The sequence below is a fragment of the Brienomyrus brachyistius genome, chromosome 8, assembly GCF_023856365.1.
Source record: "Brienomyrus brachyistius isolate T26 chromosome 8, BBRACH_0.4, whole genome shotgun sequence".
In the NCBI taxonomy this organism is placed as follows: domain Eukaryota; kingdom Metazoa; phylum Chordata; class Actinopteri; order Osteoglossiformes; family Mormyridae; genus Brienomyrus; species Brienomyrus brachyistius.
In genome coordinates, this window is record NC_064540.1 from 15,775,324 (window position 1) to 15,834,740 (window position 59,417).

Here is a 59,417-nt window from a genome sequence, read left to right on the forward strand (position 1 = left end):
AAACTTAAAAAAAAAAAAATTAGATACTCATGTTAAGGCGGGTGAGGAATTAAGAGAGCCAAGAGGGACAATCCAGCACCCCAGCCACCATAGTGTGTTCGTTATTAAACTGGCTTTACCACGAGCTATTTTAACTGTAAAATCAAGCCTTTTGTTGGATTTCCTCGTTGTTAATCCCCAAACAAACAAACACGCGGAGACACGCAAACATAATGCCTCCCATTGCAGCACAATGAAAACCACTCTTTCATATTAATCCAAAGCCTACTTCTAAACGGCTTTAAGGACCCCAGCATGTTAATCCCATAAGCTGCCACACGGATTTATGCATTACACATGCAATCAAAATCACATCGAAAAGTTGTGTCAATGATTAGGCTGATTTCAGCACATTAATGTTAATTACACAACAGTCGGAAAGATCCTGGACCGATCTTGCATCTGGAAGAACCAGATGCGAGCTCAAGAAGAACCTGCTTTTTATGTATGCGGTGTTCGCAGAGAATGCATTTGAAATAAATAGGTTTTCTCTTTTTTCCAACGACTGCTGTTTTCCATTTTGCTAAATGAACAAATGATTGCTTGAATCAAAATATAGAATAAAAAGGCTTTCAGCATGAAACGGTGATGGAAGCAGACGGGATACCTGCCTCCCCACATGGGGGATAATGCGAAACCTTTAAACACTTTAACTCGTACAAATTATAGGCCAATGATTTATGATGTTCAATGCAAACACTGGAACATTTCCGACCACCACTGAACCAAAGACCCTTTGAAATACAATAGTTGTCCAAATGCTGGCATGGAAAAAGACAATGGATTCAGCTTTGTAGTTCTCACATATAAATGCTATTATTACAATAAACTTTTCATTTAAAGGACTGCATTTTCCCCTCCGAAACTACAGAGGAAAATCGAAGAAACCACAAGACCAGGGGTTAAGAACCATTCACCTGGGAGTAATGATCTCCACTCCAGTTGCTTTCGGAGGACCTGAAGTCTACACACGGGCTGCGGCATCCTTACCCCTACCGGCGCGGGCACGGCTACACCCCTACCGGCGCGGGCACGGCTACACCCCTACCGGCGCGGGCACGGCTACACTTATATCAGCATGTAAACAGCTATGCATCTACCGGTGTGTGAGCAGCTACACCTCTTCCGGTGTGTAAATGGCTATACTTCTACCAGTGACTAACTGGCTGTACCTCTATCAGTTGAACAGCCCTAAGCCCTCGAAAACAGGAGAGTGCAGAGAAAAATATATTACCTCCATCTAAAACAAGCAAGAAGGAATAAATTAGTGGTGAGCTTAATCTGGATCAATTCACTTAAGTGACTTAAGCCATTCAAGGAAAAAAAAACAGCTGGTTAACAGCTGTAAAGCATTTGGTTTATCATGATGAATAAACCGCTAAATGACTCAATCAGAAGCTTGAGGAATCTGGTTATTAGTTACAATCGTCTACTATATCTGGTATAAGATACCCTGGTTTACCACACATCGTCATCCATAAATTAACCAGGTTAGCTGTCCCACCACAGCTTCACCCAAAGAGGTTCAAGCATTTGCAGAATGTACCAACAATGTGAAGAGGTCTCAAATCGCTCCCCTTTGTTCCCTTTCTGCACGTACCGTTACTCATGTTCCAGGCTTCATTCGCTACACCAAAAAAACGCTTTTGTTTTGTACTTTTGTTTACTGCCCTATACACATTTGTTCCGGTTGTTTGGATGCTCTAAGCACTGCACTAAACCCTCTAAGAATAAGTTGCCTATTACGTGCTTTCAAGTCTGAACTTTTCATTTCACATTAATAACATATAAATGCTCCCCCCCGCCTTGATATTCTTGCTTAGACTGTGGCTTTACCCAAAGCTGCCCGTAATGTCGGATACGTTGCTGCTCAGGGGGCCGTTTCAAAGCATATTTATGCAAGTGAGACGTAAACCTGAGCTACAGGTGTGCGACCTGAACAGCCAAGCTAAGTGCCCTGGACATTTTAACACCGTTTCTGTGTAATACTAGATGACCAATGTTCGATGAGCAGGAGAACACCACATGACACATGCTAATAAGATAAAAGATGCATACCCCAGTCTACTGTGCTGTGCTACACTAGAATGTTCCTTGGGGCCAGATGTGATGTTGGCTCACCATAGAGCCACCCTAAAGCCAGCCTTACAATTTTAAGAGAGAGTGATCTTTAAAGCCACATGTCATTTCTGTTTATTTTCATATAACCAGTAAAAATCCGTTGATGATACACACACGCCTGGACAGGAAACCTGACTATGTTCAAACAACAGGAACCAAATATTAACCAGAGTTTTAACAAGAGAGATGCACTACAGACAAGCAGTCAATGTATAGACAATCTTATATTTGTTTGGTAGTTACTCTTTACAGCGAGATAGAAAAAAAATGTCAATTAGAACAACATGTACTAAGATGGCTACCAGAGTTATTTATTAATCTGGGGTTACGCCCACCTCACACAGAGAAAGGAATCTAATACGTGGTGTTGTGTTTACCTTCTACAAGGGCTTGCTTGCTTAAAGCAATCTTCACTTCCGATTCTAAGAGATCAGCCTTGTTACCCTGTGGACAGAAAAAAAAACAACAGGTTGTAATCAAACAACTGCTCTATCTAACCAAGAAACGCATGTGCAGAAACCAGGGGCTAAAACGACAGTCAGGAAATCGTTACTCGTAGGCCTACTTCAGTCGCGATGTGCGTCATGCCCCAAATGGCCACAGGGGGACTGCTGGGAGAGATCCGGAGTGGGGGGCACTGCCTGGCCATGTGTACGACCTCCACTTCCTCTGCATTCCCCCCTACACCTACCCCTCGTCATTCCAATAAGCGCTGACCCGCTGACAGATGTGTGTGTGGGGATTCCCGAACTATCTGTCTGACTGCATGCAGATATCAAAAGGACAGCATTTCATATATATCAAACTGCATGCGAAACTCAGGCCTTTTAACATATCCCGAAACCTGCTCTCCATTTGAATACTGGCCTGATAATGTTTGTCACCAGTGTCTGTGGGAGGTGGGGTGGGGGTGTCAGGGTTAAGTCACGCGGCTCGTTTGCCGGCTCGCAGCTGACTTTCTCTCTGCTTTCTGAGGCATCTCGCTTACTTTTTTTTCAGGATGCTTATCTGGGTATGAAAACACTAGTAAATCAGCACCACTCCGGTAACGAAATCTTCCCACATGTGATACGTGCTGCGCCATGTTGCGCATGTTTAGATGAGTGTGGGGGGGGCTCCGTGTCACGCAGGACGGGCACTGGAAGGGGACGCTTACGTTCAGATGCTGGAAAAAGTGCAACAGAACCATGAAGTGTGACTGGTGAGTGTGAGTGAAAGGCCAGGTTACACCTTTTACAGTGAGCAGCGGAGGCGGTTGGCTGGACGATTCGCGAATCACGTCCAGAGTGCTTTTACTCCATGCTATTTTCATTACTACTGCGTGTAAATATGTCATGACAGACGGAAAGGGAATGACATAGTGGTGCTCCTACATAATTAAATATTAATTTTTCCCAAAAATTAGCTTTTTTTTAACCCGGTAAAGCATGACACTTATATGACATTTATATTAAATGTTAAATAAATTAGAGACATGTCAACTTTCATTGACGTTACAGGAAACAGACAGGTGTTATACCAAATCTGACACATACAGACATTCTTCAGTCAAACAACATGTGTTCATCCACAGGTCTTTACGTTTGTGAATTTAAAATAAATAATTTAAACTTCACAGCTGAGGTCGTGGCTAAACTAAAACTAAAGTGATTTATCCAAATACAATGGAAAATAAAATGTAATTTGTTTTTCCTTGCCTAAAACATACAAAGACCCCCATCTTACTGGTGTCCCCACTGAGGAGGGACCCTCCCAAACATCTGCAGAATCCAGGAGGGCCAATTCGGGCTCCAGGCCTTACCTCCGAGGGCAGACCGGCCAGCAAACTTAGGAAACTATCTCAGTGGCATTTGAATAAAAGCATTTAAGCGAACCCAAATATGAAGAATGTCAATTCGTTTATCCTAAGCTTCTGTATGTGTCTTATTTGGCAGTCAAAACAGGAGCCCGGTATCTGTGGGGCCTGGCTCTGTGGGGCCTGGCTCTGTGGGGCCTGGCGTTTATCTGGCCACAACTGCATACAGATTTAAATACGCAAATGCTCACTTTCTGTGTTAATGAAGCAATTGTCCTCGCTAATTCTGGTCAACCCTGACTCTGAATCCAGGCGGCAGAGGTGACCTGCTGTAGCTGTGGATGCTCAGAGCTGAATAACTCTTGATTCTCATAATTCATCACCCTCAGTAGATATCAGGTTCAAAAGCACAGGACTGAACCTGTATCAGTTATACTCACAATAAAAAGGAGGGTATGGGACACGACCGAGGCAGGGCAGGGTGTACTTTCTATCCACCACGCAGGACCAAAGCAGAACAGAGTACAGCTTCTACTTGTCACATAGGACCAAAGCAGGTCAGGATACAGCTTCTATCCACCATGTAGGACCGAAGCAGAGCAGGATATAGCTTCTACCCTCTGTGTAGGACCGAAGCAGAGCAGGGTATAGCTTCTACCCTCTGTGTAGGACCGAAGCAGAGCAGGGTATAGCTTCTACTTGCCGCATCGGACCGAAGCAGAGAAGGGTACAACTTCTACCCACCGTGAAACAGGACTGAAACAGAGCACAGCTGCTACCCACCACATATGACTAAAGCAGCACAGGCTTTAGCACAGGATTGAAGCAGAGCAGAGTCCAGCTTCTACCCGCTGTGTAGGACCAAACCAGAGCAGGGTACAGTTTTTACCCTCTACATTGGACCATAGCAGCAAAAGGTACACGCCAGGTAGGACTGAAGCAGACCAGAGTACAGTTTCTACCTGCCACTAAGGACTGGAGCAGAGCAGGGTACAGCTTCTACCTGTTCATAAAGCAGTCAGGGTGCTAAATTGACTAAGACAATAGTTACATTTCTACAACTTGCAGTAAGTTCTTATAAGCTGCTCTGCAATGTTTACAGAACTGTACCTTGAACAAACCAGTTCATACTAAATTATTTCTGTTAGATAAGTGAGACCTGTATGCATAATTCACATCTACACATGGCACCAGGACACATACAAACATTTCCAAAGCCGGCTGTAAATCAGTGCCCACTAGGAGGCGGTGTGAACATGGGGCATGTGTACTCCATCTGCTCCACGCCACTTCCCTTCAGCCAGCATTGCCATGGTCGTCACGCTGGAATCAACAGCGATGGGCCTGGACTCGGCAATGGAACAGAGCCGCTCGGAGAACCTCCCCAGCACTCCTAATGGAAGGGCTTTTAGGCACTTCAAGCCACTCGCTGAGAAGAGGAGTGCATGAATATTTAAGACAGGCAGACGTTATTCCATCAATTAGCCCGAGTATGCTTCATACGATATGTGTGGCTGTTCCGCAGACGCCCCCAGCCAACTGCAACGTGCCATTACCATATTAATTTATGCTCAATTTCTCCATCATCAATTGGACGGGCCACCGATTTACCCCCGTCCCCGAAAAATGAGCCCTCGCTGTACCTCGGTGGTCTACTGGCTCACAAATGGATATCTCAAAAAGAAAGGAAAAAAAAAATAGGAGACTCACCATGCTGTATGTGAGGAAGTGAGGGCGAGGGAAAAATGCAGAGAGAGAGCAGTGACTGATATCTACACCGCGCGTATTTGTGTTTGTTTTTAGGGTGTGTGTGCTTAAGATTTTCCATGTCACTGTCTGCTCCGAAATACAGGAAAATCTAAAAAGTGAGTCATTTCGAAACAAATGTAGCTGTTTACAAGTGATTCACAAAAGGGCTGATTGTACAGCTTCTCTCTTTGTACTCTTATTAACACAGAGCGATTCAATGAAAACATACATGTCGTAAAACAGCCTCAAAGGAAGAGAGAGAGAAAAAAAAAAAAAAACAGGCCAAGCGTTTCTCAAGGCGAGCTTTTGGCATGATGGGGTTCACCCGCATTTACTGTAAACAAAGGCACTTTCCAGGCCCCCGCCAGACGCAAACAGTGCCCTGACACCCAGCTCCTCTGGACATTTAAAAGCTGAAATTGCAAGACCGCAGCCCGTCCCACGTCAGGACTCGGATCCGGGACACTTTTTTTCCCCCTTTTTCTTTTTTTCCGGACCTGCCTTCACGTTCTGCTGAGCTAGAGACAAAGTACACAGACTACACAGGGAGAGCTTTTTAATACCAAGGAAGGGGAATTCCTGGCCGAGCCCAAAACAAACAGGGCACACATTTCTCCGCACTGTTTAAATGTTCTCCGGCAGACAGCACACCCGCGGCAGAATGGGTCCCGTCACCATTCCCAGACACGGCGGCATGGGTACGAAAAAAGAACAAACAGGGAAAAGGGCAGTGCGCTCTAACCCTCCTCCAGTCCGACCGAGCAGAGAAAAGTTACAGCTAAGTCTTGATCAGCACTGTGACCCCATAACTTTCCAGCAGGGGGGCACACGGAGAGCTCACCACAGCAGCATGTCACTTACGGATAAATCCCCCCTCCCTGAATGTAACCTCTGTGCCCTCCCCCCCCCCAACCTCTCTCCTGTCATCCAACACAAACCCACCGTGATATTAACATCGAGCGCACGGCAGTCACGGGAGCACAGCGAGAGCACTGGGGGCGACCGCGGTCCGCGAGGTCCCTCTCACCAGCCACCGGGGCAACGCCTGGACAGCTGGACTGCCGAAGGCAGGAGTGCCACCTTCCCTCCACCCCCTCCGGCCTGCTCCTGAGAACCGCTCAAGTGGACTCCTCAGCCAGCTGCCCCTCTAGCAGGGACAGGGGGATGCAAAGCGAGGCGCACTCATACACGCACATCCGAAGGAGGAGGCAAAATATAAAGAGAGTGAAGAGCAAAAAGGCAGGTGAAAAAAAGGCCGTCTGACTTACCCATGAACAGCGAAAGTCAGGTCTGAGAAAACAAAGAAAGAAGTAAATCCCCCGCGTTCGACAAAAAACAGCACGACGAGCTTGATGTGTGGGTCCGCAGAGGGGGGGCGTACGGCTGCTGCTGGGGCCCCGACGGAGCCTCTGAGGAACTGCAGCTATGTGGTCTAAACACAACAAAAGCCGAAGCCTCGCAGTGTCGAGATTAAATATGCAGGAAGAGGCCCTTTGCATAAACACAAACACTCTGCAAATGAACAACTGGCACGGAGCAGCTCCTGCTGCTGGTCCTACCTGTCCACGGCTGCTTTTTAATTAAATAGAGCACCTGGTGCCCTCATAATGGGGCAGAAAGGAGCAAACAGGAGCTCTGTGTGGGTGTGTGTGTTTTACACAGCAGTCTTTAATAAACGTCCGCACATTCGCAAACATATTCCTAAGGGGTGCAAAATTGGTTCGCTAAGTCGTTCCAAGTCCTTGAGAAACACTTGTTAAAGCGATACGGCTAAATCCTCCGCAGAGTTGGATGCAGAGGTGGGAGTTTATGGCCCGCAGTCCCCTCCTACCTCATGGCTAATCGCGCAGGTTCCTCAGTTACCCGGGTAAAAGAAGGAAGAAAGGAAAAATGTGTCTGGATGTTAACGCCTGCGTGGTGACGCATTCAGCCAGCGCACGGGGACAGAACTCCATTACGACACAGATATGCATTAATACAGAAAGTCTGTTTCGGAAGCAGCGTCTAAACTCATCCACCTTCTTTAAAAGAGATCATACAAGTACTTACTTTTGCTCATTTCAGAGAGGGAGGCGGAAAGAATAAGTAAAAGCAAACTTAATCTAGGGAGCTGTGAAACGCATCCTGAACAGTTTACAGGTCTCAGGTGGTAAATAAGTTGTGAAAAGCCCTTTCAGATTCTCCCAGCACCGGTACAGTATTTGCTGAAATGGAATGATCACGTTACCAAAGGATGCAAATACCCCTAGTGACGGATTCTGAGGGAGCCGCATTTCTGTCCCCGGTCATATCCAGCAAGAGCGTTTGAATCCCACAGCACTGGGGACCTATTGGATGGACGCGAGACGGAACGTAAACCACAAGAGCAGGATGACGGCAGAAAACAAAACGAATTATAAAGGCGACACTGTCCACCCTGCAGCCCCCTCTCACTCGAAGGGAATTAAAGTCCCCGGCACTGACGGAATCCAGCGGGCTTGGCAGCCGAGCGCCTGGGAAAAGCTGCGGACCGGCTCCGGACGCCAAGGTGACGACTGGAACGTGTCATTGTCACGTGAGATCCACTTGCTGGGAACAGACGGGGGAGACACAGGTAGAGAGAGAGAGTGTCTTTGTGGGGGTACTCTGAGGGGTGAGGGGCAGGAGGGGGGCAAGAGAAGGAGACCTCTGGAAAATAAATACGCTATAGCATTTCAAAGGCCGGGGACACAAACATTCCATTGCTGAGGCTAATTATCGGTGGGAAATAACAACAAGAGAGGGACCCGGCGAAGCCAGTGGCTGAGCGGCCTGTGCGCTGCGGAGCAGATGATGAAACGCGAGAACCACCGCGGACTGGGGGCTGGGATCCCGTATGGCAGCCAGCCGACTCACACACCAGATGTGAACCTCTACCAAAACGCCCCCGCACAAGCTCTCGGACCACAGGTCGCATTGCGGGGCTTGGAAAATACCAAACGGTACCGGACTGGGAGCCAAACTGGCAGTTTATGGCCCTCAGTGTCTTATGTCACATGTACAACGAGCGCGTGTCATGCAGGCATTTCAATTTCAAGGGGGGGGGGGGGGGGTGAACATATGGAACGTTTTTATGTCTAACTACCCAGTGAGTCATAAAAGTGGCGGTCAGAAAAGGCTTTTCATTGGGTTCAAGTGTGACCACTTCAATAAATTCCCAGTAGGAGGCGCAAGAGGGAACCATAAAAGCACAAGCAAGACGCCACCATGACTCCAGCTAAGTGTATTAATTGGCCTGCCTGTGCTGGAACGGGCGTCACGTGTGTATCGCTGTCACCAGTTAACAGGAGAGTCTCCCAGTCACTGGGAGAACGGCGACCTTCCAAACAGGAACTGGAGTGTGTGTGGCTTTTGCTAATATAAAGTACAGAGATACGACGGCTTTGTTGTTGTGGCAGCCATACAGAAGTACACAGTATTACGAGACCCTGCCTTGTGCCCATTGCTTCCGGGAGAAACTCCGGACCACCCGCGACCCAGGAGGATAAGCGGTTTGGAAAATGGATGGATGGATGGATGGATGGATGGATGGATGCTTCCCCTGGATCATGGGGCAACATAAGGCACCACCAGCTTCTGAGCTACAAGGCACCGCGGTCCATTTTCCTCTTTATGTGTCGAGGCTGACTAGCAGCTCCCATCCACGCCTTAGGAAATGTACAAATCATTTGGAAGGATGTTTTATTTGTATTTATCCTTGACTGATGCTTTTATGAACACAAAGACAAACGACCTAGGTGTCGTCGTTCATTCTCTGTGACACACTGATCAGTCACTGATTTATGCTGGAATCCCACAGACACCAGAAGCATACTGGGGTTTTTGTGGCAATTTTAGCAGAATGTCAGGGAAATGCCACACGCAGGATTGACTAACAGTGCGGGGCCAGTTCAGCAGCTTAGCTAACTGCATTATGGGTAACTGTCGTCTTCTGAGCCTTACATTAGAAGCAGCTGGCTGCCCAATGGCACCTAGGAGACGCATATTTGTCTGTTTATCCGCATGCTGAGCGGCACAGGTGGGGGGGGGCTTTTAGGTTGCCCCAGATGACATCACATGATCATGGTAACCATGTTAAATCCCAAAATGTGTCGATTGCTTCAGAAATGGAACCAATTAAAGACTTACAGCTCAATGCGGGGATATACCCCCCACCGCCCAGCAGATCACTGGGCGGGAAAGCAGTCCGTTGAGGTCACGCCCATCGCCCCGCATCACTCCGCTCCCCCACCTGCCTGGTCTCCCCAATCCTGGATGTCACACACACACATTCCAGAAGCACTTGCCGTGCCTCTCTGCACTTGTGCCGCCAGCCGGGGCAAACTCTCTGTTCTCGTTAGCAGCTCTGCGACTAAAACCACAGAAATTGTGCTTGTGGTGAGAGACATGTCATACCGGCCTTGGTCTGAGGAGCAGAGACACTACTGTGACCTAAAACATTAAAAAAAAAAACCCTCTCACTGACTCCTGCGTCAAGAGGGAAAGACGTCTGCAGATAGCTGCACAAAAGAACTGCCCTTCATTTCAGAAGAAGAAAAAAAAGTTTTCATTTCATTAAGTCAAGACTAAAGCACCATTATCTCCCCACAGACCATAATCACCAACCGAAGGATAACAGGACAGAAAGCAGTTTCCAGTTTAGTCATTAAAAGGTCTTTGTTTTTCCCTTTCCTCTCAGAAGAGAATATGCAGTCAAGTAATAGCAGCAGATCCCAGGGCAAGAGTCACAAACATGCGGGAGCTTTCAGCTTTGTCTGCCGGGCAGCACTAGCGCCATCAGAACCGCGCTAAACCGCTAGCCGACTTTAAAAGGGGGCCTCTTAGCTTCAGTCAGCTCTCTGTTCCTGACCCTAACCCCTCCTTCACACAGAGGCCGAGGACTCGGCAGACTAACAGAAAGCCCTGCCATCCCCCCCTTCTTCCTTCTCTCCTCCTGCCTCCTCGATAAGAAACAAGTGTAATTAACCACATTTCAAAAATCAAAATCGGAACGAGCATGCAGACTGTTTCATAAATCGCATGTAATGTTTTAAAAGACTAGTGGCGCTTGAAGGTGCTCGCAATGCAACTACTACCCTTTAAACGGAGTCCCGGAAGGATTCGGTGCAAAAAATAGTAACTTTGGATTTAATTAGCTTATAAAAATAATTGCCATTAGCCATCTCAAGGGCTGCGGCGTTGGCGGCTCCTCCCCCATCCCCGACGTGCCGAAGATAGAGGAGGAGCCGCGGTTCTGACGCCCACGTCCCGCGCTGACACCGCCGTCCAGTTCATTAGAATACTGTCACTGTAATTAGGTCAGCCAGAGGCTAGGCCTTTAGCTCAGTGGCTGGATTGTAACATAGGAGGCTTGGGGCCTGGTACGGGTACAGATGCGGGTACGGATGCAGGTACGGGTACGGATGCGGGTTACGGATGCATGTACGGGTACGGATGCGGGTACGGATGCATGTACGGGTACGGATGCGGGTACGGATGCATGTACGGGTACGGATGCGGGTACGGATGCAGGTACGGGTACGGATGCGGGTACGGATGCAGGTACGGGTACGGATGCGGGTACGGATGCAGGTGCGGGTACGGATGCAGGTACGGATGCAGGTACGGGTACGGATGCAGGTACGGGTACGGATGCAGGTACGGGTACGGATGCAGGTACGGGTACGGAGGCGGGCATGGGTACGGATGCAGGTACGGGTACAGATGCGGGTACGGAGGCGGGTATGGGTACGGGTGCAGGTACGGGTACAGATGCGGGTATGGGTACAGATACAGGTACGGGTGCAGGTACGGATACAGGTACAGGTGCAGGTACGGATACAGGTACAGGTGCAGGTACGGATACAGGTACAGGTGCAGGTACGGGTACAGCTCTGACCCAGACCCAAGTGTTCAGGACATGGACTGCTGGTGCAAGCATGGAAGGACCCGATCAGAGCTTCTGTACAGTCCTCCATGAAAATTTAAATAAATGTTTCGATATTCCAAACAGATGTCCTGAATATATATGCATTAATATTTCATACTGCACTTATTAGAATTACGATCGTAAGGACTCCCAGGGTTTTATAAATATATAAGTACCATAAGCCATATTTCTGACAGTCAATCGTAACAGTAACTTTTCACACAAAGTCATACATAAAAAGCTAAGACACAGCATTCCAGAGGTCATTCTTTTAACAATGGAAACTTAACCAGCTATGAAATTACACATTATTCAAAATATGAGTCTATTCTGTCGTTTGAACAGGGGAGAAAAAAAGCAAATACATGCATTTATCACCTTGCGAATAAGTAGCTGCTGTGCTGGACGCTTAATGTATGCAGGAAAACAGTGCTGACAAATGTGCTGGCTGGGCGTGGGGGCACTGGGAAACGGGGCCACGCACACCCGCCATGAACCTACAAGCCATGCAAATGTTTCCACTCACGAGTTCAAACCCCACGCAAATTGAGAGACATCCTTCATGCTGACGCGTCTCCCGATCCTCCGGGGACACACTGCGTCTTTCTCTGGGGTGAATGGGGGCCTGAGCCATGGCATTCTCCGGTCACGATGCAGCTAGCCTCACCGTATTCCCAAGCCGGCGCGGAGATGCCGACCTTCCCAAATGCCCGGAGAGCCTCTTTCTCACAAGAGGCCCCAGCTGGCCCTTAATCACAAGCTCACGAGCCCGAATCCCAGGTGGAAGGGAAGCCATTATTAACTCATTAACACAAAATTATAAATAAGCAAATCGCAGTAATTATATAGGAAAGTTACTCCGTGTTTGCAGCAAACCGCAACGTCTTCCTATTTGACCGAGGACTATGGGGACGTCACACGGTGACCAGGCTGGCAGGCAGGCACTCGAATGCCGAGAAACAGCCACAAGGGCCGGCGCTCCAATCGAGACGGCAGCGTGAAGGAGCACCTGCCTGTGTGGCTGACGTGACGACGGTTTCCCAGTCAGTTTAACCCAATTTCAGCTCACGGTCACCCGCACGCAGTTACATAAGGGGGGGGGCATTTACAGTACAAGCACAGGAAATCGCTTGAGGCAGGCTGTGGGTAGGCGGGGGCAACACCGAGGAACATGGCAGTGACGGGTGTAGGGTGCTGTGTGTGACGGCGCTGGGGGGGATATATATATATTATATATAGTTAGTCTGACCCGCTTTTACCCCCCCAGTCTCGTGGAGAGTGCAAGCCCTCCAATTCATCTGGGAGCTCCAAGATGAACACACAAACTCCAGATTGCTGAGAAAGTGGCTTTAGTAAAAGATACATTTATATTGATGTCATTGATAAGAATACAGGATTGTCAATGAGCTAGATATTTAACTGTGGGGAAGTATTTACTCGATCGGTTACTATTTACTTGATTAATTATGTATCCATAATTCAGCGCAGAAATTAATAATTCAATTATATAAATGAGTGGTGAAATTAGGGGAGGGCGAGCCTTCAGACGGACGTATCCCCAGCCCCGAGATCATGACTTATGCTAATGGGTAGGTGTGAGATGTCAGCGCTCTCATCGCCCGCTTAGTTTCCCTTCTACTACAAGAGTTCCAGAAATGCTAGTGATGAGAAATCAAGAGATAGGTAGATAAATAAGCCGAAGAGTTGCCATGGAAATCGCCGACATCATCCCAATTTAAGGGGCGCTTTCAGAGCGTCTCAGGCTGGCCCGGCGATTCGGTCCGCTTGGCGTTTCCACGTGGGAACGGAGGATGCTGACAGCCAGCTCCTACACTGAGCTTGGAGATCGCCCGCATCCCCCGTGTCACACTCAGGAGGCTTAAGGAACAGATACGAAAGCTAACCCTGAACCACAGACGGTACAATCAGAAACACCTCAGAGCCTTTAAAAAGAACATCCACCTCTCCAGACTTTCAAAATCAAACCCTAAAAGCGAAATCTTATACGTTATGCAACAGGCTTAGAAACCAACAGCCGATATAGTGGACATCACCACCGCAGATTCCGGAACTATTCATTTTATTAAAAACTGGTTCAACAGAAAAATAAACCAATGTCACTTTTCCTAAGAAGGCAAGAAAGCATTAAGATGCATTATTAAAAATTTGAAAGAAAAACGTCATCTCTGCCACACTGGCTGAGATAGATGGAAATGGATCCCGTGCAGCGAGACGTATCGTCAGGACATGTCCGCCATACATCACATGGGTGTGAAATGACGTGGTCTAAATTTAAACCCAACCGAAGAGCACAGCGACAGGCCGCTTACCTAAATTATTCAGCACAATACCGTTATTAGGGGCCATATAGAATGAAAATTAAATATAGCCGCTTCCTCTTAATTATGACTCTGGTTAACACCCGCTGCAAAAAAAAAGGCAGCCCCCTCCCAGCGCTTGGCCGGGTCAAAGCCCAGTTCCGGTTGGGGGGGGCTGTTATCCTTGGGTGTAACACTCATTTCTGAAAGCGTCGGGAATTAAAATAAACATCTGCCATTCAGCACCACAATAGGGTGCATTGTGCAGTATTCCAGAGAGGAATGACCACGTTTTGGAAGCTGCCCCACTAGCCTTTGGGGGGGGGGGGGGGGGGGGGGGGCATGCTTAGGCAGCAGCACCAGTCTCTGATGTGTAGAGTGACCACAGCCTGTTCTGCTTCCAACACGTGAATTAGTCTTAAAAAGCACCCAGAGTCAGAGACACTTGAGACGGAAATCAACCAATATTCACACGCTCACACTTTTCTCTGTCTATAAAGCCGTCTAAAAGGTTCATACATTAATCACTGTATTCAGCTGAACATTACTGGCTTAACTTGAAATTCATATGCTGTATGTTTCTCATCATAACAGGATCCGATTTCTTAATTTGTTCATTTTAATTATTATTTAATATGTACACGGGATCTCAGTGTCTGAAGTGTGCAGGGAATCCAGGTGAGCGAAGTCCACGTTTCACCACGGAGGCCCTCTTTGCTCAGGTACACCTTGGACGTTATTTACTGACAAATATCAGCACTTCATTTTTCTGATTTAATGCGGCACTAAACCTGGGCTGATCAATAGTGGCTGGTCTCTTTCCCGGAGAGTTCCTGGTTCCTGGTTTAGCTACTTTTCATTTCCCCCTCAGCTTGTCTATCCTGCTAAACTCCCCGACCTTGAGTGAGGACGTCATCCGCTTCCGTGCTCATCCCTGAGCCAGAGCCGATGGTGGGGCAGGACTGAATGTCTGCATGCGTGTGGTAAGGCCCCTTTTAGCTTCACTTCACATGTGAGATTCTTCGGTAACTCCTGTCCCGCGACATATGTGCACCTCGCACAATCCAGTGGGGAAACTGAGCACTCCCCTTAAGAACTTTAAGACAGCGCTAAAGACCGTTTCCTGTCAAAATCAGGGTTCCTCTTTTCTCTTTAGTGACCTGTCACCTGCAGGATAAAATAAATACCACCACACAAATAGCCAGCATTGTGTTTGTGGTAAATAACTTAAGCAACGCTACAGCATCTGAATTATAGCATTTTTTTTTTTTTTTAAAAACAAAAGAAATAATAATTTCCTTGCACTCAACGTCGCCTGATACAAGCCGTATCACAGCACAGTAAGCCTACACATATGGACTGAATGGATTTCACTTTAAACCGCAAGTTTCTGCGGTACGGAATGGGAAACGTGCGAATATGACAGACGTACGGCTAGTCAACCTCACGGACGCTCTGTCAAACCAAGATGTCCCTTAAATTAGAAACAGCTGCATGGTTGACTATAATTAGAGAACTGCACCGCAGCACTGGTGGTGAAGGCAGTGCTTTCGAATGATTGCAGATGATTTCATTTGAATGCCAGCTTGAATAAATGAATAAAACAGGAGTTTCCCTTTAAGGTAAAAACCTACAGTAATATCAAAGCATAATAATGAATGAAGGACTGAAATGCTAAACGTCTTAATGATTAAACACTAAAATACAGAAAACAAAAAAAATAATAATAATAATCAGGTTTGTTAAAAGCAAGAATAACATTCAGGGCCAAGAGTCGCCACTTTTGGAAAGACCTGAATATGCTCGCCTCACTTCCAGCAGCTCAAAATGCACCAAACTGAAAAAAACTAAAAAGCAAATAAAACCTAAAGCTAATAGTAAAACTAAAGATGTAAAAAGACGAAAGCCTGTTAAACTGAAATTAAAATAAAACAGAATGAATGAAATTAAAGGACACACTGCTAGTTGTGTGGTATGATGGGGCCTGATCCCGTCCGGCAATGCCGCCGTGCAGCCCTGCTCATCTGTGCCTGACACTTACGCATAATACGCATTTATAAGCTGTAGAGACATTCCCCAAACTTCACACAGAGGGGCCTATATGGACTGTAAACAGTACACATTCTTCTTCATTGACCACAAACGGCGACAAAAACGCCCGCAGCTCGATGCTAACTTCGCTAAACCCGAAGAGGACGTGCAGGGTCTCCGGAAGGTCGGCCTACAGTCAGCTCCGCCAACCACCCCACCCACCTGCACAGCAAAACTGCTTCTCCTCTATGCATCCATCCGCCCAACAAACGGGCCTCATGCAAATGGAGAAACTCTAAAGCTGCTAAACTGTTCTCCTTTAATATTTGAATATTTAAATAATGGTATATCGCACCGATTTCCGTGTGTGTGTGTGTGTGTGTGTGTACAGGAGCCGTACGTCATGGGACAGAGCAGAGATAACGTGTTCGTCGTAATTTCCATTCGTAAGAATATACCTAAAACTGGGTAAGTCATCTTAGAAGCCGGTTTTGTTATGGAGGTGATACCACAACACGGGCTCACTGGCACTCGCTCGGCTAGCCTAACCACCCAGCATTTGCATCCAGAGTTGCAGATCGGCAGATTAAAGCACCTCAGACTGCCAGCGCCCCCTTACACACCTCCGCTCTCCTCCTATCGAAGCAAGCGGCCGTTTAGCATGGGGAGGCGGAGTGGGAGGGGCCGCCACACTTCCCCCTGATGAGGCGCAGCCCAGGTCCTTCATGCCTAAACATCCCCACCCCTCCCAGCCCCCCATGAGCCTCACTCTGGTACACCTCTTACTTGAACGTATGTCAGGGATAGAACCAGACTTCTGACACATCGTGTACACAGGCCTCAGAAATGAAGGATTCATCGTAAGCTTGTCTGGGCCACCGGATAGCCGTGGCAGCCAACATCAGCCGGGAATCGGTCGGGCCGCGATCCCGGCCTCTGAGCACCCAACAGCCACGATGAGAGAGACGGCAGAACAGAACAGAACAGGGTTCGATCCAAAAACACAAGAACAGCTCCGCTGCAGAATATCAAAACATGCAACTCAAATTTAAGCAACAAGTTACATTTCAATCTTTCGACAATACAGAGAAATCTATTGGGTTCTCTCAGTTCACTGAAGAATAGCAGTCATGCTCTCAATCAAGGCTGTACACAGGATGGGACCTGAAATACAATGAATTTTTGTCCTGGGCAAATGTGAATAATTGAATGCTGATGAAGGTGTTTTTTTTTTACGGAGAATTTACACAGAAGGTGAGCAGTTCAGCTGTCGGACTGTCCTCGGGTCAATCAGGAGCGACCGCCACCCATAGAAGCAACCGGAGATGATTAAAAGTGGTCAGTGTGCTTAAATGCAGATCAGTGTCCATGTGAGTGCAGCTTAAAAACAGGAAGCACTGCCAAGGACTCTGACTTCTCCATTTAAGCCGAATCAAAGCACAGGCTGCCCATCAGGGTCACGTGAAGCTCAGCCACTCCATCGCCCCAGCTCAACACTTTAGCTACCTCTGAAACCAGAATGATTAAGCTTCACAGCAGTATGTTTGCTCTGAATGTAGAACGTAGATTATGAACTAGACAAGAAACACAAGGAATAACATGGTAGTATGTTGCTGGAACTCTATTTCAGTTCTACAGCCCGGTGACGAAAGGAGATTTTAAGGTTGAATCTGAGTAGCCAAAACATTCAGCATCATAGATCCTTCCAATGAAGCTCTCAGCTGACCATCCCAATGCAAACTCAGATGGTGTTCAATGTAAACTAGTGCAGGACACTCCAACGCTGCCCACAGCTTGATAACCTTAAAAGGTCAGGGAGCTTTGAGAACAGCTTTCTTTAATCTGGAGCGTACCATCTGACTAGCAATCCAAGGGAAGAGACCTAAGGTGGATATCAAGTCTCCCCCATATAACTGGAAGATACCGCAGCCCAGCCTTGCATCTCATTGGCTCTCAGTCTGCATGTCATAACCAATGACATATAGGGATCTGACCATCCAATCCAAGCCCGTGGGTCCATTTAACCAAGTGACTCCCGAGCAGATCTCTGGGACCCACGGTAACTCGCACGGAGACAGAGCATCGCATGCCGCAGGAGCAAATGCATCAGATCCCGGGGCACCAGGCCGCGTGTATTTACCCCGTAAACAAGTCCCCGCCACAGGAGGATCGCGGCGTCCACCGCGCGGCGGTGAAGGTCAGCCGCTACCCGTGTTTACAGGACGCCAGAAGCTTTGAAGCAGCCGTTTGGCGATACGCCGTCTGCAGCGGGACCATGTTTGTTTACAGTGTGTTTGCACACGACACATGGGGCACGCGTTTCGCATGGGGACCCGGGCCCAACATGCTGACAGGACTGATCTCCGTGGCGACACATCGATCCCGACGCGGCCATTCAGAAGCCTCCATGACCTTGAGTGTCGCGGGGTAGCAGTTGCAGCCATTCAAACGCACAGATTTGTTTTAGGGGGCGACGCCCGCAGTTTATAGGATGGGATTGAACTGGGGGGGGGGGGGGGGGGGGGGGTCCACGATCAGGACACAAGCATCACCAAGGAGGCTACTGTTACTTTGATGTCTCGCGTCACAGGAATCACTTTCCAGAGTCTCCTAAAATATGGGGGGGGGGGGGGGGGGGGGGGGTTAAGGGGTTACAAACCTCACAGCAGAGAGCAGACTCAACAGCGCCCCCATTCTGCTCTATGGACGCACATCGCCCGATTGCCCGCGGCCACCTTCGTCATGGCAACCGCGGAACAAATACGAGACTGGCGATAATTAATTTCAGGCGTTTCGGCGGAGGTCGGCCTCATAAAGGCGCCTGAACGTTACTGTAACGTTAAGTAGGTGCGGTTCAGCCCCCCCACCATTTTAAATATCTTTTGATACATATATTTAGCGTCTCAAAAGAAAATTCCCCAGATTAAACAAATACAGCACATTCAGAAAACTGTAATTGAGTTCAAATTGATTCTACAACTGCTCTAATTGCATTTAAACACTGTTCTTCCCTAACCCTGGATTCAAAGCTTCTTAATTACTGCCCTCTGAAGATAAATCCCACAGGTCCAAATGGAAAAATAAAAATAGTGTAGGTTTGCCAACCAGCTGCTGGAGTGACCTATAAACATCATTTGATTCAATATGAATTAAACACCATGATAAACGCGATGATCCCGCAGACGGCCGGCTTGCTGCTGTCGATTGTGTCTGGTGGTGCCTTGCACCGCAGAATTGAGCAGTCAGGGATCACGGTTAATGTCTTCCTAACACCCTGTCACCCCACCTCCCTTTCAAAACACGGGGGGATCCCCTAAATGTGTTTCCTGAAAGGCAGGGGAGGTGGAAGGAGGCCATCCTGCTGGGGGGGAGGAAGGGGGCAGCAGGACTGCCAGCCGCGGCCCGTTCTCGCGGAGACAGCAAAGGGGTCAGTGGGGGGGAGGCGCCTGCCAACTCACACAAGGGCCCCTCTCTCACACCCGGTGGCAGTGGAGGCACCGGTACTGCGTGGGGGCTTCCTGAGGGCTCTGTGCAGCTGGGGGCCACAGCAAATAAAAAAAGGAACGATGGACATCGGGGCTACTGTAAACCGGGCCTCCCAGCCGGCCGACAGGACATCCCAAATCAAAGCAGGGCGGGGAGAAACAGGGGCGGCACAATCTGCAGAGCTAGCAGATAAACACGGCACCGCGTTCGCGTTCGAGGGGCCTGCAAAATGCCAAGGTGACGCGGGGGGGGGGCTCTTTTTTCCGTACCCTGAATGGCGAAATGTCAGCGGGTGTCACATGTGGGGGGAAAAGACCGGGTTGCTCCAAAATAATTAGTCTTATTTTCTGTTACGTTCCCGGCACCGCGGAGGAAATCAGAACAATCAACGCTTTTCCTTTTTTTTTGCTCCTCATTCCCTCTGAATTTAGTAACACTAATTAGTTTTGCTCTCATAAACTCAACCTAGAAAGTGCGAAGAGGACACACGCCAGAGAGACAATGAGTCAAAGGCAGGAAGTGAGGCGAGCCTCTCACCATGACCGCGCTACGCCGCTCCGGATAGCGGGGCGCCATTGTGTGCCAGCGAGAGGCAGGGGCCACGGAGCCACATGCCAGGAGCCCAAAAGCTGCTCGTGTCTGAGGGCCTCCACCTCACGGGGGCCCGGAATTAAAAACCCGAATCTTTAAGCAGCCGGTAATTAGCTTCTGCTGCCGATCACTGCAGCCATTTCAAGTATGAAGAAAAGCCACATCAAGCGGTGCTGAAGGGCGCGGTTTGAAAGTTCAGAGTTCAGCACAAATGACTAAACCACCACATAAACCATGACAAAAATCAGGGTCCGACTGTGGACCGACCACAACGGCAGAGGCCCTACCGCAGATAGCGGAGCTCAGCAAAGGTGTCTGACGGGCTGATTCGGCGGCCTGTAGCTCGCAGTTTATCGTTGGTTATGCGTGCGGTTTGAAGGGAGAGTTCCCGAGTTTAATACGCCGGTTACGGATTAATGATAAAAACTCGCGAGGATCATCTTCAGGAATTTTAGTCGCTATTCCCAAAGTCTTCCATCACTGTCAGCACCAAGACTGATAGCCTGTCAGCGCTGGGCCATCCCGGCCTTTGACGCTCCTCCCTGGGTCAGGAAGTGGCTAAGGGGGCCGGCGGTCCGCTCCCCACCCCCCCGTCCTGCTTCTGCCGGGAGCAATTCTCCCAAGTCAGGTCGCTGCCAGTGTCCTTGCAGCCGACGGTAGGGAGGCCAGTGAGTTCGCAGGAGCTACGCAGCGCGGCTGCGCTGAACATCTGCTCATGAATGAGCGCGCTGCCCGCTAACCCGCCACGCCGGCCGCTGATGAAAAATTCAACGCCCTCCTCGCTGGCATGCGGGTTTCAGACTATTCTCCTGAGCTCCCCCTCCTCGCCCCCCTCCCCAGAATTATATTAAGAGAATTTCAGCGTGCCACGGCCTATCTGAGAGAACAGCTGGCACTGAAAAGGGAGCCGCCTCTGGTGGCGAGCCCGGAGACCCCGCACGGGATCGGACTTCTCATGCACCATTTGTCCTTGACGGGGAAAGGGAGAAAAAAAAATGGTGTTAAACACTCAGGTAATGAGAAAGAGGAGGTTACATTTAACTGATTATGCCACCGGTACACGTGTGAGGCCACTGAAACGGGGAAAGCTGCACAGGACGGGAAGACAGAAACACCAACATTTAAATTTGTTTGTTTATTCCGTTTCCTGGCGCTGATAGGCGGGGATTCCCCGGATCGTTGCACGTCCAAAAAAACATGCAGCAAGTCGCCCAATTGTTTGGATCACAAACATCCATCCATACGCCCATTTTCTGTAACTGCTCATCCTACACAGGGTCATGGGGGGTTTGGAGCCAATCCCGCAGGCTATGTGCACAAGGCAGGGAACCCAGGATGGGGGGCCAGCCCATCGCAGGGCACACACACTCACGCACAATTCACTCACATATGCACACCTACGGGCAATTTGGTAACTCCAATTAACCTCAGCCTGTTTTTGGACTGTGGGGGGGGGGACTGGAGTACCCAGAGGAAACCCCACGACGACGCAGAGAGAACATACACACTGCGCACAGATGGAGCCATGGCTGAGACGCGAACGCCGATCCCAGAGGTGTGAGGCAGCAGTGCTAACCGCTGTGCCATCGTGCCACCCGCCTCGGAAACAGCGACACGTACATTAAGGTTACACAAGGGTTACTCAGATGTCAGCTTTGCACCTTGTAGCCAAAGATAATCAGTATCTGAAATATTTTCCGTAGAATTTCAGTTGAAAACGTTTGCGACGTTTGGGTAATTAATTGCCGCCTGGTGAAATACACAAGCTAACAGGTTTCATGTTACTTGAACAAGAAGCCCCCCCCCCCGGACATGTGATGTAGCGCGTTTGATGCCGGAGGCATCGCATGGCGTCGCATGTTTACGTGGCATGCGATGTGCGCTTACCTACGGCGTGGTTTATTGCCGCTGATCGGCAGAGAGCTTCTTTGCAAAATAAAACTGGGTTTTCCCCACAGCCAAACTCTTATTTAGAACAAATCAAAAACAATAATTCAGCGCTATGTTTCCAGTGGAGATGAAGGTTCTGGATTCCAGGAATCATTACGTAATAAGCAAGATATGCTGCGAAATTCTACATTAAGCAGAATGGACAGTTATTTCCCCTATTAACAGAGCAATCAGGACTTTTACATCCAGGACATTAAACTGTTTAGTTTGATGCACAAAGCTTCCACCCAAAGACCTTCTGATAATTTTCTCAGATACCAAAAATGAGCTTTGAAAGTGAAAGAGTGAATCATTTCGTCTTGCTTGCATGTCCTCAAAAGTCCAAGCATGGCTCCTTTGGTCCAATGAACCACATTTTCAGTTTTCTTTTCTGCAGTAGGAGTAACTAGATGAGCAGACGTTCGTGGATGAAAGCTAAAATAACACCGCACAAAAGGTCACTGTAATTAAGGCTCACTTCTGTCATTACCAAGAGAGTAAACTATTACTGCAAATATAAAACATTTTAAAGAAACAGACTTATAAATACAAGCTGTAAGTGCATGAAGGATCCAGGTAGCAAGTGAAAAAGATGAACGCGAGTCAGACATGAGCAGACAGTGACACACAGACAAGGGCCTTCCATCGAGCGGCAACCTCATCAATGGCCGTCCCATTTATAACCGAACACTTTACTTGAGGGGGCAAAATACTTAGTAGGAACTCAATTACTACTAAAGTACAAATCCTGAACAAATATAGTCACCGCCTGAGATAAAAGATGCATCAGAATTCATATATGAATATACGATGAACAAACGTATACGTATTTCACTTGTGTTACTCATGACTTCCGTAGTAGTTTTCAAAAGTTTGTAGAATTAAAACATAGCAACTGCTTGGGATAAAACATACGTCACGATTCATTAATGATGAACGAACATGAGATCAGTATGTAACTAAGGCTTGGTTTGTGGTTAATAAATACATAAGTAATATTATAATAACATTTTATTTGACAGGGCACAAATAATATAATAACAAAAACATATTGTTGGTGAAAAATAGAGCGGCCTTTAGACTGCTGGGGAGGAGTGGGGGGCTGGATGCATGTCCATATGACAGGACAAACACGGTCATGGTTTATGAATAAAGAGAGATAACCAAAATGTCAAATGGAGAAATCAAAAGGTAAAAACGCCTTCCGTGAGCTTTCATAGCTACCCACACTTCATAGATCCGCGGGCGACTTCCCTCCACGCTAGTGAAAACGTGAATATTATCAAATAATCAAATAAGCAAATCAGGAACTCAATGTGACTGGCAAACATATGGAGTCTCTTTCTACCGCATTTGGTTTTAGCAGAGAGGCGGAGGAAACGCCTGATATCATCCTGCCACTTTGGGTGATAAATCATGTCACATGGTTTAACTGACTTGTCTCCACCTTTGATATGAAATCACACATTAACACCTTGGAAAACTATCATGAACAATAATGCTACAGCGAGTGGCACGGCACTCGAACAGAGCATCGCAGAGGCTCTGGCCCCCAGCTTAGACAGGGGTGGCACCAGATGATGGGGTCTTGATGATGCAGTCTCTCTGCCACCGGGACCTTAATGCGTCCTTCTTATTAAAAGCTGCCATTTTTCAGCTCTGATCATTTTCATAAGGATGATTAAATCATATATATAAAATATTGATCTCATAATAGAGAATTTTTTCCTTTAAATAAAATCCACGTGACACCTTGTTAAAAAAAAAATTAAAAAACAGAACAGGCCCAGTAATCATGACCGTCTCCGTCACAGAGAAGCATTGTTGACACCTAATAGAATTCCAAAGAAAGTTCCAAAAGAACTAAGAGCAGTATGGGGTAATATCAGCGCCCTTAATGAGAATCCCTGGCAGATTCAGACCTCAGCGAGATAGCCATAATGCACAGCTCCTCTTTTAATAAAATAATTGTTACAGTTATTAAAGATGAATCTCATCAGAGGCAAGATGACAAAATAATTCATTACTAAAACTGGGCTTTAAATAGCTGCAAATTAAATTTCCCCTGAAAATATGCTTCCAGATAAATTGGATCATTATTTCATATAAATATTGGATTTAGTGTGCCCTTGAAAAGAGAAATATTCAACAAACGTCTAGTAAAAGTTCATAATGTGTAGCAATAACAATAAATATTAATAGACTACCGTTATTACGACTTCAAATTGTTACAAATAACCGAATTATGAATAAAACAATAATTAAACAACAATCATCGATATAACCACAAAAATCAGCTGCGGACAGAAATGTTTCATCATACATGGCAATGGGTTTAAGAAACCAGCACTGTCACGCCGATGTCTCTGCCGTGAGTTACCATGCCGACCAGAAGTGGTTTTGGTAACACAAACCCGGGGAGTAGTTCCGGCAAACCGTACCTCCCCAATCATCAGCACAGTGCCCCCCTCCAGAATGAAAACAGAACCTAAATGTATGTATTCAAAAGACATCAGTTGAATTGATGGCATGGAAACTACACAGTATTGCCGTGTAACTTGTTGTTATTTACTCTCCCACGGCAGGATACATGGTGGAAATGCTTTAAGGTCCCAGTGACAGAGTGCAGCCTGACTTACTGCTGCATTACTGTCTAAGAGGAGAACTTATTCGGACCAATAAAAACACTAATATATCGTTTGAGTGGAATTATACCAAAGTTATCTGAGCCTTGATAAGATAACCCTAACCGTGATGTTGTTTAGATCAATAAATCCCATTAAAATGCGGATCTCAACAAAGACAACAAGGCTAATGAAAAATTAAATCAGACTGTGCGGCGTTTTAAAGTGGAGGAGAATCCACTGTGAGATGATCGGGCTTCTTTGTGGGATTAGCGATGTTTAATTCAATCACAGGCAGGAAGCAGCACCTAACACATCCATAATGACCTTAAACATGAAGACACACCATCACGGACATTTACCGCGAATGGCGACGCGACATGGCCTGCATAAGGCCCTCGCCCTCTCCGCAACCACAGATGGTGTCAGGTTCTCCCCCCCTGCATCCCATCAGGAAAGGGATCCTTTCTGCGATCGGGCCTCTCACCCCTGTGGACGGTTACACTGCCCCCCCACAGCCCAAGCAGAACAAAAAACAAACAAGCAAAAAAGACAGTAATGCAAGCCAACTGAAAAGGGAAGCATTTTAGAAAGGAGAGCAGCCCAGTCCCGGTGGAAGAGCTACACTCAGGCAAAGCGAACCCACGGAGAGCCAAGCAACACTCTGAATGCCGAGTGCCCGCTACACTCGAGGATCCAGGCCCCGCACCATCATCGCATGCTGCCAAAAACACATTAAAATGTACTTTTTAAATGGCAAGTAAAATGCTATCGCCGAAAGGGAGAAACAAGGGCACTCCGCTATTAGCGAGATGGGCATTTGTCATTAATGTGAGCTAATGCGATATAAACATCATGGCATTTACATCTGACAGGCCTGCTTGTTGGTCAGGGCCACTGAGGTCCCGAGAAAGCTTCAAGACACACACGGCACACGGGGGGGGCGATTCTGAAGGGCTTCATTCGGTCAGGGATATTCTGGCGTGACACACTGGATTGGACTGGAAACATGACAGAGAAGAGCGAGTCAAAGCCTTGGGGGAAAAAAGACTCCACACAGTGTAGGTTAGCATGATGCTAGATCGCTAACTGGTAATGACTTTGGCCCGGGATTCCCCGTCGCTTTGGAAACAGACTGTTCCTGGCAGTGTCCACCAGGTGATGCACTAAATCGCTCAGCGAGGAGTCTGTGCACTGACCCCACGGGGGGGGAGGCACAGCTCATGCCTGCGTCGGACACCGCGGAGCCAAGAGGGGACACAGGGCAGGAAGACGGCTGCAGGCTGACCTGTCTGCTTGTTTGTTTATTCGCTCTGAACCTGGCGCTATGCAAGAACCCTGGGATCGGAGACGCAGCCGCCCGACCGCCATACCGAATTTCAAAGCGCGACAAAGAAAAAAAAAACCCCCAGAGACGCAGATGCGGCTCGGTATTACACGATGTTCCAGAAAAGCCCGCATTCGACGTCTGCAGCCTGGTCAACGGAGCGGATGTGGGGAGGAAGGCACGTCAGCAGGTGGCGACGGCGAGGGCGTCGCGGGTCAGGCGGCTCCGAATGCGGGGGCAGGGCCGCGCTGAGAAACGCCACTCCACAAACCACAGGAAGGAGGAGGGGGGGGGGGCACTCGAACAGAAAGTGTTAAAAAGCCCCATTGGGGGACGGCTGGTAGCGGCTGTCGCCATGATCACGTGAGAAAGCAAGAAGGGACAAGGTGCCCAAACCCGAACTACACCGGGCCCCTCCTTCCAGGGAGCAGCGACCCCCAGTGATACCTTTGCCCCTCAGGACTGAAGCTGTACGCTTCCTGTTTTCACCTCACCTTTGAGCCCCCCGCCAACAATAAACACATAAAGGCTGTTATCGGTCTTCTAGCCTGAGCAAGCAGCTGACGAGGCTTCCTCACACCCTTTCAGCAGAGTTCCCCATTTTTGTTCTCCAAACCAAACCTGCACTTCAGTCAGACTGAGTATCTTAACACTGGGAGAAACAAGTCATTTACTTTTATTTAAACAGTCCCCCTACGCCAGACTTCTCTGTGATTTACAGAACCACCTGGATTATTAAACAGTGGGACAGGTATTGACTTTGAATTCTTCATGAAAAGGTTAGCAAAAAAACGAAGGTAAACTGGGAGTGTTAACCAATGGTGACGGCTGGCTATTTTCCAGGTCATAAATGCACGTCCGCTCTCTCTTGATTGGGCCAGCAGGTGGTTGGGGGAGGGGCCGACTGGCAGTCAGGGGAGGGACTAAAGGGGAAGGGCAGCAGGGTGAAATACAGACGGAGCACGTGCAAAAGGCGAACAGGCTGGATGCCACTGCCTTCGACACAAAATGATCGTCTCTGACAGGATCACATTATCCCACATAAATAACATGGATGGAGGACTGGGGCAGAATGAGCGCGCAAGCATAAATAAAGAGGGACCCATCTTTTACCTTCTTCAATTAGCCAGTGTTTGACATGCAAGCCAGGCGAGGGGTAATTAACATCTCAGGAGGTAATGGGGTCGCTACCCACTGATCAATCTCTCATGCTATCTGTTAAGCGGATGGGGAGCACAGGCTGGGGGGCCGCTCCCTTAAGGGATTAGCGAGCCATCACACATGGAAGGGGACGGATCAGTCACCCTCAGAACCCAAACTCGGGTCTCCCCCTGCCACCGGCTGTGGCACACGGGCAGGGAGGCAAGGGAAAGCCAGCAGGGGGAATCTGCACCATTACAGACAAGCAGCCCTTAATCCCTGCCCCCCAGCACCACCCCCTGGGCCACGGCAGCACCTGGCCGCCCCCCTGCAGAGAGCGAGGCAGGCAGGCGGTCCTTGGGCCTGTTCAGACCGGTGTCGCTGACGAATGCTGACTCAGCTCCGACAGGTCAGCGCCGCCAATTTCACCGCAGTACCGTGACGGAGAGGACCCTGCTCATGTAGCATGCCGGCCCAGTCAGCGCTCACAGGGGGCGAACTGACAGTGAGAGAGGGGGGGAGAGGCAGAGAGAGAGAGACAGAGAGCGAGAGCGAGAGAGAGTACCTTTCAGTATTTTATGGGATCAGCCCTCAAAGTCTGATATAATGGGTCAGACGCCGCGATTGTGAGGACAAAGGGAGACACAGACTTCCGGTGGATACTGAAGACATGCACCCCCTCCCCCCAGGAATGAGGCCAACTCCCTGTCAGAAGGGCTCCGGTCTCAGCACCAGGAACACCTCGGCAGCCATCTGCGGGGTTGCCCCGTTTGAGCAACGAGGAACCCTGCAGGGGAGAAGCCGCGACAGATTTACAAATGAGAGCCAAGCCTCCAGCCAAAGGCCTCCTGTCGCAGAGCCATACTGGGCAGCTCATATGGGTGGCAAAGGACCCGAAGGAAGCCGTCCATGGCGTGCCCGCTCACCGTCACACACCAGCATCTTCTTTCACTTCTTCTGGGCATAAGCAGAAATGAATTGGTAATGGAAGCACTCATCACTCTAACAACGACAAAGGGTGCCTACACGTGCAGAAAGTCCACCCCCAACTGGCCAGGGTTTGGGTTTTCCCAAAATCGGTTCCCAGTGTCCGTTTCTGGGAGAGACACGCCCACGAGAGGCCCTGGAATCTCGACTGGAAGCTGCGACAGCGTGGGAGCGGCAGGTGAATGCAGAATGCGGCCTTGCATTTGAGCTTAATGTACCAAAATAACCAGTTCTTGTGGATCAGCTGCCGCAAATTCAAACAGAAACTCTAAATATATCCATGTCTGTCAATACATTTCCGTATGGGAAGGTGATCTATATACAAAAAAAAATTCTCTGAGGCTCTAAGATGTTTTATTTATTTTTTAACAGGCTGTAGGAGCCGTTTTCCAGGGCAAAATCTCTAAGAGTAATAAAATGCATCTATCTCACGAACCTCTCAAAGCCACATTGAGGGGAATCACATGCACAGAAACAACAACAATAAAAAAAGCACTGATGATTTAAAAAAAAAAAAAAAAAAATCTACTGACAGTCGTCAGTGACCTACATGACACTCGCGTACATGGCAAGGCTACCGTCAGCAAGGCACGCAGCACCTCAGCGAGAGGGAACCGGTAGGTCTGACCTGCAGAACTCCCCAAATGTCAGAGGGCCAAACCCATAGAGGCCTGGAGGTGAGCAAGACTGGAGTCTGTGTATAAATCGAGAGGATCCTCCCAAAACAGAAAAAAACCACGAGCTAACAGACGAGCTGCTCGCACGGCCCTCCCTGCTCTCTCCCTTCCCGTTTTGCGGGTGCCAGTGTCCTCGCCGCTAAGGACCAGCGGGCAGCCAATAAGACACCCTGAAAGGCGGCGGGGGCCTGCAGGCAGAGCGCCACGTGGGACTGTCCCCGAGTCAGAGCTGCTTTCTGAAACGCGCAGGACGAGGGGCGCATGAGAGACGCAGCCTCGCGTGCAAATTCAGATCCCAGCCTGAACTTCTGAAGTCCTCTTTGTCGCTGAAACATCAGAAAGGCACTGCAGGTGTGAAGCCCCGAACATCTTTTGCATATTCGCCGTTTGTTGGATTTCCTTCCACGTTTGATTTTTCACGCATTGTTTGCCTCTATAATGTACGACCTACTTGTGGACGGTACTCGCTTCAACGATCCTTTTTTATTGTGCAAAAAACAAAATACCACAAAGTTAAAAGAATACAAGCTGGGAAATGCAGAAGTCCGACGCCTCCCCCTGCCCCCCCCCACCCTGTCCTCATTGTTCATGAATGCATATCTGCAGCAATGAAAACAAATATTGACACTGCCCCCTGCTTTCATTCTCTCCCCCCACCCGATGACCTGCAGCTTTACAGGCAGAGTAAATTCCTGGCAGGAGATGAGGAGTCCCGCCTCCCCCCCCCCCCCACGCCTGGCCTGGAGCCCCACCCTCGAGAGCCAGGAAGCAGCGGCAGCCAGCAAGTGAGCATCAGCGGGCGGCTTCCCGGCGGGGGCCTCTTACACAATGGGCCCTCAGCATGCTGCAGTGGCCTCTATCTGTGCCCCCCCCCCCTTTCCTTAACTGAAGTGATCAGACCGGGGGCGGGGTGGGGGTGGCGCGGGGGGGCCCAGAACATCCTGCGTGAAACCGCATCCTGAGCAAAGCATCACCAAGTCTCACTGTAAATAAATACTGCATCCTCACAGTGCTTCCAGCGGCTGTCATTACCAAGGGCCATCCGTGCTGCGTCCAAACAGAGAAGCATGGTGAGGAGCAGCGGAGGAGCAGCGAAGGAGCAGGGCTAGGAGAAGCGGAGGAGCAGGAGAAGGCTCAGCCTCCTCTTTCTCTCGGCACATATTGTTTTTTGTTACTTTTTTTAAAACTAAACCAATTCTGTAGAAGTGCTTCCACTAGCGCTCATTTTGTAATAACACCACCAAAATCAACTCCAAAATAACTCAAACTAAAAAGGATGTTTCTCTGAAGTGAAACTGAAGTATTACACATGTAAGGAAATTGGAAAAATCAAGTGTGTGAGTGATACACCAGTGCATAGAATTTTTTAAACAAACACTTGCAATAATAATAATTTCAGAAGTACTTCCAAAAATACAGCACAAACCAATCAGTGAATCAGGCGGCTGTGACTGACTACAAACAGTAGAGATGAACAGAAAGCATGAAGCCAGTGGTGTTTCTGTGGCTGAAGAGCCCTTGTTAATGAGAGAGATCAGAGGAGAACGGCCAGACTCATTACAGCTCACAGGAAGGACAACTGCAGCTGTAACATCTCAGTACAAAAATGGTGTGTGGAAAGGCTCCTCTGAACTCATCTACCTTGAAGACCAAAGTGGGCCCGACTCGGTACCGGCCAGGTGTCCCTAACAAAGGAGGTCCGACTCGGTACCGGCCAGGAGTCCCTAATAAAATGGCACCACCTTCACCATCAGTGAAAATGAATCCTGCCCTGTGCTTTCAGGCTGCCAATCTCTGTGGGCTCCCTCCTCCTGCCTTGGCCTCTGTGGGCTCCCTCCTCCTCCTCCAGCCGATGCAGACTCCCCTCATCTACATCCTCAAACGAGTATTGGCCTGTGTGGGCTCTCTTCTCCTCCTCTGGCCAGCACAGGCTCCCACCTCCACCTTCTTCCCTGACCCGCAAGGGCTCCCTACTCCTCCTCCTGCTCCCCCTCCTCCACCAGCCTGCACGAGCTCCCTCCTCCTCCTCCTCTCCAAGCCACGTGGGCTCCCTCCTCTTCCTCCTCCAACCACTTCCCTAACAGCGTATGCAGTGAGGACGACCAGCCAGATGGACGCTGCTTTAAAAAACCTTACTCTTTGGGCCTGGAAACTTCACGGAATGTGACCCTCTGCCATCTCACCTGTACATGAGCGGGGCTGCCTGAGCCCCTCCAGACAGGTGTGTGTGATACAGAGGAAAAGGAATCATTCAAATGCGGCACAGCATTTGTCCCTGCCAGGGCGTCTTCACTGGCTAGGGAATTTGTCGAGGGCATTCACTGAAGGTAATTAGCGACTTTCCAATCTTAAGTTTATTAAGTATTACGAAACATCTGAGGATGTAAACAGGCTGCAGAGTCAGATAATGGTGTTCAAAGTATGTATTTTAACTCCATGGTGGATCTACAAGTGACACTATGGTTACAGTGTCGGATGCTGGACTGAAGGATGGGCTACTTATTCTATTACAAACAAATCTGAAGGAAGCTAATTACTTAAACAAACAAGGACACACTTCCTACGAATGAGCTGTGAACTTTAATAAATCTAACAAATCCCAGTGGAACCACCCCGATGTCACAAAACATTACACATAAATCAAGCACACTGTGCCGTGTATAATTATCCTGTAGTAATCGGCAATTTCAATTTCCTGAGGGAGAGGACAGAATATGGATGGTGCATCCTTTTCCTGGGGATGGCTCCTGATTGGACGCCACAGCCATGTGACAGGTTACATCACCAATACATATCCTGGTGCCTCACCTACATGAGAACTGCAGTGGACATTCACTCACAGCTGAGTGAGAGCAGAGTGGCAAACTTATTTAACAAATTCTCATTCATTTGCTCACCGTTACCCACAGCTAAACCTCATATGCAAACAAATTTGCACAATTTGTTTTGCAGCCACTAAACAAACACTATTCATCTAAAAGAGTTCACTGAGTAAAACCAAAAATATGTGCTTCACAGTCTCACAGAGGGCACATTCAAAACTGTATACTTACACAGTAGGTACTGAATTTCGCCAGAAGCATACTACTTGATTCCTAATTTAGTATTTGTTGTATGTAAGTACAACAACAGTATGCATGCAGTCGGACACATCATACCATCTTGCATATTACCTGACCTGGATGTTTTCCAATGACATAGTTTTTAAGTTTTGCGAGGGTCAGCTATCAATAACTATATATATATATATATATATATATATATATATATATATATATTCAAATTTGTGACTTTTTTTTCTCTCTGGCTGCAGCTCCAGCGGCCTTGTGGGATAGCACAGTGTCCATCCATAACACACTTTGGGATTTCATAGAAGGTAGTATATCATCCGGGTACGGTTCGCCTACCGTCTCATCCAAAACAAGGATTCAGATATGATGTTCATATTGCATACTATACTTAGCGTACTACATAACAAACAAGTATGCAATTACAGATGCAGCGTATTTCCCCATTCGCCTGCACAAGTTAAACGGTGTTTTGAACATGCATGCTTGCAACAATACGCCCAGTAGCTATTCAGTAATCTTGCCGATCCCGACGAAAGGACCACACGGCGATGGAATTTACCGGAGCTCACGTGTGGCTGCTTTTAATGCATATTAGCTTCTGGTTTCCTGGTCATAAAAGGAGGGGGAGGGGGTCACTTCTTGCCCAAGTAGAAACAATGCAGCGCTACTTAAAAGCAGACGTCTCTCTTGAAAGATGCACCTCCCCCTGCCCCGAGGAGCCTAATCTGCGATCTTGAGAGTCTGCAAACAAGCTCAAGCATCCCCAGGGTCGTCCTGTTAAATCATCTCTTCCGTCCGAGCCTATTTGCGCCTCTCGCCTTGCAGAAGCGTCCTCCGTCCGTGGCCACATTACGGCACTTTTCTGCGCGAGTTGACTGATAGCAGATAATTGCACAATTAAAGCGATTTGCTTCCCCTATCTGTCGGGTGGGATCTAATCAGCCTCACAGATGCTGCTGGGGCACCAACCCCCACCCCAGCCAAACCACCCACCCTCGGCAGCCAAAACCCAGCCGGGGCCAGGGGCTGAGCCGTTTATTAAATTATCAAGCAGGACACAGCTTCAGTTTCATCAGCAGACGTGGGACACCAAAGACCACAAGGCCAAGCTAACCTATCAGAACATGCCACAGGAGGGAGGGTTAAGAGAGTAGGGGTCGTTTTATTGTCCATACTAATTAAGAAAAAAACATTACACACCGACTGGGCTGGACTAGAAGAGAGAAATGTGCTCATCAATGTATAATGCCATGGAAATAATTAACAGAAAAGCCAACCGCAACGACAAAGCTAGCAAACAGTCAGACACTGCAAATATCAGTTTAAATGCATGGTTACCTAATAAGTTTGACTTTAATGCATCTGCTGGTGTACATATTTCAAATACTAAACCTACTTGGGACCTTCGGGGACAAATAACTTTCATTCCTAGCAGAAAGGGTGGGTCCCTCTCCGGAAGACGGTGGAGCCGGTGAGAGCAGTACATCTTCCTCTGATGTGATTTAACCGCGCGCATTCTCACAGGTCTCCGCGGCACCATTAGTTTAAGAGCCTCCCGCGATCGATCGCCGCGTACTCAGACCCCGCGCCTGCCACTCGCACCAGGAACGGCCAGACAGAAAAGCTGATCGCTGCTTTGCTGTCCGACCAAGAAGATCCAGTCCGAAAGGGGAGCATTAGAAGGGCCATTTCATTTACTGGCAGAACGCACACGACAAGCAGCCCTGAGATACAGCGCCACGGGCCTGACGGTGAACTGACAGCTGAACCAGGCCAGCATCCACAGAGGCGTTTTAAATCCTGCCAGGGCAAACTGCAGATTAAGTGTCACGGCATCCACGAGGACTGTGAACAGTCAGCGACGTGCTTCCTTTGGTCTCGTTTACGCATCCCCCCTCCCCCGGAAACTCCAGAATCAGAGGCAGTGCTCTGCTGGCTAAATAACCATCACCTACAGCGGAATTCATTAAATCGCTGTTAATGTCCTCCACTTCTAACGCAATTCTTATAATTGAAATTTAATTCTGCGACAATATTTGGTAGTGTTTTAATTGACGTTTGTTGTAATTAATTGCAGGAACATGCAAGCCTTCAAGGGGGGGCGTGGGGGGTGCAAAAAAAACAGAATGTGACACAGAGATTGGACGGGCACGGGCGGCGAAGGGCCAGCTGGAAGCGTTTCATCATCATCGCCCTGCTACCCTCCCCACCCGCTGACGATGGCGGCGGTGAGCTCCTCCTCGCAGTCAGACATTTAATTGCACACCGATTCCATTACTCTGGCACAAATGGCATGTTTGCTTCTGATCAGGACCAAGGGGCAGATCACGCTCCTAGCAGGCGGACTGCAGGGCGGGAAAGCTGTTCAGACTGCAGGATGTGGATACGTCCTGGTTCTTTCGAGTCAGCTCACCTAGACGGACCTCCACAGGCTCCTTCGGACCAGCCGTCTTCTTGCTGGAAATGTCCCGCTTACATCTGCACGTTGCATTTCCCTACTGCAACTCCAGGATTAATTTGCCCCATAGAATAACTAACAGACATATTCCGCCACATGTAGGTCCGTTGAGTACATCCAGCCCGCTTTTGTGTTTTACAGCTGTCCCCCGGCACCAGACCCAGCGCTGACGGACTGACACGCCCAGAGTAAAGTACTCAGCAAGTCCCACACAGACCAACTGGAAAGTTCTGAGATTTGTTATTTAAATATGGAAACAGGCACCCGAGTTACATTAAAAACAAAAAAAAAAACAACTAATAAATCGTCTCAATAACCGATTTTCGTTGCTTTAAAAAAATCAGGTGCTGCAAATGCAACCACATATTCACAGTCTTAAGGGAGAAGCTGTTCGCACCTTCATTGATATTGAATTTGCTTTTTACATATTAAACTAAAAAAAAAAAAAAAAAAAAAAAAAAAAAAAAAAAAAAAAAGGGAAAAATACATTTAAGATAAATTTTTCAGACATTATTGATATTTTTAGGTTTTATTTGGATAACTGATAAACTACAAAAAAAATACACAACAGTGAGGTGCAGACTGAAGCAAGCAACCGTTATCGCTGCCTTTGGTTGATTGCCCAGTTTGAGCCTCAAAAGTCTTTTTTCCTAGAAGCCAACCGGAGTGTATGTTGAGGATGAGGGCGAGAGCTTACCGTGTTCAGCTGTGTGAGCAAGATGGACATCTCATCCATTCAGGGGACATTCAGCGGCAAGCCGTCAAGGGGTCACCGATGCCGTTTCACCTTAAATGAAAAAAAACAACAACAAAAAAGAAAGACAAGGACACAACGTAACCATCTTAAACAGGAAGTGACACCATTTCACAAAAGGTGGGGAAAGTACCTCAAGTTTATTTAGCCCACATAAACAGGAATAAGAAAAACGCAGAAAAGAAAACGTGACCGACACAAACATCAGGGATTTAGCTCGAATTATGACACATACCTTCCCATTCTCTCACTGGGGGCCCTGTACGTTTTCAGCAGCCAGTCATCTCTTTTTATAGTATGAACTTTCAGTCTGAGTAATATTTCTGAAGAATCTTATTAGCACAAATCATATTCGTCTGCAAATTCGCAAATTTGGAAGGGGTGGGTGTAATTGAGGAGGGCCCCGCACCGAAAACGGCCTCAGTATCACCAAAAACATCACTGTGACTTAATCAAGGATCATTCCCCTTATTATCAGTCACAGTGCTTTATATCATGATTATTACCATATAAAGCAATAGTATATATTAATTAATTATGCAATATACATCATTCCTTTATGACCATCCTCTTAATCATAAAAATGAACAGTGTTAGTTCACTCCTCCAACGCACCATCGGCAGCGGAGACCACTACAGCTGTGAACCAAACAAATCCTTTTCTGTAACGTCGACCGAATTCTAGGGATGTCATTACGTGACGTCACTAATGAGTAGAGTGCGTGAGAAAGGACAGTGTTTCCGCTTTGATTTAATAATGAAAAGCAAAAAAAAAAAAAAAAAAAAAGTTACTAGGCAACACACAACTCCCAACCGCACGACACCACTGCGAGGTCACCATTAGTTCATTATACAACTATTTTAATGAATGTTTTGTTACCTTGACGACTGAGGCCGCTCACTACTGGATGGATGCCTCAAGACCCCACGCGGATGTTAATAGGTTTACGAGGACAGCTCAGAGATTTATGCCGTGTATAAAGCATGCAGGGGAATGGCTATTCCTGGTTCAATAAATAAACAGCTTATTATCGTCATCATTAACATGAACAACACAAAGGCTGTCAGCATGTTAATAATTATTAAAGCTGTGCCATAATGAATAAGAGAGAGAGGCTCAGCCTGGGAGGGCAGGGAAGTTGCCCTGTTGGCTGGCATCTCCTGGGCCCAGACCTGTAACCCTTACCTGCATTAGCAGCCCGGTGAGCAGAGACAACTGAGAGATGAGGATGTGCAGGCTGCTTCACTTGGTGTTACTATGCAAAGACTGTAGTTATACAGGGCTCACATGTACCACATCCCCGCCTGGGGGGGGGGAGGGGGGTGCAGCACAGCCACTCTTTACTTCCTTGCCAGATGCGCCAGCCTCAGAATGCTGCCCTCCCCGGCTGATCCAGCCAATCGGGTGAGGCGGAGAGCACCCCGCCGTCAGAGGACCAAACGTGCGACTTCAGCTTTCAGCGTTGGAGCCCGACCAGACACAACAAGCCACGAAGCGCCGTCTCACGCACATGGAATTCCCGCGAACGCTATTAGCAGTTCGCCTTCCGCAGTCAGCCTCCGATACAACCCCCCCTTGCTTGCCCGCACAATCAAGTTAAAAAAATTTAAAAAAAGTTTTATTTAGCGATGGCCTGATGCCGCCACCAGCCAGGCAAATGAAGCACTGTGTTAGCGATTAGCGCAGACAGGGGTACGCCGCTTGGATGCAGCTCCAATAAACACTCCTTGGGACACCCCCAGCGCCTTCCACGCCTGGGAAAGGTGTCCCGGCTCCTTTAATGCGTCACCATGGGGTTTCAATCCTTTCGCCAAATTAGAGTCCCAGTTAGTCTGGCAAGATGCCGCCAGCCAGCCTTCCGTACTACTAGCTTAATTGCCTCTTGTTTGTGAATTAAGGCTCGATGTGATTTTGACAGAAGAGCAGGTTGTCCTGGAACAATTTTATTTTACTGCCGCAATTAAGGCTCGGCATTCGCATCAAAGTGCGTGGGAGCATGCCCCAGCTGGGACGACACGCCCCACGTCAACGCTTATCCTCATTTCCTACATCGCCATCCTCGGCATGGTGGGAAAACGTCGACCAAGAGCTTCAAGGCTGAACTACATCGTCCGGGTTTTTACCCGGATAATACAGCTCATTGTCCAGTTTAAGCCAGTTCGCAGAAAACCAACGTGCATATAGCCTCACCTACGCTCTCAAAGCTCAGCATCAGGACCGGCCTGGAAGGACCCGGAATGCATGTACGGAGGATGGAAGCATTCACAGGAATGGCCAGCAGCGCGACTCAGAGAATCACCCCAACATCCAGCACCTCAACACCCCCCCCCCCCCCCCCGAATGCAGCTTCCCGGCCCCACCCATACACCCTCACCTACGCTCTAGAGCTAAGGTGGTACCAGAACCGGGCCAGAAGGATGGACTCTGGAGAATTACAGAAGCATGCTTTTCTGGAGTGAACACCCACTTGACCCCCCGGATGCTAAAGGCATGTCGGTGGGGGAGGTGGCAATGATTTAAACTCCTTGCTAGACGGGCCGACAAGGTCGGGGGGTCGGCGAAGACATTAACAGGTCAGTGCGCGGCCCACTTGGGAACAATTGTGCTCGGTCGCGGCTAAGTGGACACTTGATTGAACACGATAGAGGCACGACACACTTCCCACAGATAACAATCCCAGAAGCCATTTAGAATAAAAGCCCCTGTGATTCCGCCTTTATGGGCAAAATTCATCTTCTCTCTCCTTTTAAAGAACGCGCCAGTCTGAGTGCCGTTCCTCTGCTGAAGAGGACCCATTCAAATACTTTTCCCATGTTAAATAGGACATTACTCTGGCTGAGAGCCGAACAAGAATAATTGCAAGGTGAGAAAAGAATACTATCTTTTCACTTATAATTTTATTAGGATTACGATAGCTTTTTTTGGGCGAGGGGGGTGCAATTATATTAACCAATTCCAGATTAAATTGATTTTCATTTAAACTGTTTTTTGTGCTTAGCTGTGTTCAGCACAAAGGAATAAAGGCTGTTTGGTACCCAGCTCTGCACGTCTTGAGACGCCGTTTCCCCAGATACTGTCCTCAGGAGACAAGACGCCCTCATCGGTGCAGCAAAGTGACTTAATTTACCCCGCGAATGAGGACCAAAAGTTCAGGAAACTCCTTTCCTGGACAAACGCGTGACGTTTTCGTCGCGAGGTGGGAGACAGGACGGCCATCCAATCAGCAGCCATATCAGTGCTCAGAAAGCATCGGCACAAGACCATTGCTGCTCTGCTGAATCCAATCAGCTCCCGTGAAAATGACAAACCGTGATTCTGAACTTAAACAGCTGCCCAGTCAAAGCTACCTGCAGTTACAAGCTCGACTCCTGCCCCACCTTCACATCAAACGGGCACGCGATGCATGTCTCCAGCATCGAAATCTGAAGCCAAGACTCACGGAAACCATCGCATGCGTCAATAGCCTCACGTCTCCGCGATCACTCTTGGATGGAGCACACCTAATGAGAAACGGAAACCACAAAATAAAAAGAAAACATACATATATAATAATAAATCACCACATCGAATAATTACATCAGCCACCCAAAGCCCCCTGTCCTCTTTCATTAAGTTTGCTCTCCAGGATTGTAGGATTGAAATTGTTTGTGTCTGCATGTGCGTGCGTGTATGTAATTTGCATGTTCTCCACATGTCGACGTGGGATTCCCCGCCTTGCATATGCAGGTGCATTAGAGAACAAGCACCTCACTTGAAACACTGACACCTAACATGCCGCCTGAACTAGTTTAACAGTGTATGACTTGTTTCCTTCTCTGTGGCCTTGCAGGTACCAGACGACATTCACAGGGCACCCACGGTACTGGCACCATACACGGGAGGCCATTAGCTCAGAGTTTCCGTTTGCTTCTTATCGATTTACGAACACCTCCGCCCCCGTGGCGGACCCCAAGGGGACTGGGACTCGTCTCCCATTGCCTAGAAAAACCACAGCGCACCTCCGCCACCGGTCTGCCAGCTGCACTAAGAGGGGAGAGGGGAGTGCCACAATGGAGAGAGTGAGCTGGTGTGGCAGACAGAAGGGTGAGGAAAAGCAAGACAGAGAGAGAGATAGAGAGACATGCATACGGGGGGGGGGGGGGGGGGGGGGGCTGTCTTTCTACAAAGCATCGTCTTTGATGCACGCGCACACAGACACACGCACTCTGCAAACACTAAAAATAGAGCACACTTCTTAAGAGGGCAGAAATGGCACTTCATTCCCAAGCCCGGTGGACTGCGTCGGCACTGCCGTTACCGTGGACGTGCGGCCCAGGGTCTGGGAAGCGGTGTGTCGGCGTGCCGCACGGTTCCCGTCCTCATTAACTGGGCCGCTTTCCAATTCATTTAAGGCCCCCGGGACACAGCCTTCACCGAATTTACAGAAATGACAAAACATTAGCAGATTTGCATATGCAAATCAGGCCGAGCAACAGGCGATCCTGCTCAATTGACCTATTGCTTGTCGCGGTACCGGGGCTATTCCCCGGGATGATGCCGTAGCAAGCGAGCGTCATGTGAACGCCATCTGGGTACCCCTTATTTAAAACTGGCAGACTTCCCGTGGCACCCAGCCTGGCGGCGGGCAGGAAGGGAATAAATTGCATCATTTACTTAACATCCACTCGCTGTTGTGCGCGTTAAAAACCCATGACTAAATAATTTGGTTACTCCGGCTGCCAGTTACCGCTGTCAGCCAAATGACACTGTACCCGCCACAAACAGCATGACAGTCAGGCAGCTGATGGGGGGCTTTAAACATCAAGATGGGAGCCACTTTAAACGGAAGGGAAAAAAAAAAACACTGCAATACACCAAACTGATCCAGGAGCACCAGCCAAAAACCAGGACAGGGCAACCGCCAGTCCGAAAGCTCTTAATTACGGTGTGGCGTAATCAAGTTTATATTAATATCACGCACAGCTACACAAGGACCTGACAGAGCAAATGATGAAATCTTTGTCAGGGGGAGAAAGATAGACTTTCAAAGCGGCAAGTTAACAGGATCTGATGAGCGTAATATTCAGCTGCGGTTGAGTAACTGGAAGACCGAGAGGAATCCGCGTAAACCCCAAACTGGCCGACTCCGCAACTGGAGCATCACTGAACCCTCGAACTTTGGGAGGTTCGTGTATAAATAATGCCTGTTGTCAGCATGATTGTAATTTATGACAGAAAAAAAATAATAAATAAATTAACAAATCAGTGCTCCAATCAGTTCTCATTAAAAGTATATACAGACCTTCTGACAGACAGAGATCCTTCCGGAAACAGACTGCCAGTGGCATCCATTCCCTTTACTCATTCGCAGAAGCACCACAATATAAAACCTCTCTAATCCTAAAGGTTAAGAAAGGAAAATATCTCCAATTTGGAATAATGGTGTTCTATCAGAAACACTAAAAAAAGCAATCTCATGCGTTTTAAGATTTCATAAAGTTTTAATAAAATGACGGGTTGACGGCGACAGAGGGGATGACAGTAACCACGGCAGAGAGAGACTCGACTGACCAGCCGCATAAATATCGGGCAGACTCTGCGTAGATGAGGGACCCTGCTGTGTGTCACTTTGCAGGTTATTCATTACAGATTCACATTTAAATACAGGTCACATACATGGCGGATAGAAGAGGCATCACTGCTGGTGCAGAAGGCCTGGAAGCTACAATCCATAGAAGCATTTGCATACAAAATAAACAAAACACAGATATCATGCTGTCACTGGTACCTTAAAGGGAAACTGTATCAGAAGCACCAAGACAAAAGAACAGCCAACAAATTAATGGCTTCACACACAAAAGAGCTAGTTTCGCTATGACCGTTCCAGCCGCTTCCCTGTCCCTAAGGTTCCCCTCATTCCCAAATCCATCCAGATCCGGATCCCACACACATGGACATCACACACGGGGTGCGAGACTGAAGGCGGCCCCTCAATTCATGACCTCTTCAGGCAGCTGTGCGCTGGCTAAAGCCACCCACTGTATTTTATTGCTGCCATCATTACCAATAAATAAAGATGGAAAGATGAAGTTGGATTTAAATCTTCCTAAACTAATAATAATTCATGCCCATTTTGCAACAGACAGAGATCTCAAAAAATGCTAAATTATAAAAATGAATGGAAATTAAATAAATTCTAAAAGCTAATGAAACACAGTCAAAGTTTGGTAGATTAATTTACTCACTGACACAATTCAGAATTAATCAACTGATGCATCACATTGCCCAAACTGCGGAAGGTTTTTTCAAAACAACAGTGACTAGTAAATTAGTAGTTATCCTAAAATTCAAGACGTTTCTTGAACTAAAGTCTGCTAACATTGCCATTCCTCTGAAGCTCCATCGCATACATAATCATAATTAGGAGTTGTCACCATTACTCTGTTTTTTAAAAAGTATCAGTTAAAAAACACCCTTACAATTACTCTGAAGTATGGAGGGAGGTGGACAGAGTATAGCTGATTAGGATTAAAAGACAGAGAGAATCACATTAAAAGTGAATGAGAATGCAGTCTGCACATACTGCAAAGCAGAACTTAAATAGAATGACAACACAGTTACAATGCAGCTACATTACATTTATTTTATTTAGTCCAAAGCAACAAACAAGAGAGGCAAATAAAAGGCAAACGTCACTCACCCTGTAATGTGCGGCCAGTCATATATGACTGTAAGCCATCTGCACTTCAGCCTATCGGAGTCTGTCATCACTTTGACTTAAATTATTAGGCTTAATTTGCTTTCTGTGATTCCTGTACCTTAAGATAATTGCCGCTAAAATAAAATTTCAAATATTCCACGTATTTGAAATTTGTGGAATTAATCTCGCAATAATTATAAAATTTAAAAAGTTGAAAATTCACCCAAAATAAACTATGGCCAAATTCAACTTAAGAATAGCGTCTGCAAATAAGTTGGTGTTGTTGGAAGCAATGCCGACAGACACAAATGCCGACCAAACACACGCTTTTGCTCAATACCGTCTCTATAGAAAACAAAATATTTCCTTGAAACTGAAGGAGTTCTTGTTTGCTTTTCTCTTCCTCGCTCGTTTTTGCAAGATTTCTCACAAACAGGCCACACTGTCTAAGTCCAACAGCAAAGATGAGCGATTATGATTGGCTCGGAGAGCGAATGCAGGGCGCATGGAAAAGCTGCGGCATTAAACTTATGTGCATAAACTTATGGCATAAAACTGATGTGCTTGAAAAGGAACCATCAAGTTGTGTTTTTGAGTAACTTATGCTCTTAATCCAGCTCACCATCGCAGTTCTTGCGATGCAGCACGTGCATAACATGCGATGTTGATATGAACGTCACAGGGCCTGCAGGCTTCAAAGCGAGGTGCACTGCCGCTTTTTTTGCGTGTGCAGTTCTTCCGACGTGCTTTAGCATATTCAATCCTCCAGTCTCCTGAGTGAGTGACCGAGTGAGCGGGCGAGTGAGTGAGCGAGCGAGGTGACCGACCGAGTGAGCGAGCGCGTAGCCTGCGACGGCCTGGTGCCTCCTACAAGGGTTGGTTTCAAATGTAAATGTTAACAATTACTTGATTAATCATCAAATTAATGAGTTGATTACTCAATCACTCATATAATTGACGGTGACAGCCCTAAACAGAACATCAACACAGCAGAATGAGCAGCTAAATATTAACCCCAGCCATTAACTTTCTGGTGGGAAACTACTGACTGAGAGTAACAGAGGAGGTGGTGAGCTGGGCATGCGAGCTGTGAGGATGGAAGACACCATCTCAGCCACGTCCACAGACAGAATCCAGGAGGGCCTCCAACCAGCCCTATCTGGTCTAAAACCACGATGGTTAGGCTCCCCGAGAACCTGCCGCTCATTCCAGTTTCAACCTGCTCCCCATTGGCCCACATGACAGGATGTGACATGCCCGCCCATTCCAGCTCATCCTGACATTATGTTGTGTACGCGGCACTCTCTAGTGCGAGGAGTGGGACCAATTATCAACCTCAGCTAGCTCACCAACGATCCTCAAGGAAGTCTGTGGCAGTAAAGCTCAGGCTTTCATCTCTGCTGCTCGATCTCCGGGACGAGCTCTCCGCTGGAGACGAGCGAGTCCCATAATTACAGCTTACCTGTTAACGCACGTCCGCAAAATACATCTCAAAACAAACATGCAGCAGCCAGTAAATTAAGTACTACCCATTTAATCTGCTCCCTGATCACTGAGTCAGCCGTTATGTGCAAACATCCAGCACAGTGTCTATATTTAAATTTGTCAGTTCAACCATTTAACATCTGTTACAATTATAAAAGAAGAACCAATTTGGCAGGTTGTTAAAATATGTATGCATATTAATTTGTCTGCACCGAGCGTCTACTTATTAAATTATTTCTCATTCTAAATGTTTTAGAAGTACTACGATGATTCACAGAAAGACGCTTTCGTGTAGGTGGCCATGTTTACTCATTATTATTATTACGTCTGATTATCTCGTAATGTGCACTTTGTTAACGCCGATAAGACGCTCCCCTTTTCCCCAAGTTGCCAGCCCGACACTGATTTCAGAGGCCGGGTAGCTAATCACAAATCCAGCAAGAGTCAGAGCAAGGAATTCATCTACAAAAGTAAAAAAAAAAAAAAATAATACGTACAAACAAAAATAAAACGGCGATCAAAGAGGGCGACAACGCAGATGACAGCGGACGACTAGTCTGCATGAAACAAATAAAAAAAGGAAAAGAAAAATCCCAGAGCCAAGAGAGCTACGAGCTGAAGCACATGTGCACGCAGCAGCGCACCGCAAACCAAAAACATTACATAAGGATTAGGAGGCTCGCGGGCCGCCGTGCCATATGGCCGTGAGCACCAGCCTGCCACGCTCGGCCCGTCAGCAGCATCCTCGGCGCGTCTCGCCCGCCGTCCCGGCCAGATACGCAACGCCGCTGCCAGCGTTAAACAAATACAAGCGAACGGGAGCCGACAGCGAAACAAGACACAGTGTAGCTGTTGCTGGATGTATTCATGGAAACTGCGAGGTGCAGTTCGGCGCACGACGACGAGCATATCAAAGGCATGCACTCGCGGGCCAGATTCAAGGCTGTTACATATCAAATATCAAACAGAAAAATTCAGACAGTACGAAGGATATTTTTCCCTTCACTGTCATACCAAAAGAAAGTCTACGTGGAAGAGAGAGACCTAACATATATATTTAATATGACTAAATATACAGTTAAATTTCCGCATAATTAACCATGGGGCGGGAAAAAAAACTAAATAAATAATATCAGATCTGTTCAGAACAAAATGATGCACTTGATGACAGCTTGATGTGAATAACGTACACTGTGGAAAAAAAAGATTAAATTGTAGCCAGATAAGAGTGTTTCGTCAAGAAAATCAAATGTTAGTTTCATATGTGGCAAAAAAGAAACTTTCATATGACAAAAATGCCGAGGCTGAAATGAAGAATGTTTTGATGCTCTGTAGGAGCTCACAGTAATAGTGATTCTGAAATCAAGTCCCTCAGCAATAAGTGTGTTTCGTTATTAAAAAGGTAGCAGACAATGAGAAAGAATGCAAACTTTGCTCTTCAACAGGCCCCAAATGTACAGCGGTATTTAAACCAGAGATATTTTAGGCCCACGTTTGCCGCCTCCATTTACCCGTCCAAAATTGATAAAAGGCTCAATCTCACACATTTATCTGTTTATTTAATTAACTGACACCATCACAGTGACAGACGAGCTTCGATGAGCCACCACTCAACCAAAATGAAGCGCACAAACTGAAATGGTATAGGGTTCATGCTCTGTTTCTTAAGTACAGGAAAACTATTTACAATCGTAACAGGCACCATATTAACTAGTCAATGATCATATAAATGAAAAAAAAAAGAATCCAGAAAAACAGTTCATGCAAAAATTGCATGAATTTCAAATCAAAGCAAATGCAGTTCGTCGGTAATCGGTGAGCACCGGCTCTTCTCAGGTCTGCGGCCGTTCTGGTGCTTTCACACACCGAGCTGGGACCGTGACTCTTTGTAGGTTTGTCAGCCAGAATGAGAAATGCATCCACATACCAAAATGACCTGGTGAAATGATGTGGCGATGAGTGAAATTTTGAAAGATTTCAGTTTTACTACAGGGCTCTTTAGTCCGGGATACCTGCAACGAATACATTTCATTGTTTATTTCTGGGTGCAATTTCTTCGGTGTCCATGCGAACGACATTTTTACATATTATATACCCAGAAACCGTACGCAACCTTTTTCCCCCACCATCGTCTGTTTGTTTTATATAATATACAAACACACACAAAACAGAAGAGTTATGGAGATACAGGCAAGTGTCCTGTGAAAGCCAAGCCGAGCAAAGCAAGGAGTGGCACAGACCCAGGGGACAGCTGGGGACTTAGGGGATACATACGTGGGAGGCCGCCGTGCCAGCCACACGAGGACCTGAAGTGGGGGGTGTCCTGCCACCCCCCACCACGTGTACAGTTGTCGTCAGTGACCGGTGAAGCTTAGCGGAGGGCCCGTGACAACAGGTCAGGGAATAAGCCAGCAAGCAGGCCTAACAGGACACCTGTGTTTGATATCCACAGAAAAAAGGGAACAGGAGCCCCTTCGAGACGGAGAGCAAGGGGTGGGCGGGTGAGAGGGTGAGCGAGAGGGTGAGCGGGCGGGCGAGAGGGTGAGCGAGCGAGCACACGGCAGAGAAGACGAGAGGCAAAACAGAAACCAGAGAAGCGTACAGAGCAACTTTACACTTTCAGTCTGAAAGTGAAAGCATCTCGCCGTAGGAACCAAGTTATCATCCTGCAGATGGAAGTTCATCTGATTTTAGAAAAATTGGTTTCATGCATAAGTAACCAAATCAACCAGGTGTGGCCAAACTGAAAAAAAAATATATATAAATACCAGACAATTCAACACTTCAATTATACCCTTATGACCGACTGGTAAAAAATTATTAGGGTTAGCTATTTAGTACATATTAAATATAAGCAGTGATATTTCTGACTGACAAAGGAATTACAAAAAAAAAAAAAACACGCCAAATATATCTTCCCCCATTAAAAGCTGGGATGAAAATTCAAGCAAAGTTCTGAGAATACATTTGAATTTCATCATCGTGTTCATCACTTATTCCACACCTGTGAGTCATAAAAGCACAGTAGATGATTTGAAAATGAATAGGTGAGTTAGTCACATGTGAATAACAAAGCAAATTAAAACAAATTTAACAGCCAGTCAAGACATTTGAAAACGTAACTTTTCAGACAAGAAAAAGTTCAATATTCTATGCAACTTTCCACAGCTTAGATGCTACCTTTCCTGTACGGCATCAGTATTCGTAAGACTTTTCTTGTGACAATACAACAGATCCAAAATAAAGTTTCAGTTTACCGTCAATAACAACCACCAGATCTTTTCCGTCTTTATTTTAAATTTGGAAAAACTGTACAAAGATTAAATTGAACGTACAAAGAGAAACAAAACTCTTACCATAGCCATCCATATATGTGTAAGTGGGATGGAATTTTGCCTTAACTGGTGAAGCCATATTGGTGCTTTAATTGTAAATGGATTTTACCAAGAAAATATAGAACTAACATTGAGAGGTCTTAAATGAATAAATTACAAAAAACATTAATAATTCATTTATATTTATTAATTTGAATAACCAACTTGTGATTCCAAATCACCGCCTGTACGTGTCACGGTATTAAAATCCTTACAGTTTTTGTTTTAATTTTAAATGCTGTGTTGATGTTCAATTATTTCCTATGTTAGTTATACGTAGGGGCTTGGCCAATGGTGAATGTTTATTGTGACATTTAAAATGTTACAACTACATCATCTTAATGTGTTAAATATTTTTCTACCATGGCTTCTGATATTATGCACAAGACGTTCACCTGCTCCTTCTGAGGAACCTTCTAACTTTTACAAAAATTTGAATTCCAACCAAAAACCTGGTCATGTTTTGAGCTAATCTTTATTTGTAATTCTGCATGCATATATACAAGTCCATTTTAATAAAACTAATGCCGTATAAATGGTACTTTGAGCTACAATGGATAATTGCAGTTGCAAATACATTTATTAAAAAAAAAATCAAAGTCAGATAACAGAATGACAAGTTTTGATGACAGTCTTATATAGCTAAGGACTGACTCTCTGTCTCAGTGTAGGACTAGTCATAGGATAACTACGCTACCTAGCTAGCATCAACTATTGAATTTAAATGGCAAGATAAAGACTTTCAGTACAACCAACGGTGAAGTGCGAAACGTCCAGAATACCCAAAATAAAATTAGTCAATATAAAAAAATTGAGTGTCGCTGGAGAATTTTGTATTTTTTTTTTTTTATAGAGCCCAGGCAATTATTTAGGGGGGTGTATGAGCTTAGAACGAAATTTGTCAAGCTAACTATGAAGACTACAAACCGCCTCAACAAAGACCTTGTCACATTCTTTCCAAAGTGATATTAAAAGTGATATTTACATATTCAGTACAGTAAAACACCGTTAATGGTATGATGCAAATGTTTCCCTCATTTACGACACACACATCAGCATCCAGGAGCATCTCCTCCCTACTACAGAAACTAGAAAAAAATGAGACTGAAAGGAGTCAAAGCAGCGCTGGCATGCCTGAAACCCCAGGAGAGCACCGAGTGAGACGACTATCGATTCATACGCGAGCTCCGCTTCAGCCCTCACGCTGCCTGTAATTAGGGTTGTCAACAACCTATTATTGCACTCTTCCCAGAGACCTGGAAGCACTGACACCCTGACAGGCGACTTTATAATCAGTTTGTCACGCTGCGGGAGCGGCCAGGAGCTTCTCCCCCCCCAGGCTTTCCTAAGCTCTTTGACCAAAAAAAGATCCCCAGTCAAATGATGGGTCTCCACGGCGCAGTCGTAGGTTAGAGAAATTTTTATCCGTGCGGTAAATCCTGCGTACTGGAGTCGTGTCATGGAGAGCTGGAGTGGAAGCCGCTCTATCGCTGCCCTTGCAGCTACGTAAAATCGCCATGTTCTAGTCAATAAGAAGTTGGCACTGGAGTAATTCCTTAAACTGATCGTTGGGAAGCAGCTGAGAAATCGGCTTTGGCAGGGAAAAAAAACGGACTTAAACAAAGGGGGTTACCCAGGAAATTATCAACTGAAATACTAGCAGAATGCTTTCATTTTTTGCTACAGTACAAACTAATATGAGGCAACATCTTGGTTGGGGGGATACAGAGGAACAGTGTCATGGGAGGGTGAGAGCGCAGAAGCGGAGCAGTCCATCGTGACTACAGCCCTGGACGGGGGCTGGGAGGGAGGCCAGGACGAGAATCAAGGGAAGATTGATCCCAGGAGCCAAACCACAAGCCGCCAGCCATGCAGCTGGTTCTGGGGGCCTGGCAAGGTTCTGTGACAATTCCCAGTTTAACATCTAATCTACCTACTAATCCAATCAACTGTACACCCCCCCAGCCAAAGAAGATGATCTCCGTAAGATCTCACTCAAAGCCACGGCCAACTCATGTTTCCCAACCCCGGGGTGCGTTTTAAGCGGGTTACTGCAATCATACAGACGATTACAAGCGGCTATGTGTGGCCACAACAGCTGCCCCCGCAACCTTAAGAGCCGTCCCGGCCGACCAGAGCAGGAACAGCGCACGAGAGCAGGCAGACCCAGCTTTGCAAACTTCCCCTTATACGTGCAACTTCGACCTGGAAATCGAAAGGGAGGGTATTAAAAATGCCAAGTGAAACTGAACAAAAACTAACTTAAAAAAAAAAAAAGTGCAGAGACTTCAAAGCAGCCGTAGAGGCTGGTGAAATCCTAAAAGCCAAAACCGATGGTATTAAAAGAGACAAAAGGTGCCACTTGAGTGGAGGTGGCCTGTCAGCGGAGCGCGGTTTGTCGTCGCGGCGACAGCGGCGACAGGGACTAGAACCTCGAGCGCGACTGCAGCCCGGCTTCTGGCCACTGGCCTTGGTGGCCGTGCCCAGGCTGGCCGCGATGGAGACGTCACCCCATTCACCATGACCCGTGAAAAGGGTTTCAGGAGAGACAAAAGCTCACTTTGGTCAGGTGACCAGCTTCTGCCATTGCCATGGTTACTTCATTCTGCCGTTTCCCGCCTTTCGTAAAGGTGTCTGGCCTGTTGGCCAACAGCTCTGAGCAAACCAGATGAAAAACAATACATTGAAGGCCCAATATCATAGGAGTGAGGTGTGAATATCGCTGCTTTGCAGGAACGACAGCAGAGGCAGCCCCTACCCGACCCAGGAGGTGCATTCTGAATCACGATTTTAAGATCATTATTTGCATTTTCATACGAAGCCGCGGACAGCCATTTTGTGTGTTTTTTTTTTTTTTTTTTACTTTTTTTTCTCGGAAATTTCAGCATTCGTCCTTTAATGTTCACTCCGAGATGACTTTTGTTTTAACTGAGCCAAAGAAAGTGATGATGACACACTATCTGAATACTGGGCAGTGTGCACATGAGGTGGCTTTCGCTGTGAGTGGTTAGTGTGTAATTGTGAGATTTCACTCCTCCGTAGGGGGGGGGGGCTGGGAGCCGCCGTGTTCTCCCCTCCCACACAGACACACACACACACACACACACACACACACGCACACATGCACGCAGTACTCCGCTCCCTTTGCAGCTGACGTCGCAGAGGACAGAAAGCTACGCCGGGCTCACTGACAGATTCTCATCATCCTCAACCTTCTCATTACCAGAAGCCTTAGTGTCGGACAGAAAAAAAAAAAAAAAAAGTTACGACTAATTTCACTGCCAACTGGAAAATGGAAATATGACTGATTGCAAAAACAGAAAATAGATATATAGATATATAGATATATAGATATATATCGAACTCGCATCCAGCAAGAACAAGACAACAGCCTGAAATGATCTTATATCTGGTCAGGGTGCAACTGACCGCTGTGCCTTCAGCTTCGCCGTAGCTGCTGTATTTAGAGACAAGAGTGCATCAGAAAGCTGAACATATTTCATGCTTACAATCTCTCCCAAATCTATGCAGACTTTCCAGCTACAAACAGGGAATCGTACTCACTGATTACATGACTTCACCCCCCCCACCCCCCCGACTTTTAAAAGTATCAGAAAGCTAAATTCACTGACACAGGTTCCTTCAAGCAAATCCCTGGAGGTCCTACTAGGAGATTCTAGTTTCCCCAAGAATATTTCCGCAGCTGAGACCACAGCCAACTGCAACACGTTTTATAATTTTGCTTGGGTTGGCAGTAGTGTGACCCTAACGCGCCTTCACACCTGTGCAGGAACACTTGCATGTTAGGTGATCTCTCGATCCGATATATATTTTCTCAATTTGACCACATCTGGACAAAAAATAAAAGTTACCACAACGAAAGAGATATCACAATTACGACATATTTATAGGTAGTGAGATAGCAGTAGGGCTTGTCACCTAAGCTACTGGTTAATGGGTTATTCTTAGGGGTAGAAAACCACAACTAAGCATTTATGAATAAATAATTATATGCAAAGTATTGTCATACTAACATACACACCAGTAACAGCTATATGACAGCAGACATTATACCTGAGTTTAATAAATGACATTATCTTTTTAGTCTTGTTGCCTTTGGAAGAATTTTGCCATCAAAATGCTTCTGATTGGAAGAAAAAAAAATTAACAGTAAGACCATGAGTTATGGCCAAAGTGTTTAATGACCAAGTATGTATGGTCACCATGGCAACAGGAAGGAAGAGCCTGTCGCCCTCACTAGAAGCTGTCCACTCTGTGACCAATCACCTGTCTCGCAGTCACGAGGAGCGCGGGATGTCAACACGCCACGGGGAAATAACGGTCATCTCTCTGCACTGAGGGGCTGGGAGGGGTTTGACAGCACCCCGCTCTCATCTATAGCCGCCAAACGAAATCACGTGACGCATCTTACTGCTACTGTTCAAGGCTTAACCATTGGTTACAATAACAACTGTTACGAGTTCAACAGACCAGTTTTGGGTTTTATTTCCATCAGTTTTTATTTAGCTACATTCCACATACAAACATTTCATTAACACCAAAGCACTTTCAGCTACTATGACAGTTAACATGAAGTGCTGACCTCAGCCGGCATAGAACCCAGAGCTGTGGGTATCTTCATAGGCACTTACTGGTCTTCAGACCCTGATCTGATTTATTTTTGGCAGGAGGATTAAAAAAAAAAAAAAAAAAAAAAAAAAAACAAAAGTTTCCTTCCATCCATACACAACTTGTTGGTGAGCAGTTTTAACAACCCCATTTTAGAACATACTGGAAAAAATCCACATCTGCACGCGTTACTCGGTGCATAACATAAATAATCATAAACAAAAAAATAAATGAACGCCTTTTCCCACATACAGTCAAAAATAACTCGTCTTATCCTGCAGCCACTGTCAGTGACAGGGCAAGCGAAGCAGACATGCGGAGGGAATTTCAGCGAGCATGGAGGAAGGCATAGCTCTCAGATGAAAGGGAGTCGCCCAGTCGGGGGGACAGGCCACCCTCTAACAGCCCCTGACCAGACCAGTCACTCGCCCCGGTAGAGTCTCGCCGTTCCACTTTAGCTCGTCACCCAGCAAATGTGAGGCTCTACAGACCATCACTGGTGTGGACTGGAGGGAACGATACGGACGCCCAGAGCCAGCAAACATCATAATGTACACCTCAGGAGGTGTCAAATAATAATTATAAAAAAAAACAATATTAAAAAAACAAAGGATTGCTAGAAAAAACAACAGGGCAAAATTGTGTATTAGAAGAGATCGACACAGATGAAAGGTCATACTGGACAACATCAAAGGAAATATCAAATATTTTTATGCTGGGTATAAATTATGCTTGTCGCACATGTGAAGCACATTCTGGTGGTTTAGAATTGCAACCCATCCGCAAAAAGGAGGGATGAGGTTGGGCCTGCTCCTCCAGGAGAGCCCGACGAGCCACAGACCGCGAGGGCAGCAAAGCACCCGGGGTCCCACCGAGCTCCGCGACACCCCCTGGAAGCTGCTCTGGGGGGGGGGGGGGGGGGGGAGGGGGGAGCGCTCGCGGCAGGACTGAGCACCAAAGGAACGTTCAGGGCAGCCTCGAGACGGGGGTCAGCATTCGGCAAGGTCCCTTTCTGCATAAGCAAGCCAGCGCCTATTCAAACAGTCCGCATCCCTCTCCCAGGCAGCCTGTGACAAGAGCCCGGCAGCAGAGCCGTTTGATCTCCAGTGTTTTCCTTAATCTCGCCTGTCAAGGTTCGCTTGTTGGAGGCTGTTTACTTTACTTCTCCTACAAAAAGTGTTCTTTTCTCCCTCAGACAATGACTAATCCGAAGAGCAAGGGAAGGGGTGACCTGCCAATGGAGGGTGTGAAAGCTGCAGGCCCCCCTCACAAAAAAAGGGACAGCGATACATTAAAATCATTACAATAACGGGAATACAAATTCGGCAGTGTAGTCGTTAAAATCAGAGCTGGAAAATTTTTAAGGAGCAGAGTTTTTTTATCATCAAAGAAATTAAATGAAATAAAATATTACTGTATGCTTGTTTCATGCCTATTGTTAAATCAAATGCAAATATTAACGGTAGGCCCCCATAAAAATTAAACGATAAAAAATTAAGTCCATTATAAATATATTTAACAGAACACACACTCACAAAATTAATGCAAGTACAATGCATTTGATAAAGCTCTGTCAATAATCAAATTATTTAATAAATCGCTTGACCATGATTATTTGCCAATTTTATTTTTTAAATGATCTGTATTTGCAAACTATACTAAGATTTTCACCAAAAATATACACACACAAAAAGCACAACTATTACATTTTTTTTTAAAAATGAAGGAAAATGTACATAAAGATTTTAATTAGGGCTGACTTTACAGTGGAATAGGCCGCTGCATTTTTAAAGCAGTCTAGACCACATTAAATGCACGGCGCTCTTACAATGATTTCAATGTCAGCAGACAATGTGATGTAAATGTAACATGGACTTTAACGGGACGCCGTTTGCTCGGCGCCGCGTTACATAACATTTATGAGACGTTACGGTGCAACGGCCGACATCTATTTCACAACTTTATAAAAGCAGCAGTAGCCCTTAAACACTTAACCAACAGTGCGGCGGCGTCAAGCGCAGAAATAACCAACCTTTTTCTGGAGTTTTTCTATCTGCTTTCTTTTAATAAACAGAATGGACATTAGGCCTGTTGGCTATACGGTACTATAGGAAAATAACCACCGGATTTACAACACTGTAAACGTACAAACTACATAGACGAGAAAGTGTATATGTATCATTCTTTGAAATAAAATTGCAGATTATATGCGAGGTATTATATCCGAGGTATTTAAGTTTATATTTCCACACCACTGACAGCGCAACCTCGTTAAATCCCCTCGGTGCGCGAATTCATTCGCCTGCAATGATAGACTTTTGCATAAATGCCCGACATTAACTGCTCCAAAGTATATTGACTTTATTTTATAATTTTGATAAAACGGTGCAAGGCGAACTACGCCGCTGTCCAGTTGGGCTTTTTAAATTGCGGCTTCGTGAAAAAGACTATTTTTATTATTTCCTAACTTGTGAGAAACGTGAGCACCTGTGTGAAGCGCTGCGCGCGAGCGGGGGGCTGAAAAGCCGCCTAAAGCGCATAAAACGCACATCCTATTGTTCAGAAATAACGTCAATTTATCTAAAGGTGTCAGAATTAAAACTTTGTTCTGAACTTTTTTCCCCCCAAAAAAGGGACAGTGTTCAAACATCTATCACCCAGTACAGTTAACCTAATAACCTATAATATCCGAGCCTAATGAGTATTTCACATCCATGGAAAAAATAAACGTAACTTTAAACGAGTAGTTAGTTAGGCAGTACAAGTCAAGTAGTCATGTAAAAGTTGCTAGGTGACTGGGAGCACTGGCTGCAGCCCTGCTGCTCCCAGGGCGCGTGGAGAGCGATGTTTGTGGTTTAAAGGTAACACGTGGTTGGGGAAAAAAAACTACTTTAATCCAAAAGTAAATCACTGCTTTTAAACTTCGTCCATAATACGTATCTTCCATTTTAAAAGTTTCCTTTGTTTGCGAAGTGTGTGTCCTGCTAAGGCGTCACTTAGCCCCGCTCCTTAAGCTTACTTATCAGCATTAACTTTAACTACAGCTTTGCACAAGCCAAACGAAACAGTCAAACAACTTGGCAACTTCCAAAAAGAGTAAGAAACGGGCAATCGGGCCCCGTGTCGGCGTTTAGGCTCCGATCTGAGACACCGTGCTGGTAGCAGACGAGGCTCATGCGCTTATCCTGCTGTTTGTTTGTTTGTTTCAATGGCGTAATAAACAACAACAACAACAAAAAAGGCGAAAACAAAAGACAAACTCGGCGTGCGCGGACACAAGCAGGAGCAGCGATATCAGGAGCGAAAGCAGCGGACGATCATTCACTTACCGTACGCGAGAGAAATGGTAGATCAGCGCAGGAGGAGAAAAAAAATCTTGTGCTTGAAATAATGAACTATACATGCGATCTTGTGTATCAGGAAAGCGTGCAGCAACCACGCTGTAAACACTAACAATATTACTCCGCTCGCGGGACTAACTCTGCTGCATACTCGCAATGCAACGTTGCACGGAGGCAATGTACAGTTTCACACCACCTTCTGCCTCGAATATGAAGGCGAGCGCCTTGTGATGTTATTACATTTTAATGCGCCTTGAAAGAAAAAGGGGCATCGCGGATTTGGATGTTGTTATTTTTTGATGTTCCAAGTCCATTACGTCATATCCACCTGCTGGGTAAATAACATTCATTGCCGGTCTTCATTGAATATTTAGAAGGAAAAAAAAGTAGATGAGCATTCAGCAATAATTAAAGTGATAACGGTCTTTGGGGTACGAGGCGTGAACGTGCATGCATTTCTTTCAGGGGGGAAGGTTTGCGTCGGCAATTGATAAAATATGAAAGTGTCTATAAGCTAGATAGCTAACGAGCTAGCTAATTACAATTGAAGCAAAAGCTGCTTTCTTTCCCTTTTTTCTGCACTTTGTCCAATGAAAGGAGGCAAGTTCGGGAGGTGAAAGTTCAGTAGAAGGACAAACCCATGTGCAAGGAAGTAGAAAAAGTGTCAGTCTGGGTGTAGGATGCCATGCATTTCATTTCTGGAAGCGATATTTCCTTAGGTTGAAGCGCATTCTGAGCACCGTAGCTGGCTGCTATTTGCTGATAAAATAACGCGTCCGACAGAATAAGCTATACGGCTTTTTAAATTACGTTAAATAATGGGCGCTGTCATCAGATCACTAAAATGTCGGAGTGGCACTATGTACGGATTCACGTTTCCTGTTGCACCTTCTATGATGGCCTGTTTTAAATATTATGTATCAAATACCGCAACACTTTGATAAGTTGTTTGGTTATCTTAAAATAATGCATCCGGGCATTCTGCAAATATTTTTGGAAACACGACTTAATTTAATTTGGAAGCAGCAGGCCTTTTAAATGCCGTCTTTTATGTTTCTTCGGCGAGATTGTGGCAGTTAACACCAATGAAATAAAATGCATTTTCTAGGTGTTGGATCATTATGACAGTAATTAGAATTTCATTCATTTTGCATCCAAAGAAAAGACGGATCGCGGGTTGATTCAGTAGTTCGGTTAACACTAGTCGAAAGCAACATTAATCTAAAGGTGAAGTAAATATTTTAAGTCTTACTGTCCTTGATCAAGGTCTAAAATCCACAGTTCATTTAATAATATACGAAGGCAAATTCATCATGGCTGTATCAATGAGGTCTAAAGCTAATTTGTTCCCATGCTAGATTCATTAACTACTATTCACCGGTTATAGAGCGCCACCCTCTGACAAAAGATATGAAGGCGTGTGATATTAATTCTTCCTTGGATGTCAGTGTAGGTAATTGTGTGAATGCTTTGGTCGACGGTATCATACAATATTTGCCGTCAAGCATTTCAAGATGACTTATTTTGGCACTAGGTATACTGGGCGAAAAGAACATTGTACATAAATTAAGGCCATTCAAATGATCAATATCCAAGTCTATATTTAGACTTAGATATCAATGACGGGACTTTTAGAATAAGTCATTTTCAATATGTCGCGTTTCAAAAATACAGAAATGAGTAAATCCATTTCGGAGCTATAGAGAATAGTATAGGAAGTATATAGATAACTCTACAGCATAATATATAGTAAACTGATACCGCCTGTTTAGGAGAAACCTATTGTTATGTGGTTTATTTAAATAATTTATACAGTTCGTGTGCTTTAGAGAAATTCAAAATTTCTGTTGATTATTGCATTAAAAATTCATATAAAAGTGCATTTATCTTCTGCTTTTCAAAGCAGTCTTTAATAAATACTGCAGTGACTTTGGACAGTTAAAACACTCAATACTCTTTTGTTTAAATCTGTAGGCTACAGTCTAAGAGAATCAGTTGTTAGTGTAACTAAACCCAGAGACATCAACGAAGGGCCTACTGTCTTATATTTAAGTCATATAATATGAGTAATGGACTCTTTGTGGGCCACTTCTAAGGAGTGGAGATGGGCTATAAAAAGGCAATCACTGATTAATACCCAATACAGATCACTACAAAATGCAGGCGGGAGGGACTTCTGGATAGATAAGCTTCAGAGAAGTTGCAGTTCAGCAGTATTTTAACGCTTATCAAGAACTTAAATTTGTATTAAATTTGTTTTGACTAAGAACTAAGCTAGAGGAATGTAATTTCACCAAAAATAATTGTCTAATTATCAGCAACAAAGAAAATCCAACAAATTACTTTAGCAGTACTGGAAATCAAAAAAATTAAATATGATTTGGGATCGGGATCAACTTTTTTCTAGCTCGAAATGCTTAAAGCTGTAAAACATAAGGACAAAACGCCCAATAGAAAGCCCTGATTTGTGCTGTCTCTTGTGACACTGATTACAATATTGACAGGCCTACAAAGGGAAGCGCATATTATCAAGTCAACTAGCTGTTTTAGTCAGGTCAGAGGATTCTAACATTTTTTTGTCTGGATTACCGTGATACCTAAAATAAATCAAAGACGACACTGATTCCCCCTCGATAAAGACGTGGTTTGATAAAGAGCGCGCGTTTCTTTCAGCATAAATCCAGTGACGATTATTATCAGTTACGTAACACCCTCTCCAAATGCACTTGTGCTCACTGCAGAGTAATTAGCTTTCTGTTAATTAGGTAATTAAGCAAATGAAAAGAAGCCACTCTCGATGCCAAAAGAGATGGTTTTCAAATGATATCCCCCCCCCCCGCGTAGAATGAGCTATGGAGGAACAAAGGAAAAAGCGCCGCTCTTTCCATAAATGAAGTGCAGAGTTCATCACCGTGCAGCTCCGCTGAGGTTTCTGGCAAAAATACAACCAGACAACACATACCGCCGTGTGATTAACGGAAATTATACAACTAGTAGGCCTATACTGTTGTTATTTGAATTAATGATAATGATAATAATAATAATAATACGTTAAAAAAAACCTGTAACACCAGATCTTAAGTATGAGATCATTAAGAATTTTAAAGGCGGAAAGTGTCATCTAAAACTAAATCAAACCTTTAACATTGTGGTAATAACGTCTATGGTTTAACTTTTTCAAATTGTCATTTAAAAGTGAATCGCAAAATGAATTCAACGAGACGCTGTAAGCTTGCACCAAACTCGCCTCATTACTGTTCACAGGTACGGAAGAGGAAAAATATTTAGCTTCGGTCGAGCGATTTCACTGGACAGTATACAATCTAGCCACTAGGTGGCACCATCGTAAAGCAATTCTGGGGTCTAATACCGTTTGCGGCGTCGTTGTGCTGGGTAGCCAGAACGTTAATCAATGAGAAGCAACAATACCATCAGTTCGTAGACTTTATTTGACAATTGCAAAACCTATATGAACGAATTTTCACTAGAATTGGGTACAGGAGTTAAACATACAGCAAAGTTAAGCAATATACAAGCCTGGGATAAAACAAGGCATCGCTCCAGAGGAAACGGAGTAGGAAACCCTTCGTGAACGGCAACACAAACTTGGGGGGAAACAAGGGGCAGCGCCGGAATCGGCCTCCAGAGATCGGCGCTGGTAAACCGTGTCTAACTGGGAAACACCCCGCTGGGGTTTTACACTTATTAACCTGAGTGACATGGCGAAAGCTGCCCACTTACCTGCCGGTGTCTTAACGCACCCGCAACATTCGGCATCACATCTAAAGGCTTCACATTTCCTTTTTTATTTTATTTTTTTAAAAATCACTCTTCTAAAAATAGAGCAAATTAAGTCGCAACAGAGGAACACGTAAAAACAGTATGCTTGCCAGAAATGAAGAGCATGCTCTTGCTGCGATACATTAACGGCCTTGTAAAGAGTTTGGCAGGTCCTGCGAGCTCATTAATGGGCAGTGATCCCCGCCAAGGAAAAGAGGGAAGGAAATCAGAGTCTCTTTGGTACATAGTATTACACCATCTATCCCTAGACTTTGACACGTGTTTATTTTTATTTTAAATACATCATTAAAAAATACATAACAATTTAAGCATAGTCAGAGATTAAATGGAGGTGGGCAGCATGACTATCCTATGGCAGGAAGCAAACGCTAAGATGAAAAGGGCCACTCAAGTCATTGAAATACGGTAAGATGACCAGAGTCCCCATCAGACAAGGCTTCACAATTCAGTTCTCATCCCCCCCGGGTCGTAAGGTTTATTTATACCAGTGTTTCCCAATCCAGTCCTCAGGGACCCCCGAGACGGTACACATTTTTGCTCCCTGCCAGGAACTCCACATTTTTGCTCCCTGCCAGGAACTCCACATTTTTGCTCCCTGCCAGGAACTCCACATTTTTGCTCCCTGCCAGGAACTCCACATTTTTGCTCCCTGCCAGGAACTCCACATTTTTGCTCCCTGCCAGGAACTCCACATTTTTGCTGGAGTTGGAAAACATGGACTGTCAGCGAATCCCCAAGGACCGGGTTGGGAAACACTTCATACTATGGCTAATATCCATCGTTAAATCCAAATTCCTCAGCGTACATTCCCAAGAGATGCAGTATTCAACAAATTTTAAAAAATGTAGTACTTTTTAAACATAATGTGACACTGACTTGTTCAAGCTTTTATAAAAAGGTTGCTGGTTTTGTTACAAAAAGTGCTGTGATTTTAAAATAAACACATAATGTGCTGTGTACAGTTAGAGTCCAGGTCAGTGCATTACAGTGTACAGGGTGGATTTTCCTAACACTGGAAATATAACTCACAGCTGCAAAAGCTTAATTCACAGTCCAACGTTCCTTCTGCAGCCTATTGCCGTTT

The 59,417-nt window shown here is 46.2% G+C and overlaps 1 long non-coding RNA gene across 1 annotated transcript; it reads right to left on the bottom strand.

Moving 5' to 3' along the window:
* Positions 1–2,535: 2,535 nt before the first annotated feature.
* Positions 2,536–55,072, bottom strand: LOC125747224 (uncharacterized). Its single transcript, XR_007399266.1, has 3 exons — positions 54,521–55,072; positions 34,967–35,056; positions 2,536–2,604 (listed from the first exon to the last, which is right to left on the bottom strand). It is a non-coding gene; the product is annotated as an uncharacterized LOC125747224 (long non-coding RNA).
* Between the last annotated feature and the right edge of the window lie 4,345 nt (positions 55,073–59,417).